The sequence below is a fragment of the Eptesicus fuscus genome, chromosome 3 (assembly GCF_027574615.1).
Source record: "Eptesicus fuscus isolate TK198812 chromosome 3, DD_ASM_mEF_20220401, whole genome shotgun sequence".
NCBI lineage: Eukaryota > Metazoa > Chordata > Mammalia > Chiroptera > Vespertilionidae > Eptesicus > Eptesicus fuscus.
This window is the reverse complement of record NC_072475.1, coordinates 109022941-109095029: the sequence shown is the minus strand read 5'-3', so window position 1 is coordinate 109095029 and position 72089 is coordinate 109022941. Positions and strand designations below refer to the sequence as shown.

Sequence of the window (72089 nt, the reverse complement as noted above, 5' to 3'; positions counted from 1 at the left end):
AAGGAGAAACAAACAATGCCATGCCTATAACAGCAAACAAGCCATTTTAGTAATTGTATCTCCTAGTCTCTTTAAAGGTGTAAATTAGAAATCCACACCTGAATCCATATCATCATATTAACCAATGTTATCCCAATAAATTTAACAAAATAGGAAAAAGTAAAGGTGCAAAAAACATACCCTTTTACTCACAAACCTAGATGGATGGAATGTCATTTTTGTTTTTGTTTTTCCTGTCTCAGGTTTATTTGTACAAATAGCACAGCAGGACACCAGCCCAACGCCAACAACTGCCCAGAGGTCACACCAGTTCTTCTGTCCTCATTTCATCAGACAGAGGCCTCTACTCTGGAGCCTCATTGGGGCCTGGGCACCTTTGGAAGCCTGAGCCAGTAGAATGTTAGCTGTAAAATATTTCTTAGCATTCTATTTCCATCAAAATTGACTTATGAAATTGTAGTAATGCGGGGGATGGCAGGGCACAATAGGAGCCCAGGCATGGACCTGGAGGTGCAGGGAGCTGGTGTGCAAGCTCCGGCCTGCGCCGATTAATCCTCATCAAGATGACAACCTCCCAGAAACACGAGACTTCGTGGCAGAGCCCATGGAGGAAAAGCCATTGGAGAGCCTGGCCGGGATTGGTGAAGTCCTGGGCAAGAAGCTGGAGGAAAGGGGCTTTGACAAGGCTTATGTGGTCCTTGGCCAGTTTCTGGTGCTAAAGAAATATGAAGACCTCTTCCAGGAATGGCTAAAGGACACATGTTGCGCCAATGCCAAGCAGTCCCGGAATTGCTTTGGGTGACTTTGAGAGAGGTGTGACAACTTCTTGTGATGCTCTCTGGGAGCTCCCAATCCCTAACACCAGCCTTGAGTCTTCAGAGTTTGCAACTGAGTGGGGGCTACTCCTTTGTCCTCTACAAAGGAAATGATTGTTGTCTACTCACCACCGATGTCCTCTTGGTCTTTGGGGGAGTTCTTTCCCCTCACCATTTCAACTTTTTTGGAATTCTCACTCTTGCATGCATCTCCCTTCTCTTTCCCCTGCCAGTTTCAGGTCAATAATCAGCTTTTCTGAGTGGATTTCTGGCCCCTACTCTCACCCCTGGTCTGTTTAATGACGTTTGGTTTCTCTTTTGGCGAAACAGTCACTGTCCATATAAAGTTTTTTAAATCAATAAAGTCAGTGGCCTTCCAAAAACAATTGTAGTAATGCTATATGAAATCTTTTAGATTCAAAGATAAAATGTTAAATGGTACCTACCAAGTCCCCGTGTTTCTGGATTAGGGTCACCCTTTACATTAACACAATTTCTCTATACTCACCATCTTCATAGATACCAAGAGTAGAAGTTCTTCACTAAAAAAGTTATTAGCCTTACTTAAAAACATTTGACTTTTAAATTATTAGTCAACAATTTTATATACAAAAACAATTTCTTATATTGAAGTTTTAAACTAGTTACATAGATCAAGCACTTTGCATTATGAAATAAAATACTATACTAAACAAAATCTAGTGTACCTGAAAAGTATTGGTCCTATTCATTAGAATACTTCCTAAGTGACTCCATGCTGAATCCCTGACAAAAGTATTAGTATTTGATCCCATAATTTTTCCATTGACAATCCAACCTGTGTTAATCTGAAACTACATCTGGTATTTGGTTATTTATTTTGAACTGGTGATCTAGAATATTTTTAGTTGTACATTCTTTTCTTTTTAATGTTGTAGTGGATACTCCAAAAATATCTATTTTTAAAATTAAAATACATGTACTTTTATATGTAATAGAACATATACTTCATAAAGCCTAAAAAACTAAATATAATGAAATAGAACTTTTATTTATGTCTATTTTCACTAAAAGAGTTGACTTCCAGAAATGCTGCTACATGTACCCTACTTTAAAAACTGATCTAAATACTATGATATTCATAATAGTAACTATATATAGGAAAAAAGACACAGGTTAGTAACTTGTATGAAGAAAACACCAGATACTTCAATGAGGAATGGTGGCAGTAGTGACTGGAAAAATAAAGACATAACAGTGGTGTAATGATTAACAATACATAAGCCTAAGATGTCCTAGTATCAAGATTTTTTATCCTGCTTTGTCAAAATGACCACATGATTCTGTGGGGTGATGTGTGTGTTTTCATATAATGAATTTTCGAAGATCTCCCAATGTAAAAGTTTAGTTTAAAAAAAAATGACCGATTCTCTTCTAATGACACTGTGAGAAACACACTGAGTTCCAGCTTCATTTGTCTTCTGTGCCCTTTTAGTGCTTCATGTTGTATCATAACAACATAATTTAAGTATAGCCTTGGCTGAGAATTTCCTCATTTATTTCTCAGAACTAATGCTTTAAAAAATGCTTCCATCACATATTTCTATACTGAGATACTTAACTAAATCCAGGGTCATTCTTGCTTTTCAAGGAAATATGAATTTTGTCCGATTTAAACATGTACCCAGAATTAGTACCATAAATTATCTTGCCTTTTGTCACTAATACAGATATAAACACGCACACATTTCAATAGGGATATGATTTTAGAAATTGACTGTAACAATACTTAGGCACTTTAAAATTTTTAAATGAATGAATTATATGGATTTCTTTGAAGCCATTAAGTCCACATTATGAATACAGAGCTAGTAGGGAACAATATTTTGTACATACATTGGAAAGGCAAAATAAATGTGTTTATAAAATAAAATTTAAGACTTTTTGTTTTCTAAGATTAATAACAAGCAAATACCCCATTACTGACAATTAGGTATACAAATTCCCATTTAGAAAAAGAGGCCTGACAGCACATACCAGTATAAGTGACTATTTAGATACCTCACACTTAATTATCTTCAGCGGTAGTATATTACTGCTCCAGAGAAGAGAGTTCTGAAACAGGTCAGTCCCCAGCAGGCACCTGGGCATTATGGGGGTACCAGAGTGTCACTCCATCACTAAAAAATGTTCTAGGAATATTTGAACACCAGGGGAGAGAGTTTTCTTAATGTGACAAAAAATTATTCTTCCTGATCCTCCTATATCATCATCCCAATAACATGACCACTTGCTATTTTACTTTCTATCTATGTAACCTCATGCACAGCTAGGAAATAATGATTTAGGACTTGAAATTCAAAACATAATGGTGTTCCTTTTTCCATTCCTCATTTTACTCAACACCCCTGCAGAGCTGATGCAAGGACTGAATTCCCTTTGAAGTCAGCTTGCATCATCTTTGATGGGTTATAAAGCAATAGGAGATACTGACTGCAGTTTTGAGTATCTTGATTCCCATTTCAGATGATGCCGATACATTTGTCATTAAATGCATACCATGAATAAATCCTTGGAAAAATTGCTAAGCAATTAAAATTGGCAGGTATAGTCTACACATTTCTACTATCAAAGAATAGAAAAGAAAAATATTAACCTGTTTGAAGCATTTTATTTCATATTCTACTTAGGTTATTCTTATTGTGGGTGATTTTATAGAGTATTCTTGTTACTTGGTTTACTTTTCCTAAGACTTATAATTCTTTGTAAAAAGTTATGTTAAACATATATTTAGATGCCAAAAATATTTGAGAACTTGAAGATGATGTTCTTTGTTTAAATAAGAGTAAAATAAATCAATATCTGTGGATGAACACTGGTAATATTGGCTTTGCAATATACTTTGCTCTCAGCAATAATTATTTGTCACAGACAAAAGAGGAGAGTAATTTGGAGATAAAGGAAGAGCAAGGCCTTTGTGAAATTCTGTCTGCACTTGTAGGCATCACTACAGATCAATAAGCTTTGGTTCTCATCTTCTGTGCAGCACATGAAAAAATTGCACTTCTCTGTTCCGTTGATGGTGGTTTTTATCCATGTGACAAGTTCTGGCCAATGAACTATGAACATTGGATTACTTGAACACTCTTCTTGATCCTCTGTAGAGATGACCATGGATGTATGTATGCCACAGAACAAGGTGCACTAACTCCAAATAAACACAGGAACTACAGGTGCTGTGGAAAGTGACCAAGAAGACTGCAGTGGACTTGAATGATCAAAATTTAATTTTTGTTATGTTAAATAATTGAGATTTTTGTGTTACTCATTACAACAGCACATCATAGTCTATCCAGATTGATACACACACACACATATAAGCTTCTATATGTGAACTTTTAAAGATATATATATATATACACACACAAACATTTAAAGAAAAAACTTAGTGATTAAAACAACTCAAAATAAAAGACACCAAAAATGTGTTTGTCAAATACAATTGATCCTTTAACAATGTAGCTGTTAAGGACACCAACACCCTCGTCACCACCCCCACAGTCAAATATCCACATATAACTTTTGACTACCCAGAAATTTAGTTTTTCCTCAGTATTAGTGGGAAATTGGTTCCAGGACCTTATACAGATACCAAAATCCATGAATGCTCAAGTACCCTATATAAAATGGCATAGATCAATGCATATAGTTGGCCCTTCACATCCACAAACTCTAAACCACAGGTCAAAAAGCAAACAGGCATTTATTGAGAACAAACTGTGTATAAGTGAAGCCATGTAGTTTAAACCCATGCTGTTCAAGGGTCAACAGTCCTCCACATTTTTCTAATTCCCATTGAATATCCTATATAATAAAGAGGTAAGCTGAAACCAGTTTGGCTCACTGGATAGAGTGTCGGCCTGCGGACTGAAAGGTACCAGGTTCGATTCTGGTCAAGGGCATGTGCATTGGTTGTGGGCACATCCCCACTGGGGGGTGTGCAGGAGGCAGCTGATCGATGTTTCTCTCTCATAGATGTTTCTAACTCTCTGTCCTTCTCCCTTCCTCTCTGTAAAAAATCATTAAAATATATATTTTTTAAAAAGAGGTAATATGCAAATTGACCATCACTCCAACACACAAGATGGCCACCCCCATTTGGTCAAAGTTGGTCTCCCCAATGTGGACACAAGATGGCCACCACAAGATGGCCAGCAGTGGAGGGCAGTTGTGGGCGATCAGGCCTGCAGGGAGGACAGTTGGGGGGGATCCAGGCCTGCAGGGGAGGGCAGTTAGGGGCAATTGGGCCAGCAGGGGAACAGTTAGGTGTTGATCAGGCTGGCAGGGCAGTGGTTAGGGGGTGATCAGGCTGGCAGGCAGAAGCGGTTAGGGGCAATCAGGCAGGCAGGCAGGTGAGCGGTTGGGAGCCAGTAGTCCTGGATTGTGAGAGGGATGTCCAACTGGGATCAGGCCTAAACGGGCAGTTGGACATCCCTCGAGGGGTCACAGATTAGAGAGGGTGCAGGCTGGCCTGAGGGACACACACCCCCGTGCATGAATATCGTGCACCAGGCCTCTAGTATTATCAATAACTCTGCAGCAAATGTCTCTAAGAGTTCTGTAAACACATTATACTCTTATTAGGATAATAACATTAATTTATGTTGCCCTTCTGAAGTTTGAGGTTTCAAAATCATTATAGTTTTATAATGATTTGGAATAAATTTTTATTGTTGGGAAAAAATTTCAAAGGAGACTAGTAGGTAACAACTTTATAAGAATTTTAAAGAGCATAGTTTATTTTAGAGAATGTCTAGTTGCTCTGGGAGCTGGATCATAGGTTATAAGAAGGCTGGGAGCTCTAACTGGTTTGGCTCAGTGGATAGAGCGCTGGCCTGTGGACTGAGAGGTCCCAGGTTCGATTCTGGTCAAGGGCATGTACCTTGATTGCGGGCACATCCCAAGTAGGGGGTGTGCAGGAGACAGCTGATTGATGTTTCTCTCTCATTGATGTTTCTAACTCTCTATCCCTCTCCTTTCCTCTCTGTAAAAAATCAATAAAATATATATTTTAAAAAAAGAAGGCTGGGAGTAAAGAGGAGGATTGTGGCAGAAAAAATGTATAGATAATTTTTTTCCTGTGTTTTCTTACATCTGTATGTCACAACAAGATATTACATTCCATTAAGTTCTACATCATTTCCATTAAAAACACAATCTAAAGCCTAAGAGGAAAATACTGACTACCAGAAACCTAAGATTCTCAGAGGGATTAGTGAACTGCTGAATTGCAGACAGACATGTTAGTTTCCTTTGAGTCAGTAATTTAAATCTCTCGCCTTATTTTTCCATCTGATTTCCAGTAGGTCACTCTTCAGTCAAATTTAATTTTATGTGGTTGAAGTGGGAGAACCAAAATGAAATTGCATACTATAGTGGGAAAAATTAACCTACTTTTAATAACTCCTTTGAAAGACACTTGGAAGACTTAACTTACTTTTATAGTTGAGTATCTGAAGAATGAATTATTATAGCCTTGTCAAATACTAAATAGCATGCTGTTAAAAATATTAGTCACACGGAGGGCTGTTTGACAGTAATGTCACAGAAAAGCTCTGGTCTATATGATTAGGCAGACTCTGCAACTTAATATCATGGGTCCAAGAATCCGCAGAGGGGTGGGAGTGGAAAGCTGCTTCAGGTTTCCTCAGAACATTGTTAGGACTCTGCCAACTGATGCATTCCACCTGCTGTTCCAACCAGCTGAGGGGCCTGTGTCTGTCTTCCTGCTGTCACCTCCCAGCAGAGCTAGAGGAGAGTCTGAAAAAAATAAAAAGTCATATTTTCAAGTGAGGAAGACTTAAAAAATACATCCAAGAAATGTGAGTTGAGATCTAAACTAGAGGGTAGAAAGAAAATGATCCAAAGAATTTATTTTAAAAGGCAGGGTTGTTTTTCATTTAGTTTTGTTTTGTTGTTGTTGTTTTTAAGCCTAAAAAATAAGATTAGAAACTGGCTTGATTGAGCCCAACTGTGATTTAAAAAAAAATAAATCTTTTATAGTTAAGTCAAGAATTTTTTCCCTTTTTGTTCTTTGACTTTTTCTTGCTGGGAAAGGGGCAGTCTTTACCTAATCAGAGCGAAGCAAGAATCACTGAGCCAGCAGAAGCATCATGCAGGTGAAGGTGGGGCCAACTTTTCCCCAAGTAATGCTGCTTTATCACTCATCCAACAAAGATTGGGGTCTTTCTTTCCTGGATCCTTTTGTGTTTTCCCCTATTACTTGAACAGATCTGAACAAACCAGAGATTCTCCATTCAAAAATTCCATTTAGTTACTTTTATTTCAAATCCTTCAAATTTCATGTCTTGATGTTACAGCAACTTGGGATAATACAAAATCCATGTGTTAGGCAGGAAGGCAAAGTTACCTAAAAACAAAACACAGAACACCATGATTGTGTTCATTGGTCCTTTGCCATTTACCATTGGGCTTCATGTCAGTTGTATTAATACAGCCACCTTTTAGTTTCAAGGTTTCTGTCTTCTTTATGTCTATAAAACATGAATGCTGTTGATGAAACATTGAGTTACAAATGGCATAATGTTACACTTGGCGACTTGGATAAGGGTCAGGTTGATAAGCCAACTACAAAACAAATACCCAAGGAATGCGTGGCGTCCTCAATATATGGATCTTGCAGTTGCCTCTCAGTAACTGCCACAGGCTGTGACTTCTAGGTCACATGCTATGCCCATTTACTCTCCTAAGTAGATCTGTTGTTTCCCCAAGGGAATCAATATGAAGAAATGGGAAAAATATCATTTTGCACAGATGAATTTAAGAATTAGTTCATGAACCCTAGCCGGCTTGGCTCAGTGGATAGAGCATCAGCCTGTGGACTGAAAGGTCTCAGGTTTGATTCTGGTCAAGGGCACATGCCCAGGATGCTGGCTCGATCTCCAGCCAATCAGTGATTATCATCATTGATTTTTTTTCTCTCTCTCCCTCTGCCTTTCTCTCTGAAATCAATAAAATAAAATAAAAATTTAAAAACACGAATTAGTTAATTATTTAAAAAGTTGTCTTATTTTAAATGTACACATTTTGATTTGCAAGCATCACCAAGGCTCTGCTTCTTAGTCCCAACAGCGTGGACTCCCGCTTCCTTTTGCCCAGGAACTGTACATTCATCCTGGCTTGCTCACCCTGACCTCGCCCAGCTGTCTCTTTTTCACTGATCTTTACTTGTCAATTATTTCTCTCTCCTTTTTTTCCTCTCCTCCTTCCCTAGAATTTAGGTGAGGGAAATGCCACTTTCTGATTGTGGGACACCATTCCTCTCTCAAAGTGGCTTAAAGTAGGTTTATTTATTTATTTATTTATTTATTGTCTAAAGTTTCACATATATGTCTCCTTTTTCCCTGATTGACACCCCTCCCCTGCCATTCTCACCCCGGGCAAGCCCCACTACCCCAGTGTCTGTGTCTATTGGTTATGCTAATATGCATGCATGAAAGTCCTTTGGTAGCTCTCTAACCTCCCTGCCCTGCCGTTTGTCTCTGGATCTATTCTTGTTCATCAAATTATGTTGATCATTATATCCCACACTAGAGGCCCGGTGCACGAAATTCGTGCACTGGGGGGAGGAGAGGGTGTGGGGAGGTGTGCCCCTCAGCCCAATCTGCACCCTCTTCAATCTGGGACCCCTCAGGGGATGTCCAACTTCCAGCAGTCGGACATCCCTCTCACAATCCGGAACCACTGGCTCCTAACCACTCACCTGCCTGCCTGCCTGATTGTCCCTAACCCCACTGCCTGCCTGCCTGCTCGCCCCTACCTTGATCTCCTGCCAGCCTGATTGCCCCTACCTTGCCCTCCCCTATCAGCCTGATCACCCCAAACTGCCTGTGCCTTGGCCCCCCGTCTGGCCTCCCTCTGGAGGCACCACCCCCATAACCCCAATGCTGCTGCCACTGCAGCTGGTTATGGCTGCCTGAGCCTTGGCCTTTGTAGCCACTGCGGCTTTGTCTGGAAAGATGTCCGGAAGACAACCACTCTAATTAGCATATTACCCTTTTATTAGTATAGATTTGGGGACCATTACAACCACGCAGAACTTGAAGAAAACACATGGCCCTGGTCAGTTTGGCTTAATGGAGAGAGCATCCGCCTGTGGACTGAAGAGTCCAGGTTTGATTCTGATCAGGGGCACACATGCTTGGGTTTCGGGCTCAATCCCCAGTAGGGGGCCTGTGGGCGAAAGCTGATCAGTGATTCTTTTTTTTTTTTTTAATATATTTTATTGATTTTTCACAGAGAGGAAGGGAGAGGGATAGAGAGCTAGAAACATCGATGAGAGAGAAACATCGACCAGCTGCTTCCTGCACACCCCCCACCGGGGTATGTGCCAGCAACCAATGTACATGCCCTTAACCGGAATCGAACCTGGGACCTTCCAGTCCGCAGACCGACGCTCTATCCACTGAGCCAAACCAGTTTTGGCTGATCAGTGATTCTTATCATTGATGTTTCTATCTCTCTCTCCCTCTCCCTTTCTGAAATTTTAAAAATATATATTTTTTAAAGAAAACACATGATCTTCACTTGGGCTTTGTCATCTTACAATATCCTTTGTGCAGTGTTTTAACGTCCCTCAACTTTCCTTTACCCACCTTTAAAGTGCAATCTATTTTGGGGAAGATGATCAGGAAAGTGATTCCAGTGGGTAGAAGTTTTTTTTGGAGGGGATGGGTCATGAAGATGTTTAAAAATTGAGCATGGTGATGGTTGTACCACTCTGAATTTACTTTAAAAAAACAGTTCATTGTACACTTTAGGTGACATGTACAGTATATGGGTTATATCTCAACAAAGCTGTTCTTTTATTTCTTTTTAAATAAAGACCAGTCTTATAATCAATTGCAGATGTTTTCAGAGGCCCCTCAAGATTTGCTTACCATGTCCCAAATCACGGCTGTGATTCCCAGTTGCCTCCAGTCCTGGTGGATCTGGATGATGTGGTTTGCAAAGGAGAAGGTGGCAAGAGGCTTATGGAATTTCAGCAACCCCATTCCCCCGGTCTCCTCATAGGGCACCAGGGCCATTCCCACTGTGCCAGCTCTGGTCCCTTTAACCTGTTGGGCAAAAGAATCCTGCGTGCTCTGGCCAGAAAGTGCATTCTTTCTTAGGTGGCCCGAATGCTTTTTTTAAGGTCGTTTTATGGATTCAAAAGAATAAACAGAGATGTGGAAAGCTTTTGTCAAAATCCTTTTACATGGTTCTTCCAGTCTCATGGGAAATAAGATGTGGCTCTGAATTCATCCCAAAGTGTGTCTTTGGGCAAAAGCACCCAGAACGGCACAACTCCTGCAGAATGCCCCCCACACTTTGCTGTCAGGACTCAGGGGGGCTTGAGGGTGAGCGAGGCAGCGGTGCCAGCACAGGACCTGGGAGTAGGTAGCGCTTTCTACACTGCCCAGGCCATGTGGACTACAGCAGTACCCGCCCAGGTGGGCAGGGTGTTTCTGCTGTTTTGTTTTGGTCTGGCCTCCACCCCGTCAGCCACGGACCTGTGCCTGCACTGAGACTGAATGCTTTGATGGCCCTACTTTTTGGTGGACAGTGGATGCACTCCCAGAGACTGGCAGTTAGACTCTGGCGGCTTCTGAGTCTCTTGCGGGGAGAGCCCGGCCCTAGGTCAAGAACAGACTCAGGCGTCCTCGGCCAGGAGGCCTCCTTGGGCTAGGGGCCGCCACAGTTTGAAGGCTGGCCATGACCCCAATCCTGGCAGGGGTCTCCTCTGGGGTGCTGGCAGGCCTGGGCTAGGGCTGCGGGTGGTTTGGAGGCCGGTCACGCCCCCGATCCTGGCGGGGGTCTCCTCTGGGATGCTGGCAGGCCTGGGTTAGGGTCACTGGCAGTTTGGAGGCCAGTCACGCCCCCGATCCTGGTGGGGGTCTCCTCTGGGGTGCTGGCAGGCCTGGGCTAATGGCTGCCCTGGTTTAGAGACTGGTCAAGCCCCCGATCCTGGCGGGGATCTCCTCTGGGGCGCTGGCAGGCCTGGGCTCGGGCGCCGCAAAGGGAGAGGTTCCTGAACCTGCTTCCCACACACCTAGGCTAGGATACATCTTGTAGGAGGCGGCTTCAATGCCGGGGGTCGGTGACCAGGTCCTCCGGAGCCTCGCTTTCTGGGCTGCAGTCCCATGTCTCCAAGTGCCCCAGCCTCAGATGCGCCCCCGCAGTTGCCCCCACCACCAGCCACCTCAGCGCAGGCCACAGCAGCTGAAGCTAGCCTCTTGGAAGCCAGGCCACCACACCCACCACCCCTAGTAGCTCTCTGCTGCTCGCTCGCTGTGCCCTGTCCACTGGGGTGGGGGAGTGCTCCCAGCCCAGAGGCCCTCCTTCCCTCCGCAGCCTGGCTTGGGAAGCTGGCCTCGTGCTGGGGCTACGATGCCAGCGTCCCCACTTGGCCACTATGGGTGCGATGCGGACCCCACGGAGGCCAACCTGGAGAACTCGGACCCGAGCTCTGCATCAGGCTGCTGCAGATGCCCTTGGTGGTCAACTACCACCCACTCCTTCCGCCGGCCCCGTTGATCCCTCTCAGCACCAGCCATTTAGGCCAGGGTGGTGATCGCCCAGGGACCCCCGGGGAGTGCCCTGCTCGGCCCGGCCACGCCGCCCCTGGGTGGCGATCGGCCCCGGGGACCCCTGGGGGAGCGCCCGGCTCGGCCCGGCCACGCCCCCCCGGGTGGCGATCGGCCCTGGGGACCCCTGGGGAGCGCCCGGCTGGCCCGGCCATGCCCCCCCGGGTGGCGATCAGCCCCGGGGACCCCCGGAACTAAGAGGATTCTGCGCCGCCATCTTGGTCTTCTCAACTGCCAGATAGGCCACCCAGAGTCCCGCCCCCAGCCTCTCACAGGCCCAATCATGGGCATAGTGGAGGTGCGGTCAATTTGCATGTTTCTCTTTTATAAGGTAGGATATGAGTGAGATCATGTGATATTTATCTTTCTCCAACTGGCTTATTTTGCTTAGCATAATGCTTTCCAGTTCCATCCATGCTGTTGCAAATGGTAAAAGTTCCTTCTTTTTTATAGTGGCATAGTATTCCATTGTGTAGATGTACCACAGCTTTTTAATCCACTCATCTGCTAATGAGCACTTAAGCTGTTTCCAAATCTTAGCTATTGTAAATTGTGCTGCTATAAACATAGGGGTGCATATATCCTTTCTGATTGGTGTTTCTGGTTTCTTGGGGTATAGTCCTAGAAGTGGGATTACTGGGTCAAATGGGAGCTCCATTTTTAACTTTTTGAGGAAACTCCATACTGTCTTCCACAGGGGCTGGACCAGTCTGCATTCCCACCTGAAATGCACGAGGGTTCCTTTTTCTCCACATCCTCGCCAGCACTTGTCATTTGTTGATTTGTTGATTTGTTGATGATAGCCATTCTGACAGGTGTGAGATGGTATCTCATTATTGTTTTGATTTTCATCTCTCAGATGATTAATGACTTTGAGCATGTTTTCATATGTCTCTCGGCCTTCTGTATGTCCTCTTTCGATAAGTGTCTATTTACGTCCTTTGCCCATTTTTTTATTGGATCTTAAAGTAGGTTTTTAAAGCTAAAAATTTCATGACTTTGTGGACATAATGAATATGTTATTTGAGAATACAATAATTAATCTCTAAATTCTAGTGATCCCAGTTCTCCAGAGATGAGTAAACTAGGGATTGTTTTATTCCTGAAAACATTATTTTTTTTTAATCTTTCTCTGTTATTATAGTATGAAATGAAAAGCACTGTATGACCCAATGATTTTTATCTTTGAATTAATGTAAAAATAAGAAAGCCACTCCTTTCTCCATTTTTTTTCATCTCTAGTAATAGATCCATAGTGTTCTAACATACTGATGGAGTGAATTGAAGGGTAGCACATGAGCACAGCTATGGGCAGTAGAAAGACTATACTGCCTCTGCTGAGGAGGTTGATTTAATCTGCCAACTACTTCTGCGAATCCTTCCCACCTGGGACCTCCTAGCACCACCTTCCCCTGTTTGTTGGACCAGCCAGCACTCTCTCAGACTCTGATCACTTAATACTCTGATATTCACTAAAGCCTTCTTACTGGCCTCCCTGCCTCATTCTCTCCCCTTGCCACTTCTTATATCTGAAATAGGAGAAAACCATAACTACCATCCTTAAAGTCAATTTTGTTATCAATTAGCAATAATCACACCTTGGATAAACCTCATTGGCTATGATACAAACCTCTTACATTCAGCTTTGGACACCCTCCAAAATCAGAAAAAATGTAAGTTTACTTATCTAAGAATCAGGAAAGGAACAATTAGGAGATTTAGCTGATGGATTATATAACCCTCCATAACCAGGACAGTATCTTCTTTTTGTTGTCTATAGCTAGTAAAGGGTTTATCCATTACTTATTTTCATTCTCACACTGCATTATTATCCCCCTGAAATAAAACAATGGATTGCAGTGGGAATGGGGAGGGAGGTCAAAGAATACTTCAAGTAAGAATAAAGGAGAAAGTGTGGTTTACCTCACAAGAGAACATACTTTTAAAGCTCTTACTAGGTGTTATAAGCTCTGAGAGGATTAACATTCATATTTAATCATAAGCACTTTGTATTCATTATAAAACATCCAAAAATTTGGTGGTATTTTATTAACAAGTTGGTTCATATTACTGTCTATCTTGAAAGAAAAATAATTTTAAATATCACCAGTATTTCCTTTATGTTGATATATACTGCCCATTTTAAATCAGTGAGCTTTCACAATGCATTTGCTTCCCATTCTCCATAGTTCTATTTATCTTCCAATGGAACAATTTCAAACCACATTTAAAAAATTTTTTAAATTATTATTTAAAAAATGTGGTGATAGCCAGTTCTGTCCCAAATACAGCTAAAATAAAAAGTCTTACTTGGTAGCATTTTATTTGATTCACAAAGCAGTTTTCAGAAGCTGGTAATGTATGATTCCCTGTCTGGCACAATAGGTAACAGAACATTGTTTATCTGCTCTGCTGATGTTTGCATGTTCCATTACATAGCCCTTGTATGCACTGTCTCTTCTAAGGGTTGTAGAAACTTACACATGATGAACGCTCTGATAGTGCTGCTGTGTGGATCCAACGGGTTTCCATGAGTGGAGGATCGGCTCAGGGCAGTCCATAAAAGTCATCTTAGTTGGCCATTAATCAAGCAATCCTATATAATAAAGAGGTAATACACAAATTGACCATGACTCCAACACAAGATGGCCGCCCCCATGTGGACACAAGATGGCCACCACAAGATGGCTGGCAGGGGAAGGCAGTTGGGGGAGTGACTGGGCCAGCAGGGGAGGGCAGTTAGGGGTGACCAGGCTGGCAAGGGAGGGCTGTCAGGGGCAATCAGAACAACAGGGGAGCAGTTAGGTGTCGATTAGGCTGGCAGGAGAGAAGTTAGAGGGTGATCAGGCTGGCAGGCAGAAGCGGTTAGTGGCAATCAGGCAGGCAGGCAGGCGAGTGGTTGGGAACCAGTAGTCCTGGATTGTGAGAGGGATGTCCGACTGCCCATTTAGGCCCGATCCCTCGAGGGGTCCCAGATTGGAGAGGGTGCAGGCTGGGCTGAGGGACACACATATCCCACCCATGCACAAATTTCGTGCACCAGGCCTTTAGTAAAACATAACAGGCAATCTATTTCTGGACCATTTAATATATCTCTTGAGTTTTTTTAAGCAAGAGGCTAAAGGACAAGTGATTTTAACCACTTGAGAAGTTCACTGCCAGAAATTTTCTATTACTACAAAGAAATTTTAATATGAATCATTAAAAACTAAGGCAAATGGGGATATTTTAGTTGTATAGTTGGGAAATAAAGCCAAACAATATTTAAAAAACAAATTTGTGGAGTGCTGTACATTTTGTACTATAATTTATCAAATAGCATATCATTTATTTTTTGCAACAATCTTGTGAAGTGCCTATTATCTCCTTTACACAGTTGAGGTATGTGAGGCTCAGAAAAGTTTTATGGCCAAAATGCTTTGCACTATGATTTGAAATACTCAAATTAAATGTTATAGGATTACAAGCTCTTGATTTAGCTAGACTTAATGTGTTGTTCACCCTGGCCCAAACTCAAATTTCTTTTGATGAAAACAAAGATTACTTTTAAATACATGGCTGTCCTAAGGGCTACTAGAAGACCACTTCTCCAGAAGTGGATCCTTTTAGTGAGTATAAAAAATATTAATAACAGAGTTTATTACGTAAATAATTAATCCCACAAATCAAAGAAATATAATAGTAGACATGCTAGATAAAACATCTGAAAGATACATTGGGCTTCACTGGACAATGTTTAAGATTTGTCTATAAAATGCCCCACCACACTGAGATTCTTTCTTGATGACACTGTCTTATTTATGCACCTCATTCTATGCCCCTTATCTCAGACACTTATTGTCTACATCTGTCTCCTAGATTCCATGCTCAACCTCACTCCTGCTGTATGTATAGACACACTCTATTAATTTCTTAGTGTGAAAAGAAAATGGTTAGCTCTCTTATTGAGCCAATTGGTTAATCTCCTAAGTTATTCCTGACCCCACACATACTAATTGTTATGATTCAGCTTAATCTCTCAATTCTCCCCACCTGTCTTGAGTTTTTCCTACTCTACTTATTCCCACTTTTCCTTGCTTGTTGTTTTCAGTAGAGATACCATGATAAACAGATGCCTAATTTCATATATTAAAATTAATTATCATCATATCAGATATATAGTGTATGCTCAATAATAATTATTTGTTAAATTGATGTACGAATAATTTTATGGATCTCAAATTTCAAAAATTTCAAACTACAACTAAATGTTCATTAATATTGAATTTTATTTTTATCCAGGTTTTTCTGAGCTTCCAAAACTCACTGTCACTTTTAATACACTCAGAATATTGACTAGATTTTATTTCTTTGTCTTCATTGAAACAACTTCTTCTGTCAGTTTCCATGACATACTACCTTGTTTTTATTCTAATTACTTTAATTATTCAACATTTATTGAGAATTGACTATGCTTCTCCTATCTTTTCTTATGTTACAAAGATTATATTTTTTAGCAGGACTCAATAGCTTTATACTTACTTAAAATTGTTCCATATTCTGACCCCATATTATTTCTCAGTCTTAGTTTCCAAAACTACGATTTTGGGGTGTGTGTGTGTGTGTGTGTGTGTGTGTGTGTGTGTGTGTGTATGTGTGTTTGTGTATGTGTTCATATGTGTACCCCTGGATATACTGTTTTCATGTCAGAATTTATTGAATCAATAGCTTTTAGGCAGATGATATTTTAAACCAACAGTTATTCTTTTGTTTTTTTAAACTCATAGGAAACCCACATGTATGGTTTTCTGTTGTATCACCTGGCTAAAATCCAAGGAAATCCCTACTATTTACATATAGATCAATTCAATGAAATAATAATTGAGTTTTCTTGAATTTCTGAGAGAAGATTTCAATTTAAAATATTGTAGGAAATAGCTGTTTCCACAGGATATGTGTTTGTGAAAATGTGTATAATCCTGGAGGTGCCAGCAGCCTTGTTGTGGGTCTGAGAGAGGTGCCTGTCTGAGAGAGGAGCCTAACCTAGAGAGAAGACCTGAGAGGCAGAGAGAATAGACTGACCTCTGATGTCATATTTTGAATTTCTGAATCTAGTTTTGCTTTCAAGCTAGTTATTATTATTAATCATGTTAATTATCTACTTCTTTTTCTTTAAACCAGTTTGAGCTTTTAAATTTCATTTCTTTTGTTTTCACTTGAAGCTAATATAATACAGATAGAATGTTTATTATAAAATTCTAGGTATCATAAGAGTGAACTTTAGGTCTTAAATAAATTATCTTCTCTACCTGAAATATTGACCCAGTACTCAGATTTATTCTGTAAGAAATAAATTTTTCTTCTGAAAGGAATATTGATATTTGGGTCACCCATATTTTGGAATCTTGGCCCATATTTGCAATCATTTAGACTACAGTAGGTCCCAGAGAATTCTATATCATAAAGCTGGTAAAGAAGAGGTATTTTTAAAAGTTAGTGTTCTAGCCTCAATGTTGTTCCCAGGGACATTAATACAAATTATCACAAAAATGTTGAGCCTAGATCAAGGATTGCTCTCTAAATATAAGTTTATGTAGAATTAGACTTCTACCAATTTCCTCAGAGTTCCCCTATAAGGTGGATCAGAGAGAATGTTTGCCACATGTATTTCATGGTTTCACTGCTAAGTATAACTTTCAGCAAATTATGGTGTCATATGAAAATTTACTCAACAATGTCTTTTTGTGGGAATCTCAGGCAAAATATTGTCTTTATGATGAACTGTTTGAGTACTACTTCCTGTTTAAATGAAGTTCCATGGAGACCATGCATTTCGAGGTTCAGCATTGAGGCCAATGTATAGTATTTTGCTCAGTTTTTTCTATGCATCTGAGGTCTGCACAAATATTAAGCTTTTATCTTGGAGAATGCTTTTTCAGATCACTGGCAGGAGGACCAGGTCTGCTGTGTTACTGCAGGTGGCTCTCTCTAATTCACCAATAGTTATTTAAGGCTCAAATCATGGGATCTTCAATCCTTGCCCCATTTTTCCCCTTCTTTATTTTAAAAGGATTTTCTAAGAACTACTGTACATTCACAAAAAGACCCCATTTAGAAAATAATTTGTGAATTCCCATTCTGTACAGTAATGGTCCACATAACTGTATTAAGTCAGTTTCTTTAATAGGGAGAGTGCCTTTTTAGTTTTTGAGAAATCTGCCCCTGCTGAGATTTGAACCATGTACCCTTGGATCTAAAAGCATTTCCTTTACTCTTTAAATAAAGTAAAATCTTCTTAAAGAGGAATGGAGAGATCTCTGACTTTTTTTTTTTTTTTTTTTGGTAATTTTTTTTGTCTCTTCCCTCCATCTTTTGTTTTATCTGTCCTAGAATCCTTTTTTATCTGATCATATTGGCTTTTAAAAATATAAATATGAATCTCTGCATCTATAACTTTAATAATGGCAATGTTGTTTAAGTAAATCATCTGGAAATGTCAGGTCCCAGAATTGAGCTGCAGAATTTTTAATATTCTCCCACTTCTAAGATGCATGTTTCTGTTATTTGTGTTAAGTTAAACATGAAAATATTTTTTCTATGAAAGAAAAATGATAACATAGTAGTCTGAATTTGATATACTCTTTGTATTTCTTGAAGGTGGCCATTTTTCCAACAATGCTTCTAGAATCCTGTTCCTAAAAACATACTGTGATAATGAAATACAAGTTTAATTTTCTAAATCCTCTCAGAGTTTCATTATATATACACTAGCCAAAGTCTAATGTCCTGCAATTTGAGATGTAACATTCCAGAAAAACTAGATTGTGTTCCAAATGTTTTTCTAAACTAAATAGAATGTGAATATCTCTAATAAGTAATACAGGAGGTGTAATAAGCTCTAATATTGCAGTAACTGAAGTGATTTGTCCTCCTCCTTTGTCATAGCAGAATTTCACTCCAGATTACAATACACACAGGAAACCAGGGTGTAGTTCCTTAGTTGCCCTTGTTTCATCATTAAACATATCTTAAATGCTCACAATATATCAGGTTATTTGTAGAACATATAAAAATTAGTTCTTGCATAGAAAAAAAAATGTTTGTTCAAAGATGACATTGAACATGGCAATTATTCCCACTAGAACCATATGTATAATAAAAAGAGTTTGGAGGCAAAAAAGATAATTTAACAATGCATATTTTCTTTTTGTTGCAATGTCAGCCCTAATTTTTTACTCATAACTCTCTGAGGCCAAACTGGTAACAATCTATATCTGGATTTGGCAATTTATTCAAGGTCAGAATATGACAAAATCTTGTTATTTGATAGGATCTATGAAAGCCCAGGAAGCTTGTATGGATTCTTTCAACAGCAATCCAGACCAAAATTCTTGGAGTCACCTTGTATTTGTCTTTGACTGAAGTCATCAGCAACAGCTAGGACCTCAAAGTTCAAAGCTAACTTGAAATCAAGCTGGAAAGTCTTTGTATCAGAAAGTAATACCAGTTCTATATTAGATTGGAAGACAAATATCTAAAAATTAACACTGTTTAATTATCCATAGTTTCTTAGTGTCAGATATGGTTAAATATAACACAGGTATTATTAAATAAACTAGAGGCCCGGTGCATGAAATTTGTGCATGGGGGTGGGGTGTGTTCCTCAGCCCAGCCTGCACCCTCTCCAACCTGGGACCCCTAAAGGGATGTCCGACTGCCCATTTAGGCCTGATCCTGCAGGCTTGATCGCCCAAAACTGCCCTCCTTTGCAGGCCTGGTCCCTCCCAACTGCCCTCCCCTGCTGGCCTGATCACGCACAACTGGCATCCCCTGCTGGCCTGATCCTTCCCAGTAGGATCGGGCCTAAACGGGCAGTCAGACATCCCTCTCACAATCCAGGACTGCTGGCTTCCAACTGCTCACAGGCCTGCCTTCCTGATTGCCCCTAACCACATCTGCCTGCCAGACTGATCACCACCTAACCACTCCCCTTCCAGCCTGATTGATGCCTAACTGCTTCCCTGCAGGCATGGTCACCCCTAACTGGCCTCCCCTGCAGTCCTGGTCCCCCCCAACTGCTCTCCCCTTCAAAAACTAAAGTTGTAGACAATTGCTTTAAACAACCTGAGAACTTCCTTTGAGAATTTTGGTTGTTTTTTATTTAATCTTTAATTCCTTTATTGAATAAGGTATTACATATGTGTCCTCACCACCCCCCCCCATTAACCCCCCAAACACCCCCCCCACTCATTCCCTCACCCCTCTGATGACTGAGTCCATTGGTTAAGCTTATATGCTTGCATATAAGTCCTTTGGTTGATCTCTCCCCCTTACCCCCACTCTCCCCTACCTTCCCTCTGAGGTTTGACAGTCTGATCACTGCTTCTCTGTCTCTGGATCTGTTTTTGTTCATCAGTTTTTATTGTTAATTATATTCCATAAACTAGCGTTCCCGTTGCAGGAAAAATCCTGCAATAGGATTTCCTGCTGCACTCTACCCCGCCTCAGTTCCTCTCTTGAAACCCGCCCCGCCTTCTCCTCCAGCCCGCCTGCGTTTTCCTTCGCCCCCGGCCCCGACTTTGCTCCTCCCTTCTCCTTCCCCCCGCCCCCCTGGCTTGTTTGCTTCTTCGAAGCTTTACTCCCTTTTGCAGCTCTTGGCTTCTTTTGACACTGTCTTGATATGCAAATTAGCCGCCATCTTTGTTGGGGTAATTTGCATACCCGTCCTGATTGGTTGGTGGGCGTGGCTTGGCTGGTGGGCGTGGCTTAGGTGTAGTGAAGGTGCGGTCAATTTGCATATTTGTCTATTATTAGATTAGATGAGTGAGGTCATGTGGTATTTATCTTTCTCTGATTGGCTTATTTCACTTAGCATAATGCTCTCCAGTTCCATCTATGCTGTTGCAAATGGTAAGAATTCCTTCTTTTTTGCCACAGCATAGAATTCCATTGTGTAGATGTACCACGTTTTTTTAATCCACTTACCCTGGGGTCCTCAAACTACGGCCCGCGGGCCACATGCGGCCCACCAAGGACGTTTACCTGGCCCACCAGGTGTTTTTGCCGCCGCTGCCTGTCCTGCTTAGCAGCCGACTCGTCCCGGGCCCGCAGTGCGCATATGTGGAATGTGCACCGCACTCTCCGACTCCCCTCCAACCATCTGAGGGACAGTGAATTGGCCCCTGTTTAAAAAGTTTGAGGACCCCTGGTTTTTATTGATTTCAGAGAGGAAATGGGAGAGAGAGAGAAAGAGAGAGAGAGAGGTATCGCTAGGTTGCCCCTTGCATGTACCTCAACAGGGGACCCAACCCTCACCCCAGGCATGTGCTCTGACTGGGAATTGCACCCGCAATCTTTTGGTGCACTGAATGAGCACACTGGTTGGGGCCTATTTATTCTCTTCAGAACACTTAATCATCTCTGAAATTATTCTCCTTCAGTTTAATTGTTATTGTTGTTTACTGAAAAGTAAAATCTGTAAGGAAAGGGGCTTTTTCATCTTATACAGTGTTATTATAGTCCTAGTTCAGGAGCAATGCTTAGCACATTTTAGTTGCTTAATAAATATTTATTTATTGAATGGGTGCATTGAGTCAATTGTTTAAAAGGTTTTCTTATGTCGAGCCAAATTTGACCTCACAATTTTATTTACTAGTTTCAGTTCAGCTGTTCCTCATAGTAGTGGCAATTGGTTTCCAAATCCAGCAGTTAAATCTACTTCACCAGGTGAAAAATATATACCTGTGCTTTAAAGAAGTTATTGTTAAGTTTTCTCTATCTACTTGGATAGCACTCAGTGGCCTTTCAAAGTTCATATGCCATTAGGAAAGCCTTCCTTACAAACATATAGGAAAGTGGAACAACACAAAATAAAATTAGTACATCCAGAAATGTTATTTTTTGTTGCATTGGTATAATGATTCATTTATTTGCTCTAAATCAGGCGTCCTCAAACTACAGCCCACGGGCCACATGCGGGTGTTTTTGCCGTTTTGTTTTTTTAGTTCAAAATAAGATATGTGCAGTGTGCATAGGAATTTGTTCATAGTTTTTTTTAAACTATAGTCCAGCCCTCCAACGGTCTGAGGACAGTGAACTGGCCCCCTGTTTAAAAAGTTTGAGGACCCCTGCACTTACCTGCTGATGGGCACTTAAGCTGTTTCCAAATCTTAGCTATGGTGAATTGTGCTGCTATGAACATAGGGGGCATATATCCTTTCTGATGGGTGTTTCTAGCTTCTTGGGATATATTCCTACAAGTGGGAACACAGGGAGTTCAAATGAACACTTGAACACTCAAATGGGAGTTCCATTTTTAGTTTTTTGAGGAAACTCCATACTGTTCTCCACAGTGGGGGCACCAGTATGCATTCCCAGCAGCAGTGCACAAGGGTTCCTTTTTCTCCGCATCCTTGCCAACATTTGTCGTTTGATGATTTGTTGATGATAGCCATTCTGACAGGTGTGAGATGATACCGCATTGTCGTTTTGATTTGCATCTCTCAGATGATTAGTGACTTTGAGCATGTTTTCATATGTCCCTTGGCCTTCCTTCTGTCTTCTTTTGAAAAGTATCTGTTTAGGTCCATTGCCCATTTTTTGATTGGATTGATTATCTTCCTTTTGTTAAGTTGTATGAGTTCCCTGTAAATGTTGGAGATTAAACATTTATCCGAGATAACATTGGCAAATATGTTCTCCCATGCAGTGGGCTTTCTTGTTGTTTTGTTAATAGTTTCCTTTGCTGTGCAAAAGCTTTTTATTTTAGTCCCATTTGTTTATTTTCTCTTTAGTTTCCATTGCCCTAGGACATTGGTTGGAAAACTGCGGCTTGCGGGCCACATGCATCTCTTTGGCCCCTTGAGTGTGGCTCTTCCACAAAATACCACGGCCTGGGCAAGTCTATTTTGAAGAAGTTGCATTAGAAGAAGTTTATGTTTAAAAAATTTGGCTCTCAAAAGAAATTTCAATCATTGTACTGTTGATATTTGGCTCTGTTGACTAATGAGTTTGCCAACCACTGTTCTAGGAGCAGTATCAGTGAAGAAATTGCTTCCTCACATGTCTGAGATTTGGCCACCTGTGGATTCCTCTAGTATTTTTATGGTTTCTCATCTTATGTTTAAGTCCTTTATCGATTTTGAGTTTATTTTTGTGTATGGTGTAAGTTGGTGGTCTAGTTTCATCTTTTTGCATGTATCTGTCCAATTTTCCCAAAACCATTTATTGAAAAGGCTGTCTTGACCCCATTGTATGCTCTTGCCTCCTTTGTTGAATATTAATTGGGCATAGTGGTTTGGGTCAATTTCTGGGTTCTCTATTCTATTCCATTGATCTATATGTCTGTTCTTGTGCCAGTAACAGGGTGTTTTAAGAATAGTGGCTTTGTAATACAGCTTGAAATCTGATATTTAGATCCCCACCTACTTTGTTCTTCTTTCTCAGGATTGCTGCAGCTATTCGGGGTCTATTTTCATTCCAGATGAATTTTTGAAACTTTCGTTCTAGGTCTGTGAAATATGCCATTGGTATTTTAATAGGGATTGCATTGAATCTATAGATAGCTTTGGGTAGTATGGACATTTTGATGATGTTGATTCTACCAATTCATGAACATGGTATGTTCTTCCATCTGTTTATGTCTTCCTCTATCACTTTTTTCAGTGTCCTGTAGTTTTCAAATATAGGTCTTTTACCTCCTCAGTTAAGTTTATTCCTAGGTAACTTAATTTTTTTGGTGCGATGGTAAATTAGATTGCTTTTTTAGTCTCTCTTTCTGTAATCTCACTATTGGTGTAAAGAAATGCCGTATATTTCTTGGCATTAATTTGTACCCTGCTACATTGCCAAATTCATTTATTAAGTCTAATAATTTTTTATGGAGTCTTTAAGGTTTTCTATGTACAGTATCATGTCATCTGCAAATAAGGACAGTTTTACTTCTTCTTTTCCAATTTGGATGCCTTTTATTTCTTCTTCTTGACTAATTGCAATGGCTAATACTTCCAGTACTATGTTGAACAGGAGTGGTGAGAGTGGGCATCACTGTCTTGTTTCTGTTCTTAGGGGAAATGGTTTTAGTTTTTGTCCATTGAGTATGATGTTGGCTGTGCGTATTTCATATATGGCTTTTATTATGTTGAGGTATGATCCTTCTATTCCCACCTTGCTGAGAGTTTTTATCAAGAAAAGGTGTTGGATTTTGTCAAATGCTTTTTCTGCATCAATTGATATGACTATGTGATTTTTATCTCTCAATTTTTTTATGTGATGTATCACATTTATTGATTTGCAGATATTGTACCATCCTTGCATCCCAGGGATAAATCCTACTTGGTCATGGTATATGATCTTTCTGATGTATTGCTGGATCCGATTAGCTAGAATTTTGTTGAGGATTTTGGCATCTATGTTCATGAGGGATATTGACCTATAATTCTCTTTCATTGTGTTGTCTTTATCTGGTTTTGGTATTAGGGTAATGCTGGCTTCATAGAAGGAGCTTGGAAGTATTCCTTCCTCTTGAATTTTTTGGAATAGTCTGAGGAGGATAGGTTTTATTTCTTCCTTGAATGTTTGGTATAACTTCCCTGTGAAGCCACCTGGCCCTGGGCTTTTGTTAGCTGGGATCTTTTGGATGACTGCTTCAATTTCTTCTATAGTTATCGGCCTATTGAGATTTTTAGAATCTTCCTGATTGAGTTTTGGAAGGTTGTATTTTTCTAGGAATATGTCCATTTTTTCCAGGTTGTCTAGTTTGTTGGAATAGAGTTGTTCATAGTATTTTTTAACAATGCTTTGTATTTCTGTGGGGTCTGTTGTTATTTTTCCTCTTTCATTTCTGATTATTTTTATTTGGATCCTTTTTCTTTGCTTCTTGGTGAGCCTTGCCAGAGGTTCATCAATCTTGTTTATCCTTTCAAAGAACCAGCTCTTGGTTTCATTGATTAGATATAGATATAGATATAGATGTAGATGTAGATATAGATATAGATATAGATATAGATATAGATATAGATATAGATATATATTGGTCTCTATGTCATTTATTTCTGCTCTGATGTTTATTATCTCCTTCCTTCTGCTCACTCTGGGCTTTTCTTGTTGCTCTCTTTCTAATTCTTTGAGTTGTGGAGTTAGATGATTTACTACCATTTTTTCTTGTTTTTTGAGGTAGGTCTGTAGAGCTATAAACTTCCCTTTCAGGACTGCCTTCATTGTGTCCCATAGATTTTGTATTGTTGTGTTTTTATTGTCATTACTTTCCAGGATGTTTTTAATTTCTTCTTTGATCTCATTGGTAACCAAATCATTATTTAATAGCATGCTATTCAGCTTCCAAGTGTTTGAGTTTTTTGGATTGTTTTTATTGTAGTTTATTTCTAATATTATTCCATTGTGATCTGAGAAGATGCTTGGTATGATTTCAATCTTCTTGAATTTGGGGAGGCTTTGCTTGTGACTCAAAATGTGGTCTACTTTTGAAAATGTGCACTTGAGAAGAACGTACATTCCATGGCTTTGGGGTGAAATGTTCTGAAGATGTCAATTAAGTCCATCAGCTCTAGTGAGTCATTTAAGATTGCTTTTTCTTTGCTAATTTTTTGTCTAGAGGATTTATCCAGTGATGTTATTGGTGTATTAAAGTCCCCTACTATGATTGTATTGTTGTCCATTTCTCCCTTGATATCTTCCTGAAGTTTTTTTTTTTTTTTATGTATTAGGGTGCTCCTACATTGGGTGCATATATCTTTATCAGGGTTATATCCTCTTGTTTTATCAATCACTTTAGAATTATGAAGTGGCCTTCCTTATCTCTTGTTATTGCCTTCACTTTGAGGTCTATTTTGTCAGATATAAGTATTGCTACCCCAGCTTTTTTTTTTCTTTTTTTTTTTCATTTCATTTGCCTTGATGGTATTTTTTCATCCCTTCACTTTCAGTCAGTGTGAGTCCCTTGTTCTGAGGCGGGTCTCTTTAGACAGTATGTATATGGGTCATGTTTTTATATCCATTCAGCCACTCGATGTTTTTTTATTGGAAACTTTAGTCCGTTTACATTTTAAGTTATTCTTCAAAGGTACTTTTTTTGTAGTCATTTCTACTTTTGTGCCTGTGTTCTTTATTACCTTTTTATTTCTTCTTTTTACAGCATTCCCTTTAGCATTTCTTGCATTGCTGGCTTGGTAGTGATAAACTTCCTTAGCGTTCTTTTTTGTCTGCAAAGCTCCTAATTTCCCCTTCAATTTTGATTGATAGTCTTGCTGGATAGAGTATTCTTGGATTCAGTCCTTTGCTTTGTCTTGCTGGATAGAGTATTCTTGGATTCAGTCCTTTGCTTTGCAACACTTTGTATACCTCATTCCATTCCCTTCTAGCTTGATGTGTTTCTGTTGAGAAATCATTTGATAATATGATGGGGGATCCTTTGTAGGTAACTCTCTGTCCTCTCTTGCAGCCTTTAAGATTCTCTCTTTGTCGTGAACATTTGCCATTTTAATTATGAAGTGTCTTGGTGTGCGTCTTTTGGGATTCATCTTGCTTGGGACTCTCTTACTTGTGTAACTTTTTTCTTCCCCATATCTGGGAAGTTTTCTGTCATTATTTCTTCAAATAGATTTTCTAATCCTTGCTGCTATTCTTGTCCTTCTGGCAGCCCTATTATATGTATGTTACTTCGTTTTGTGTTGTCCCAAAGCTCCCTTTGGCTCTCCTCCTGCTTTTTAATGTTTTTCTCCTGTTGCTGTTCAGATTGAGCTTGTTTCTCCACCTTATCTTCTAACTCACTAATTCGGTCCTCTGCTTCTTCTAGTCTACTGTTGAAATCTTCCATGGTGTTTTTGATTGTAGCTATATCACTTTTCATTTCTTCCTGATTCTTGCATAGGTTGTTGATTTTCTCATCCATCTGGTGAATGAATTGTACAACCATTACTCTGAATTCTTTTTCTGTCATGTTGCATGCTTCAATTTCACTAATTTCCTTCCTTGGTGACTCCTCATTTTCTTTCCTCTAGGGATTGTGTCATCTCCCCATTCTGACTATCACCAGAAGGTTCAAACATCGAGTTGCGTGGGCCTGGGCCATGTGCAGTGGGAGCATCGCACCACCCAAGTGTCACTGAAGAGCTCCAACACTCAGATGTGTGGCTGCATGGGTTGGTGGGAATCAGTATTGCCAGAGTCAGCATTACCAGTGCTCAGTGTGGCCTCGTGTGCGCACCTAGAATCAGGGATCCCACCTGCACCGTGCTGAAACAGAGACTCCACTGGTGTGTGCTGACAATTAGAGCCCACTAGAGCGTGCCAGGAGTCAGAGTTCCCCTGTGCCTGCACCAAGAATCGATTATCAGAGTCTCTGTTGCTTCGTGCAGTCTCGCGCTAAGAATCAGGGTCCCTGTGTGTGCATGCACCAAGAATTTTAGTCATTGGCTCTTAGTGTGAATGCACCGGGAGTCAGCGATCCCAGGTGCACGCAATAAGAAACAGAGTCAAGTCACTGGTGCTTAGTGCTGCCTCCTGCCCAGAGAATCGGGGTCCTGGTCAGCTTGGGGGACTGGGTTGCACAATAGCACTGTGTTGGCAGGAGGTCCACTCCTGCGCTGCAGAAAACAGACTTCCGTGTGTGCTAGCCCAGAATTGAAGTCAGGTGGCACTGTCGCCCTGTGTGGGCTTCGGGTTTGGTTGCTCAATTGCATTGCAGGGAACAGATTCCCAGTGTCAGCACGCTCCGAGGTTCAAATTCCTGTAGTGGTGCTGCAGGGAACAGATTCCCAGTGTCCCCACACTCCCAGGCTCAAATTCCTGTAGTGGCACTGCGGGGAACAGAATCCCAGTGTCTGCACGCTCCCAGGCTCCAATTCCTGTAGCAACGCTGCAGGAAACAGATTCCCAGTGTCCAAGCGCTCCCAGGCTCAAATTCCTGTAATGGAGCTGCGGGGAACAGATTCCCAGTGTCCATATGCTCCCAGGCTCAAATTTCTGTAATGGTGCTGCTGCCCGTGCAAGGGGCGGGTCTATCAGTTACTATGGCACTGCCCATGAGCCTTCAGGGAGGAGGATAGGTGCTGTGACTCACAGAATTCTGCCACCAGGATGTCTGGATTCTTGGTGTCTGTAGGTCTGCAGCTGTGGTCTCAGGTCTCTTCTTCCAGTGGCTGCAGGGTCCTAGTTTGCATCTGAGACCAGACTGGGTGATGCTGAGGCCAGGGTCCTAGTCTCAAGCAGCTCTGTTTCTCAAGATGGCATGGTCTCTGTACCGATGCTGGCTGTCCCACAGTGTCCGCGTTGAGAGCGGGGCTCTGCCGTCTAAGGCTGCCCGGTTTGGCAGCCCCTTGGAAGACCTGCAGAATCTAACTGTCCCTAGCTCATACACACACACACCACACGTCCACACACTCCTCTATCACTCCCTCACTCTCTCACACTCTCTTCCTCCCTACCTTCCTGCCGATTGCCATCTTCCTCCCCACCATATTTGTTAGGTTGTTTTTTATATGATTTTGTTTTCATGTAGGTAGCATAGACATCAGGATTACAATTCTCTCCAGGTTGACTTCTCAAATATGATTTACTGTAGGCAGTATCTTTGTGGTAGGCAGTTAGACAGACAGGAAGAGAACAAGGACCATGGGCCAGGGACAGAAGGTCACCAGGGAAGAAAGAACAGAATGTCATCAGGGCAGAAAGCCCCGGATGTCTAGCAAAGGATAATTGTAGGGTGGGACTTCATCCCCAGGGTGACATTTCCTCCCTTAGCATTTCACTGGTCATGCAGTTTGGACCCCTGATCTTTTCTCCCTAGAGATTACATTTAGGACACAGTTTTATTTCAGCTCCAGGTCCAGAAAAGCAGCAAAACCAGAACAGCCACCCCATGGTTGCCCTCAGGACCACCTGCATTGAATAATGAAGCTCTGCCCTGGTGTGGAACAATCAATCAGTGGATACCTAGATGCTGAAAGGACACACCTAGAAAGCTGCTGAATATTCTATTAAGTTCTTCCCCTGGGACCTCTCCTAAAATCTCCAGCCTAGAACCCTTAAGACAAGGACCCAGAGTGCTCTCCCTCCTGCACCTTTCCCTTTCCTTGACCCTCCTCCCTCCCACTAGGGCTTTACCATTAGCTTCTTTTCTCCCATGCTCCAAGGGCCCTTCCTTTACCTCTATAACTTGTTTCTTAAGCCCATTTCTTCTAGGAATTACTTCTACCTCTGTGATTTTCCAAGTAATTTTTCTCTTATAGATGAGTCTTGACTCTGAATTATTTCCTACCCAGAACTCAAGTACCAAGTTTACAGAACCTAGGTCCCATCTGACCCCACTGGTCTAACACTTGGTGCCTTTCCCACTGCCTACAACACCTTTTCTCTCCACCTTAAATTCTTTATTAAAGAAGCATAATTATCAGCAAACATGTTCTACAGAAAGTAGAGGAAAGATAAAATTTAAATTTAAATTCTATAAATGATTGCCTTCCATTTGTTAATGTAAAAACATTCAAACCTGTAAAGAATTTTTGTGAGTTTATTTGAGCCAAACTTTCAAAAACTGCAGGGAAGCAGAATCTCAACGGATTGGTCTAATGCTCCAGAGAATGGCAGTTTTTCATCTATTTTTATACATTGCAATCAAAGGAGAGGACATAGGTGGGTTGCATGAAATCCATTGGTGGTAGATTAGAGAAGTGGGATAAAGCAAAGTGGAGAAACCTCTGGAATTGGATAAAGAGTAAAATGATAGACACATACTTATTTTACTTAGGTGAATACAGGATATTTAAGAGTCAACAATTAACATGATAACATTAACAATGAAGAAATTTGTAGTTTCTATGGGAAAAAAAAGGAAGTTACAAGTTACTCTGACATTTCAATGATATGTTATTGCAGATGCAAAAAGACAATAAGCTCTGTTAAGGTGAAGATTGACCTTGCCAGAGAAGATACTGGCCTAAGATGCCCACCATAACTGCTTTTAGTTAAAGTTCAATTTCAGACCATCCTTTGTGGTTACTTTAGGTCTTTGAGTTTATAAGACTGCCATGCAGTCCTTCCCTGAGCTTGCAGGTTAGCATGTGGCTCCTTTCATCCACACACTGTATCTTCCATTAGTTCATTGCACTGGCATCTCCTGGAGTATACCCAGCACACTAAAGGAGGGAGAACCTATGGATGCCACCAGAAAATAACTCTCCATCCCCTCTTTCTGCTGCCTCCCCTCTCCACTATCCTCACCTTAATCATTCAAACTTCTCCAGACTCTTCTCTACTTCATAGATAATATCTCAAGTAAATATTATAACTTTTTCTGGCATTCTTGGAATAAGTCCTATAAACAATTTTGGTAAAACAATTTCTCATAGGTATTAAGAAAATGTCCACAGTAGGGGAATATTAAAAAATAACCTGAATTTAACATGCAATCAAAGCTTCTCCCCATTTAAATGTTGGTACTGCTTTAGACATAAGGCAAAAAAGAGGAAGGGCATGATTAGCTTTATCTTTATTCCTTATCTTTAACCTTTCCATCCTGTATCTACTTCCTTTGCTAGTTGAGGTCTCTAATTTTTACACAGATGAAGTGAGAAAAAGGAAAAGAAATTAGAATCAGTAAAGATTTTATTTGATGATATTAATTTAATCCAATGACGCTGTTCTTAGAAAGGACATCCCAGATTTCTAATTCTGATAATCCCAGAGGATGATTATATGAATTAGTTGGAGAATACCCTGCTGAGATCTTCCAATTGCAATTACCTAACGTGATGAGGTTTCTATTTGGTAACTGCTTACAAGCTCAATTTTCAGGATGTGGAAGGTCCACTTCACAAAGATGCTCACTGAAGAGGCTCCACTATCACTCTAGGAATCTCTCTTTCTCTCTTAGAAAAGTCCTTTTCAGACCTGGCCTGTGTTGCTCAGTGGTTAAGAGCATCAGGCAATGCACCAAAAGGTCCAGGGTTCAATTCCCAGTCAAGGATAGGTCCCTGGATTGCAGGTTTGATCCCTGGCCCCTGGTTAGGGCACATGGGGGAGGCAACCAATTGATGTGTCTCTCACATCAATTTCTCTTTCTCTCTTTCTCTTTCTCTTTTTCTTTCCCCCCCCCCCCCATTCCACTCTATATAAATAAATGGAAAAATATTCTCAGGTAATGATTAATAACAACAAAGTCCTTTCCAAGCTGGCTTCCTCTCACATGTTCTACATTTGGCCTATGAGAAATTCATGTCTTTGCTTCTGCATATGAAGCTTTCTCACAGCCCTCTTGTCCCTGCTTTCCTGCTACACAGAGCCTTCTAGCCATAGCCATTAGCCTTTTAATTTTTCATGTGCAGGTCAAAAGCCACCTGATTCTAGAAGACACATGTTAAGTTCCCTGCGAGTGGTCCCTTCACATTTTTGCTATCCCCACCCATTCCTCATGGTAAGGGAAAATTCAACATTCTTCTCTAAAGAAATTCTTTCTTCAGAAACAGTTGTTTTTCTTGGTTCTTGCAACCTTTAAATATTCTCAAAAATTTTTAAGGTAAGAATTATAAAACTGTTTTTTAACTACCTTCTTTTACAAGTCTTGCATAAGTGACCTAGCCCCACATTTTAGGGTACTTCAGCACTTATAACATTTGTTCCCTAAGTTTGGGGTCTTGGTTAAAACTAAGAAAGACTTTATTTTAACATCCTGTTATGATGGTTGGTATTAATGTACCCTTATTTTTTCTTTCTCTTTTTTAAAATTTATTTTTATTGTTGAAAGTATTACAGATGTCCCTTCTTTTCCCATTTATGCCCACCTCACCTCCCAATCCCTTCCCCCCTCCTCCAGGCCTTCACTGCACTATTGCCTGTGTCCATGGGTCATGCATATAAGCATACAAGTTCTTTTTAAAAAAATAAATCTTTATTGTTCATATTATTACAGTTGTTCCTCTTTTTTCCCCCCATAGCTCCCCTCCACCCGGTTCCCACCCCACCCTCTGCCCTTACCCCTCCCCCCACTGTCCTCATCCATAGGTGTACGATTTTTGTCCAGTCTCTACCCGCACCCCCACACCCCTTTCCCCCCGAGAATTGTCAGTCCACTCCCTATGTCCCTAATTCTATTATATTCACCAGTGTATTCTGTCCATCACATTTTTTATTCACTTGATTTTTAGATTCACTTGTTGATAGATATGTATTTGTTGTTCATAGTTTTTATCTTTACCTTTTTCTTCTTCTTCCTCTTCTTAAAGAATACCCTACAGCATTTCATATAATACTGGTTTGGTGGTGATAAACTCCTTTAGCTTTTTCTTATCTGTGAAGCTCTTTATCTGACCTTCAATTCGGAATGATAGCTTTGCTGGGTACAGTAATCTTGGTTGTAGGTTCTTGTTATTCATCACTTTGAATATTTCTTGCCACCTACTTCTGGCCTGCATAGTTTCTGTTGAGAAATCAGCTGACAATCATATGGGTGCTCCCTTGTAGGTAATTACCTGTTTTTCTCTTGCTGCTTTTAATATTCTCTCTTTGCCTTTTGCTCTTGGCATTTTAATTATGATGTGTCTTGGTGTGGTCCTCTTTGGATTCCTTTTGTTCGGGGTTCTCTGTGCTTCCTGGACTTGTAAGTATATTTCTTTCACCAGGTGGGGGAAGTTTTCTGTCATTATTTCTTCAAATAGGTTTTCAGTATCTTGCTCTCTCTCTTCTTCTGGCACCCCCATAATTCAGATGTTGGTACGCTTGAAGTTGTCCCAAAGTCTCCTTACACTATCTTCATAGTTTTGGATTCTTTTTGCTTTTCAGGTTGGGTGTTTTTTGCTTCTTCGTATTTCAAATCTTTGACTTGATTCTTAGGATCCTCTAGTCTGCTGTTGGATCTCTGTATATTATTCTTTATTTCAGTCAGTGTATGCTTGATTTCTATTTGGTCCTTTTTAATATCTTTGAGGGTCTCACTAAATTTATCGGTGGTTTCTAGAAGATTCTTGAAAAACCTTATAACCATGGTTTTAAACTCTATATCCAGTAGTTTGCTTTCCTCTATTTCTTTCATTTGTGACCTGTTTCTTTGTCTCTGCATTTTGGCTGGTTCCCTGTGTTGATAGAGTGGCTTTGTGTGCGAGGTGTCCTATAGGGCCCAGTGGCTCAGCCTCCCTAATTAACTGAGGTGGACACTCTTGTTGCACCACTTTGTGGGCTGTGTGCACAGCCTTGTTGTAGTTAAGCCTTGATTGTTGTTGGTATTACTGTGAGGAATTGACCTCCAGGCCAATTGGCTATGAGAATCAGCTGTGTCTACGATGGGAGAACTGTGCTGGAGACACCCCTATGTGAGGCTTGCTTCAGTGGGGCTTTGGTGCTCACTGCATCTGCCCCTTGAGTGTGTCCCTATGGATCTGAGGAGTTGTAATCTGGATGGTCCTTCTCTGACCACTGGGTACACTGGTTCTTGGATCTCCAAGGAGGTGCAAATTTAGCCTCTGCCTGAGGCCACCTAGCAGGAGCTACAAAGAGATCTTCAGATTCCTCTTTTTTGTTTGGGGTTGGAGGTGCCTAGATGAGGCCCAGCTGTGAAGCAATACAAGCTGCTATGGGGCCTTGGGCCTTCTTTTGGAAGTTCTTGCGCTCTCTGACCCAGCTGCAGTTAGTTAGGTAATTTTAGATTGCAGAGGGCCAAGCCATTCATATGCAAAAGCCTCTGTGCACAGCTTGGGTAGGGCGGGGTCTCAGGGAATCAACAGGGTGGAGCAAACAGCTATGGCTGATCCTCAGTCCTTCCCTAAGAGCCCCCTGGGTCTTAGGGTTCCTTGGTAATCGTTGCAAGTACCTCTGAGAGAAAGCCGCCCTTGAGTTCCGCCTGAAGCCAGACAGTCCAGTTTCTCCCAGTATGAGTCTGGGTCCCCAGAGTGTCACCTGGAACTGGAGTTCAGGGCAGTAAGGAGCTTGTGTCTCCCTCCAGATTGAAAAAGACAACCATGTCCTCAGTTGCCAGCCCTTTCATGCACGCACCTCCGTACCTCTGCACTTTACTTCCACACCTCCTCTGAGTATCAGTGTGCTTTTCTCTTTCCTTCTAGTTGTAGAATTTCCACTCAGTCAGCCTTCCTGTAGTTCTGGATGATGTCCGTTTTGTCTTTTAGTTGTAGTTTTGAAGTGGTTGTGCAAGGCAGCAATTTCAGGTGTTTACCTATGCCGCCATCTTGGTTTCTCTCACAAGTTCTTAAGTTAATCTCTTCCTAAGACCCCTCTCCCCCTCCCCCTCCCCCCCCCCCCCACTGCTTCCCTCTGAGATTCGTCTGTTCCATGCTCCTACCCTGTTTTTCTTTTTGGAGAAATCTATCATAAAAGTGAGGCTTTTGCCTCTTCAAAGTTGATATTTTAGGGAAAAGAATGAGGCCTATTAGGTAAGGATATATTACCAAATGTACTGCATCTCAATTTATTACTGCATCTCTATTTATTCATATTTCAGGTGAATACTCAACTCAATTAAGACAATTTTAAACCCCATTATTAGTTCTCTAGCTAATTTCACATAAGTGTATAGACAAAGACCATGCTATTCTCCAGACCTGGGTTTTTGCATCTGTTCTCCGCCAAGAACAGGACTTGCCTAGATATAGGTTTGCAATATTCAATGACATCTGTGATATATATGCTTTTGTTTTAAATAAAATTTTCTTTTTAAAATCTTTATTGTTGAAAATATTACATGTCTCCTTCTTTTCCCTATTGACTTCCTCCAGCCCCTCTTAACCCCCCGCCCCAGGCCCTCATCAGCCCACTGCCTGTGTTCGTGGTGCTCTCCAAGTCCCTCTATGTGGATATACTGTATATTCTTAATCTCTGATGAAGCCATTCACTGTGAAACAGAGAGATATCTCTCCTTTCCTTTCAGTCAGGCCTTAAAAATTTAGTCCACTTTGGAAGTTATCCTTTCTGCTTATACCAGGGAATAGTAGTTGTAAAATAAGTCATTACCTATAAGTTAATACTTTAATCCATTCAATAATTCTTCATATTTTTCAATTTAAATGTAGCAGTGTGTTTAATTCAAGTCCAACCTATGAGGTCAGTATTGAGTTAATTTTACAATTCATCTTTTAAAATCTTGAAATCAGTAAATCCACTAAATAATTCTTAAGGTACCTGTCCAACCATAATTTTGGCTCTTATTGATAGAAAACATAATTTAAGATGGAAAATAATTATTATGAAGCATAGAGAGCTTTCAACCATTTCTTTAGAACCACATATTAATAACAGTAACAGTTCATTATATTACAAAACAGAAAGGGTTACTTTATTTTGGCATAAGCAGTCCTGCAAGTTCCTAAATGCCCTAAATAGTTTCTCTGAGAGTTTCCTACATTATTAAGGCCTCAGAGGAGAATACAGTCCCACATCCAGATTTAGTAGCAAACAAACTGTTTCTCAGACCCTAGGCTTCGCTCCTCTGGTAATGAGCTTCATGCCCATTTGCTAAAAAACTGGGCAGCTTGAGGATGCTGATTCCCAGACACCTGTAGACCTCCTCAGGGCTATCAGGTTCAGGGTGAAGAGCATCATCTGTGATCAACAGCATTTCTTCCAGACTGAACCCTAGGTTGGCCTGTACCTCCTCTAGCTGCCATACTTTATCCCACTGCAAACTTTTGTACTTAGCCAGAAGCTTTGAGGCCAGCAGACACCCTCTCTGATGTTAAAATGGGAAGTTGCTGCCTTATTCATTTCCACACAACTGATAGCAATCACAAACACTGCTCCACTTGGAAGTTTCATATTAGTTTCCCTCCAAGGACTAAACTCTATCAATTTGGCAGTTCCTTCTTCTGCAAAAAATTATACAGACTGGTCCATCCCTCCTCCTTCAGTGCCAGTATAACACTCACTCTTGGTGCAGGTTTCTGCAAGTTCCACCTTGGATAGGTTCATTCCCAAACTGTGAGTGTCCCTAAGTCAGCACAACAGACCAAAGCACTGCAGCAGGAGAGACTAGGACTGGGTGGGTAGGTTCTGTCCGCCAAGCAATTCATTCCAGTTTTGGTTAAGACCAAAGTGTTGCTGAATTCCTTTAAATTCACACAGGAAATAGTTGTGCCACAGATGCCTGGTTTTGTCAATCTGAATGTTATTAGCATGAGTTCTGAAGTCCAGGTGCAAGGATTTGGTATGACCAGTTGGACAGAGTATTTTCACAGATATTAACAATCTTGTTTTATAGCCAGAGGAAGCACAGAATATCCACCGTAATTCATATGTTCTTCAAACCTGCCTTTGCAAAAATTAAACAGAACACCAATATCTCTTCTATAATCCTCACCTAGGACACCAGCGCCTGCATTTTGGAGGTGTTTGGCAGCCAAGTGGGACCGTGGGGCTACTCTTCCACGGCACCAGAAGGAAGAGCTGTCTGAATGGTGGCTTCTCCAGGGTTTTCTCCACAGGTGGTGCTGTGTAATCATAGGTAGCATCCAGTTCACAGCCCGGCAGACCTCATGGTCAGGACGCTGGCTTCCGAGCCAGGCCAACTGAGCAGCAGGCTCCCTTCTTCTGCAGGCAGGGACCACTTGCTGGGGAGAGGGTGGTTGTCTCTGGGGTGGCACTGACCCCCGCCATGACCCCCCAAGATTCTATCTCAGGGACACCAAAAGCAAAGGAACCACATAGCAATGCTGTGACAGTCAACTGCGCTCAGTGTCGGGCCTTAGGCTGTGGGTAAGGCAGCAGGTTCAATTTCCTTACCTACCGTAATTTTATTTCCAAAGAATGTTGGGAACTTCAAGATGAATAAGGAGAAATAAGACAAGCACAAAATTTTAATGTAATATATAATCTCATTATGTATCATATTAAAATTGGAATGTGGAGTGTGATTAAGATACTAAAGAAAAAATTATGTGAGGCTCTCCCTATGGAGCAGCCCGTGCCCCTTCTTAAGGGTCCTTCTTTTTCCTCTGTAACTGATTCCCTGAGCTCATTTCTTCTAAGGCTCACTTCTCTCTCTCTCTCTCTCTCTCTCTCTCATCTATCTCTTATCTATCTATATATCTAGCTAACTAGCTATCATCTACCTACCTACCTACCTACAATACATAGTCTGTGAATATTGAGAGAAAAAGAGATTCACTTTTGGTTGAGAAAGCTGAGGCACTAAGGACTTAGAAGGAATTATTTTTCATCTCAACCTTGAAAATATGGTAGGAGATTACAATAAGAGACATGTTATGCCAGATTGAGGAATCAGCATGGATATAGTGAAAATATTGGAGGCATGGTTTTAGTAAAATCTTTTGTATAATATATGCAAAAAAACCAAAAAAACTAAAAAGGAAGGCTTCAGCCAGACTTGGGAGAGTCATAAATGTCAGAATTAGAAAACTTAAACTTTATTCAATTGGGAAAGTGTGTGAGGGATGGTATTGGAATTTCTGAGGAAGAAAATTAAATAATTGGATTTTTAGAATGCTTAAATAAGTAACAGAAAAAATAAAATGCTTGAAAATGGAAAATATAAAGTAAAAAGGGATTTTTAAAGTGTTATTTAATCAAGAAGCAATGAATTCCTGAATGAATGAGTATGGTGGGAAGAGCTGAGAGTGCAATGAACATGGAAGGCATTTCTGTGTGAGAGTGGATAAGACCTGAACAGTGATTTGACATGGAGATTAGAAAGGGAGAATAGTTAGTATGACTTCAGGTTTTATACTCTGAAGGTGTAATTATCCAAAATAGGGAAGATGATGAAGTTCCAATACAAGAAATAACAGATGACATAAAATCAAGTGTTGTTTTTGATGTTCACAGGAGAAATCAGGAATTGGAGTAGAGGGAAAGGCTTATTTGAAAGCTTTGAAAGTTGAATAAGAATTTCTAGTAAAAATGTGAGCTAGAATGGAAATGTATTATTGAAGGACTCTGCTATTTGCATGTAGCTTTTCTAATGAAAATATATTGTTACAAATTAGTTTGTCCTTTAGACTGTACCAAGATGATCAAGAATAGAAAGAACTAAGGTTCAAATTCACTTAGAATGATAATTAAGGTGGCTCAGTCTTAGAAGGAAGAGATGTGTTAACATTTGGTCTATGTTTTTCTTTTTCAACTTATTTTAATGAAGGAACAGTAGAATTCACTATTGTTGGTATACAATTGTAAGAGTATTGAGAACTTCAGAAAGTCATATGGCTACCACAAAAGCCAACATATGGAACATTTCCTTCCATCCTCCCAAATTTTCTCTCACTGTCCCCTTTGTCCCTTATTAGTCAGCCCTGCCCCTGCATCTAACCATTGGCAACCATACATCTGCTTTATTTCCCTATAGTTTTGCCTTTTTTCAGAAAGTTGTGTGAGGCACAATTTTAAGATGGCATCTCCACTGGTCATAAAACTCCTTATTATGCTACATTATATGGGTGGACCTAATCATATAAGCCCTTTGAAAGCAGAGAATTTCTGCCAGCTGATAACAGAAAAGGAAATCAGAGATATGAAGCAGGAAGGAAGTTGATTCAAGTACCTCTGCTGCTTGCTGTTGAAGGAGGGTCACCGGAAAGAAGCCTCTAGGAGCAGAGGGCAATCCCTCACTGACAGGCAGCAGGGAGCCGAAGACCTGAACACAATCACAAGGAACTAAAATCTGCCAACAACCTGAATAATTTTGGAAGTTGATCTCCTCCAGAACGTCCATTAGAGCCCAGTCCAGATGTCGTCTTGTTTTATCCTGTGAGATCCTAACTAGAGCTCAACTGAACCTGCCCTGGACTTCTGACATATAGATAAGTATAAGTTGCTGATTTTGTGGTAATGTTAGGTAACAATAGAAAACTAATAGTCATACATATGAAATCATAGAGTATGTGGCTTTAGTGGCAGGCTTTTTTGTTCAATATAATGCACTGAGACTCATTCATACTGTTATGTGGATCACTGAGCAGCATTCCATTTAAAGAATGGGCCATGGTTTGCTTATGTATTTACCATTTGAAGGTCATTTGGGTTGTTCTAGTTCTTGGAGATAGAAGAGGCTGCTCTAATCATTAGTATACAATATTTGTGTGAAAATAAATTTTCATTTGTTTTGTGTAGCTATGAGTGGAATTTATGTGTCACATGATAAATATATGTTAAAATATGTAAGAAACTGACATACCGTTTTCTAAAGTGGCTGCACAATTTTGAATTCACATCAGTGATATTTGGGAGTCCCAGTAGGTATTGTCAGAGTTATTTATTACTGCTAAAGTGTGCATAGCAGTATATCATTATTGAATTTCATCCTAAATGTATTTATTACAAACTTTAGAGGTTCTGCACAAATTATAATTTTCAAAAATTGTGATATAAACATAAGCATTTTTTAGTTTCTTCATTTGGAAAGCACATTTTGAAAATATGCAATTGTTCAAGACCATACATTTTTAGACAATGATAGTTTTTCACTGAGATACTAAGAGAGCAGATTTGGGCTGAGATGCATTTGTTTAATGAATGTTTACTGATATCACCTACGGGCTATGTACCAGGCACCATGCTAGGTGTTTGGAATAAAAGATGAGAAATATGGCCCCACTCTCAAAAACCCCATGCTCTTGGAGGAAACGTACACAGAAAATGTAATCCTAATATATAAAAACCCTGGGTCTGTCACATCCACAACGAACAGAGGCTCGACCAACCAGAAGTCAACCCTACAGTCAGCACTGGGTTGCCGTGGCAACACAGAAATGACTGCTAAGGCTGCAGGTGCGGTGACCCAGCACTGATTGCTGAGGGGGCTGTGAATCAGGCCCAGAGAGAGGCCTAAAGAGAGAAGGAGGGTCTGATCCGTATCCTCTGTGGCCGCTGATGATCAGCACTTGCCTCTCTCTTTGTCTCTGGGACTGGCCAGCAGCCATACCTCCATTTCTTTCCAGGCCTCCACTGGGGCTGCTGATTAGCCTCACCTTTCTGATCAGGTCCTGTTGATAGGCCCACAGACATTGACTAGCCGAGAAAACGACCAAGCAGAACCAAATCTGGGTGAAGTGTGAGGAGCCAATGGTTGCCTAGGAGGCGGAGTTTTTGATGCTGCCTGGCGTAGAAATTGACCAATCAGAACCAAATCTGGGTGAACTGTGAGGAGCCAATGGCTACCTAGGAGGTGGAGCTTTTGACGATGATTGGCATAGAAACTGAACAATCAGAACCAATTTGGCTGGCAGAGGAGGGCAGTTGGGGCGACCAGGCCCGCAGGGGAGGGCAGTTAGGGGTGAGATCAGGCCAGCCAGGGAGGGCAATTGGGCCAGCAGGGGAACAGTTAGGTGTTAATCAGGCCGGCAGAGGAGTGGTTAGGGGGTGATCAGGCTGGCAGGCAGAAGTGGTTAGGGGCAATCAGGCAGGCAGGCAGGCAGGCGAGCGGATAGGAGCCAGCAGTCCCGGATTGTGAGAGGGATGTCCCAGATTGGAGAGGTTGCAGGCCAGGCTGAGGGACACCCCTCCCCCCAGTGCACGAATTTTGTGCCCTGGGCCTCTAGTCTGGTAGGTGTTGTGATGGGGTATGTGAGGTGTTATCAGGTAACAGGTGGGGGAGCAATGGATTCAGCTATAGGGAACAGGCTAGTGAGGTAATAAAATATCACTGTAGGCATGCACTGCCTGGACCTGAAGACTTCCTGGCTATGAACATGAGAAGTGGATAGTGATAAAAATAGACTGCCTGGATCCAGTTGGAGTCACTTTAAACAATCAAAGTTTGAGAATGGAGAGGTGTTTTCTCTTGGATTCTTTCAGATTTTTGGAAACCTTTCCAAATAACTGTACTGGATATATAAACTTAATGATAACATGGGACATGACTTTGTAAATTTCAATAGGAGTGATTCTCAATCTTACAGATGTGTTTTCATGATGGAAACACAAAATTGGGCAGAACAAAACTGCTTTGGAATTATTTTTTGAGGGGCACAAGTAAACATAGAAAACAGAATTTATTTATTTTTTTAATTTCTTCATTGATTAAGGTATTACATATCTGACCTTATCCCCCCATTGCCCCTCACCCTCCCATACCTTCCCTCTGAGGTTTGATGGTCTGACCGATGCTCCTCTGTCTCTGGATCTGTTTTTGTTCATCAGTTTATGTTGTTAATTATATTCCATAAATGAATGAGGTCATGTGATATTTATCTTTCTCTGACTGGATTATTTCACTTAGCATAATGCTCTCTGGTTCCATCCATTCTGTTACAAATGGGAAGAATTCCTTCTTCTTTACCACAGCATAGTATTCCATTGTGTAGATGTACCACAGTTTTTTTAATCCACTTATCTGCTAATGGGCAATTTAAGCCATTTCCAGATCTTAGCTATTGTAAATTGTGCTGCTAGGAACATAGGGGTGCATAAATCCTTTCTCATTGGTGTTTCTAGTTTCTTGGGATATATTCCTAGAAGTGGGATCACTGGGTCAAATGGCAGTTCCATTTTTAGTTTTTTTAGGAAACTCCATACTGTTCTCCACAGTGGCTGTACCAGTATGCATCCCCACCAGCAATGCACAAGGGTTCCTTTTTCTCCGCATCCTCACCAACATTTGTCGTTTGTTGATTTGTTGATGATAGCCATTCTGACAGGTGTGAGATGGTATACCACATTGTCATTTTGATTTGCATCTCTCAGATAATTAGTGACTTTGAGCAGGTTTCCATTTGTCTCTTGGCCTTCCTTCTGTCTTCTTTAGAAAAGTATCTATTTAGGTCCTTTGCCCATTTTTTGATTGGGTTGTTTATCTTCCTTTTGTTAAGTTGTATGAGTTCCCTGTAAATGTTGGAGATTAAACACTTGTTGGTGATAACACTGGAAAATATGTTCTCCCATGCAGTGGGCTTTCTTGTTCTTTTGTTGATGGTTTCTTTTGCTGTGCAAAAGCTTTTTATTTTAATGTAGTCCCATTTGTTTATTTTTCTCTTTAGTTGCCATTGTCCTAGGAGTGGTATTGGTGAAGAAATTGCTTTGGCATATGTCTGAGAATTTGCTGCCTGTGGATTCTTCTAATATCTTTATGATTTCCCGTCTTATGTTTAAGTACTTTATCCATTTTAAGGTTATTTCTGTGCATGGTGTAAGTTGGTGGTCTAGTTTCATTTTTATAAATGTATCTGTCCAATTTTCCCAACACTACTTATTGAAGAAACTGTCTTGACTCCACAGTATGTTCATGCCTCTTTTGTCAAATATTAATTGAGCATAGTGATTTGGGTCTATATCTGGGTTCTCTATTCTATTCCATTGGTTTATATGTCTGTTCTTCTGCCAGTACCAGGCTGTTTTAAGAACAGTGGCTTTGTAATACAGCTTGATATCTGGTATTGAGAACCCACATACTTTGTTATTCTTTCTCAGATTGCTGTAGCTATTTGGAATCTTTTTTTATTCCAGATGAATTTTTGGAAAGTTCGTTGTAGGTCTATGAAATATGCCATTGGTATTTTAATGGGGAGTGCAAAGAATCTATAGATTGCTTTGGGTAGGTTGATTTTACCAATCCATGAACACGGTATGTTCTTCCATCTCTTTATGACTTCCTCTATCTCTTTTTTCATTGTCCTGTAGTTTTTCACATATAGGTTTTTTACCTCATTAGTGAAGTTTAATCCTAGGTCTCTTAATTTTTTTGGTGTGATGGTAAATGGGATTGCTTTTTTAGTCTCTCTTTCTATTAGTTCACTATTGGTGTATAGAAATTCCATAGATTTCTTGGCATTAATTTGTATCCTGCTACATTGCCAAATTCATTCATTAAGTCTAATAATTTTTGATGGAGTATTTATTTATTTATTATTTTTTATTATATATATATATATTTTAAATTTCTTTATTGATTAAGGTGTCACATATTTGTCCTCATCCCCCCATTCCCATCCCACACCCCTCCCACGGATGCCCCCACCCCCCTGTTGTCCTTAACCCTTGGTTAGGCTCGTATGCATGCACACAAGTCCTTTGGTTGATCTCTCCCCTCTACCCCCACCCTCCCTTACCTTCCCTCTGAGGCCCGACAGTCCGATCGATGCCTCCTTGTTTCTGGGTCTGTTCTTGTTCATCAGTCTATGTTGTTCATCATTTCCCCTAGATGAGTGAGATCATGTGTTACTAGAAATATAATTATAAGAACCGAATGTGAGACGAGCAATAATAGTTATGCTGACAGGCAAATGAATCAGTCTGTAGTGAGTTTCTTTCTGGACCAACAGTTCTTTTGAGACCCAATTTCAATGTCCACCAGTTCCTTATGTGTACCTGTCGGCACTGACTTTTCAGCTCTGGATGGTGAACAAATGGTGGTAATGCAGGTCTGACTCCCTCTGGTTTGGTCTCACCCAGTCCCAGGGGAATGGTTTCACCTGGACCCAGGGGCGCGTGGCCTCACCCGGACCCGGGACCCAGCCTCACCCGGTTCCAGGGGCGCACGGCCTCACCCGGACCTGGGATACAGCTACACCCGGACCCAGGGGCGCGTGGCCTCACCCGGACCCAGGGGCGCATGGCCTCTCCCAGACCCAGGGGCGTGGCCTCACCCGGACCCGGGACCCAGCCTCACCCGGACCCAGGGGCGTGGCCTTACCCAGACCCGGGACCCAGCCTTACCCAGACCCAAGGGCGTGAGGTCTCACCCAGACCCAGGGACATGTGGCCTCACTCGGACCCAGGGGCGTGCGTCCTCACCCAGATCCAGGGGCATGTGGCCTTGCCCGGACCCAGGGATGCGCAGCTTCACCCAGACCCAGGGCTCAGCCTCACCCTGACCTGGGTCCCAGCCTCGCCCGGACCCAGGGGCACACGGCCTTACCCGGACCCGGGACCCAGCGGGGCTTCGTCTTCCCGATCCCAACTCTCATCGGTCAATTCCTTCTCAGCAATTCCTCCGGCCATTTTCTCAAAGCTCCAGGGCAGCTGCCGCGGAACTCGCTGGGTGGCGGGCTTGGCGAAGCTCTGGTGCGCCCGATGCGCGGTGGCGGGCTGGTCCAGGGTCGCTGCGTCGGCGCTCGGGTCTGCAGCGGTGGCTGGTCGCCGGGCATGTGCACCTGGCCGCTTCCGGGGCGCTGAGATTCTCGAAGGACTCGGCGGTCAGCAAGCATGGGGTCTCCCACCCCATGTCTCCCAGGGACTCGTCTGTTCGTGCTCGGCAGCGAGTGGAGCCGTCCCCTCAGCCGGAGACCGCTGGGGGAACTGCGCCTAGCACATTCCAGGCTGCCATTGTGTAGCAAGAGTCGTAGTTCTTAAAGTGTGATCTTTGGCATCAGCATCATCCCGCGTACCCCTCTCTTTTATTCTAGTTGTAGAGCATCTGCTCAGCCAGCCCTCTGGTGGTTCTGGGTGGTGTCTGCTCTGTTTTCCCGTTGTAGTTTCAAAATTGTTGTGGTAGGCAACAATCAGGCGTCTGCCCTATGCCTCCATCTTGGTCCTCCTTTGTGTAGTTAAGTCTTTTTTTATATATATATATTTTTTTTATTGATTTTTTACAGAGAGGAAGGGAGAGGGATAGAGAGTTAGAAACATCGATGAGAGAGAAACATCGATCAGCTGCCTCCTGCACACCCCCTACTGGGGATGTGCCCGCAACCAAGGTACATGCCCTTGACCGGAATCGAACCTGGGACCTTTCAGTCCACAGGCCGACGCTTTATCCACTGAGCCAAACCGGTTTTGGCTGTGTAGTTAAGTCTTGATTGTTGTTGGTGTCACTGGGAGGAATTTTCCTCCAGGCCAATTGGCTGTGAGGACCCTCTGTATCTATAAAGGAAGAGTTGCTGTGCAGGAGACACATTTATGGGCCGGGACTTGTTCCAGTAGGGCTTTGGCACTCACTGAGTCTGCCTCTTGAATGTGTCCCTTATGCTAGTGGTTGAAATCTGGTGTCATCTCACACCGAACACTAGATGCCCTCGTTTCTGAGTCTCCAATGGGGTGCAGGTCAGCTACTGTCTGAGGCAACTCAGCAGGAGTTACAGCAAAAACTGCAGTTTTCTCCTCCTGCTTGAGTGGTTTTGGAGCAGTCTGACTGGAACTGCAGTTTATTTGGTTAAGCTGCCACAGGGCAGGCCATTTATATGCAAAAGCTGCTGTTTGGAGCCTGGGCGGGTTTGTAGAATGTGCAGGGCGAGTCTCAGGGCGGGGCGGGTCTCTGTGCAGGGCGGGGTCTCAGGGCGTCACTAGGCTAGGGCGTGGCAAACAGCAATGGCTGCAAGTCTGCCTTTTCTGCCTTTCCGCGTTTCCAAGTCCTCACGTCCCTTGCTCCAGCGCAGTGACACTGATTGCTGGGCGCACCTCTGCAAGAAAGTCACTCTCACTTTCCGACACAATGGCCGAGAGTCCAGCTTCTCCCCATAGGTGTCTGGGTCTCCCGCACGTCCCCAGAAACTGGATTTCAGAGTGATGGGGAGCTTATCTCCCTTAGGGTTGGAAAAAAAGCCGCGCGTCCCTTCCCCCGCCACCAGCCCGACCCACGCGCCTCCGCACCTCAGCCCCTCCACGTTTGCTCTTTCCTCTTCCCTCTTAGTTGTAAATCCACCATTCAGCCAGCTCTCCTGTGGTTCTGGGTGGCAGACACTCTGTCCTCTAGTTGTATTTTTGAAATTCCTGTGAGTGGCGCAGTTCATTTGTTTAACTTTGCCGCCATCTTGGTTCTCTCTTGATGGAGTCTTTAAGGTTTTCTATGTACAGTATCATGTCATCTGCAGATAAGAACAGTTTTACTTCTTTTCCAATTTGGATGCCTTTTATTTCTTCTTCTTGTCTAATCGCAATGGCTAGTACTTCCAGTACTATGTTGAACAGGAGTGGTGAGAGTGGGCATCCCTGTCTTGTTCCTGTTCTTAGGGGAAATGGTTTTAGTTTTTGTCCATTGAGTATGATGTTGGCTGTGCGTATTTCATATATGGCTTTTATTATGTTGAGGTATGATCCTTCTATTCCCACCTTGCTGAGAGTTTTTATCAAGAAAGGGTGTTGGATTTTGTCAAATGCTTTTTCTGCATCAATTGATGTGACTATGTGATTTTTATCTCTCAATTTTTTTTATGTGATGTATCACATTTATTGATTTGCAGATATTGTACCATCCTTGCATCCCAGGGATAAATCCTACTTGGTCGTGGTGTATGGTCTTTCTGATGTATTGCTGGATCCAATTTGCTAGAATTTTGTTGAGGATTTTGACATCTATGTTCATGAGGGATATTGACCTATAATTCTCTTTCATTGTGTTGTCTTTATCTGGTTTTGGTATAAGGGTGATGCTGGCTTCATAGAAGGAGCTTGGAAGTGTTCCTTCCTCTTGAATTTTTTTGGAATAGTCTGAGGAGGATAGGTTTTTGTTCTTCCTTGAATGTTTTGTAAAACTCCCCTGTGAAGTTATCTGGCCCTGGGCTTTTGTTTGCTGGGATCTTTTTGATGATTGCTTCAATTTCGTACGTAATTATTGGTCTTTTGAGATATTTAGATTCTTCCTGATTGAGTTTTGGAAGGTTGTATTTTTCTAGGAATATGTCCATTTTCTCTAGGTTGTCTAGTTTGTTAGAATAGAGTTGTTCATTGTATTTTTTAACAATCCTTTTTATTTATGTGGGTCTGTTGTTATTTTGCCTCTTTCATTTCTGATTTTGTGTATTGGATCCTCTCTCTTCACTTCTTCATGAGCCTTGCTAGAGGTTCATCATTCTTGTTTATCCTTTCAAAGAACCCTCTCTTGATATTATTGATCTTTTATATTGTTGTTTTGGTCTCTATGTCATTTATTTCTGCTCTGATCTTTATTATCGCCTTCCTTCTGCTCACTCTGGGCTTTTCTTGCTCTCTTTCTATTAAGTTGTAGAGTTAGATGATTTACTACCATGTTTTATTGTTTTTTTAGGTAGGTCTGTAGAGCTATAATATAAACTTCTCTCTCAGGACTGCTTTCATTGTGTCCCATAGGTTTTGTATTGTTGTGTTTTTATTGTCATTAGTTTCCAGGATTTGTTTAATTTCTTCTTTGATCTTCTTTGGTAACCCAAACATTGTTTAATAGCATGCTATTCAGCTTCCAAGTGTTTGAATTTTTTGGATTGTTTTTATTTAATTTATTTCTAATATTATGCCATTGTTGTCTGAAAAGATGCTTCATATGATTTCAGTCTTCTTGAATTTGGGAGACTTTGCCTGTGACCCAATATGTGGTCTATTTTTGAAAATGTTCCATGTGCACTTGAGAAGAACGTATATTCGGTGGCTTTGGGGTGAAATGTTCTGAAGATGTCAATTAAGTCCATCAGCTCTAGTGAGTCATTTAGGATTGCTGTTTCTTTGCTGATTTTTTGTCTAGAGGATTTATCCAGTGATGTTAGTGGTGTATTAAAGTCCCCTACTATGATTGTATTGTCAATCTCTCCCTTGATTTCTTCCAGGAGTTTTTTTATGTATTAGGATGCTCTTGCATTGGGTGCATATATGTTTATCAGGGTTATATCATCTTGTTCTATTGATCCCTTTAGTATTATGAAGTGGCCTTCCTTATCTCTTGTTATGACCTTCACTTTGAGGTCTGTTTTGTCAGATATAAGTATTGCTACCCCAGCTTTTTTTTTTTTTTTTTTCAATTTGCCTTGAAGATATTTTTCCATCCCTTCACTTTCAGTCAGTGAGTCCCTTGTTCTGAGGTAGACTCTTGTAGACAGCATATATATGGGTCATGTTTTTTTAATCCATTCAGCAACTTGATGTCTTTTGATTGAAGCATTTAGTCCATTTAAGTTTAAAGTTATTATTGATAGGTACTTGTTCGTAGCCATTTTTATTTTTTGTTCCTATGTTCCTTCTTACCTTTTTATTTCTTCTTTTTACAGCATTCTTTTTAGCATTTCTTGCATTGCTGGCTTGGTAGTGATAAACTCCCTTAGACTTTATTTGTCTGTGAAGCTCCTTACTTCCCCTTCAATTTTGAATGATAGCCTTGCTGGATAGATTATTCTTGGATTCAGTCCCTTGCTTTGCATCCCTTTGTAAACTTCCTTCTAATTTTTTATGACCTGATGTGTTTCTGTTGAGAAATTATTTGATAATCTAATGGGGGATCCCTTTTATATAACTTTCTGTCTCTATCTTGCAGCCTTTAAGATTCTCTCTTTGTCTTGAACATTTGCCATCTTAATTTTGAAGTTTCTCGGTGTGGGTCTTTTCGGGTTCATCTTGTTTGAGATGCTCTGTGCTTGTGTGACTTTTCTTCCCCACATCAGGGAAGTTTTCTGACATTATTTCTTCAAATAGTTTTCCTAACCCTTGCTCCTCATCCTGTCATTCTGAACCCCTATTATTCATATGTTGCTTTGTTTCATGTTGTCTCATTGCTCCCTTAGGCTGTCCTCCTGTCTTTTTTTTTTTTTCCTCCAATTGCAGTTCAGTTTGTGTGCGTTTTGCTTCCCTGTCTTCTAATTTACTAATTTGGTCCTCCGCTTCTCCTAGTCTACTGTTGCAACTTTTCAGGATGATTTTTATTGCAGCTATATCACTCTTCATTTCTTCTTGATTCTTACATAAGTTGTTGATTTTTTTATCCATTCAATTTATGAATTGTATGACCCTTATTCTGAATTCTTTTTCTGACACCTCTGTTTCACTTAACTGCTTTTCTGATGGTTCCTTCTTTCTTTTCCTTTGGGGGTTTCTTTGTCTACCTATTTTTATCTCACAGACGGATCTAGATGTCGAGTCATGCAGGAGCTGCTCCTCAGTTGGCAGTGGCTCCTCTCGTGGCTGCTGTTCACAGCAATGGTGGATCCTCTGGCTGGTAGGTAGAGGCTGCTCGCACAGCTGCTGCTCCTTGGAAAAGGGTGGGCTGATCACGAGGCTGCTGCTCCTAGGATGGGGGCGGGCTGTGCATGGCTGCTGCTCCTTGGGGCTGGCTGCACGTGGCTGCTGCTCCTCAGAAAGGGCAAGCTGCTCGTGAGGCTGCTGCTCCTTTGACAGGGGCAGGTTGCTCACAGGGCTGCCACTCCTCACATGGGGGCAGGCTGCTTGCACAGCTGCTGCTCCTCATATGGAGTCTGGATGCTCACATGGCTGCTGCTCCTCAGACAGGGGATGGGCTGCTTGTGGCTGTTGCTCCTCAGACGGGAGTGAGCTGCACATACGGCTACTGCTCCTTGGACTGTGGCGGTCCACTCACCCAGCTGCTGCTCATCGGACAGGTGTGGGCTGCATGTGGCTGCTGATCCTCAGACCATTGCGGGCTGCACAGGGCTGACGTTCCTCAGACGTGGGCGGTCTGCTCCTGTGGTGGCTGCTCCTCGGACAGGAATGGGCTGCTCACACAGCTGCTGCTCCACAGATGGGGGCAGGCTGCTCATGTGGCTGCTGCTCCTCAGCTGGGGACAGGGTGTAGGCTGAGCACAGCAGCTGTTCCTCGGATGGAAGCGGACTGCACGGGGCTGCCACTCCTCAGTCGTGGGCGGGCTGCTTGTGTGGCTGCTGTTCCCCAGATGGGGGAACGGGCCACTCACACAGCTGCTGCTCCTTGGACAGGGGTAGGCCACATGAGACTACTGCTCTTTGGCCTGGGGTGGGCTGCTTGCAGGGCTGCTGCTCCTTGGACAGGATCGGGTTGCTCACGTGCCTTTTGCTCGTGTGGTCTCAGTGCCCTGGAATAAAGCATTGGGCCGGTCAGAGGGGAGCATGCTTTGTAACTCACAGGAGCCTGCGCCTAGGGTGGCTGGAGACTCGCTGACCATGGGACCACAGCCGAGGTAGCAGGTCCCTGCCAGGGATGACTGTAGAGTCCCAGGTGTTATCTGAGGGCACCCTGGGTGGAGGTGAGGCTGGGCTCCCAGTTACAGCAGTTCTTCCTTTCAAAAAGGCAAGGCCTCTGAGGAAGAGCTACCCTCCCAGTAATGTTTGCAATGGTAGCAGAGGCTGCCTAGTTAGGCGAGCCCAGTTAGCCAAAAACAGGATTTCTTGACAGAATCTTCCTCACTTTGATGTTGCCTTTGTTTTGAAGTTAATCATTCATTTATTTGGTACATGTATGCGTGTGTATATATTTGTGTGTGTGTATGTCAATAAAGCAGAGTTAGTTTGGAATGATTAGAAATAAGACTTCATGAGGGCCAACTAGCATGCTTATAAGTGGCCAGTGCTATGATATTTGAATCTCATATTGCAGAACAAATTCTAAATTCTGACATGAATAGTACTGTATATGCTGAAGATAAAAGGAAACATACAATGTTTCCATATCCAGGGCCAGAACATATGTGGCAGGATTGTGGGAGTGAAGAACAACTGTGAGCAAAATTGTGCCAAACAATTTAGGGATTGCACATAATTGGATAAATAGAGGATTAATCACCCAATCACTCTAAAATCATTGTGAAAAGCATTCTCACACACAATGCCTGAATTCTAAAGGAAATATTTGGACATTTTGAGTTTGATTTTAAATTTTCAGAGTTTTCACTGAGGTAACATTTGCTTTTGAGGTGTGTAATCTGGGCTCGGCAAGTTGTAATTCAATGGCCTTTGATGTTCACTGCTTGTGTATGAATGGTGCTGAAGATTGCAGTCCAATCTCTTCCACGGCAATGTGGTGGCAAACGCATGACATCTTTCTCTGTTCTAGTCATCAAAGTGCCCTTACTGCCAGAATGTAACCAAAGATGTTAGAAATGTAAACAAGATTGTCTCTGTGCACCAGAGAATGTGATTGGTATACCAGTATCAAAAGCCAGTGCATTTTGGGTGATGGCAAAGTGTGCTACAATATGTCCAATACCCTAAAGCTGCCTAAAGCAGAAATAAGCACTGAATCTAGAGAATATGACTGATTTGTGCACAGCAACATATTTTCAAAATATTAGGTGCATTTTCTTTTGTTTAGTTTGGGCTTTTTGCAACCTATTAGCTTGACCTAAGTTTTGTAATAACTACTGAGATACCATATTACAATTTTTGAGAGCTCTGCTTTTGATGGCTTGCAATAAACCATGCAGGATATTCCCACTGGTGGAAAAAGAAGCTGTAAACTGTCACATATATTGTCATTTACATGATTTGGAGCTTGGGGATCTTTTGTTTAGATTTTTAACTTCAGATGATCACAGATTTTTCGGTTTTGAAAACAAGTTGAATGTAAACCAACTCAAAGAGGCACAGAAAGGCAATTTTAACAAACTAATTAATTGATATTAAAAATTCACATGCTCTGAATTTTTTTTTTGACCATGGTTCAAGAACACACATTTTATTTTCAGAATCAATCAAAAACAGTTTTATTGATAAACAGAGTAGAACTCAACTGTCTGTCTCTAAAGTTCACATCCAGCCAGTTAGCACTGTGAAAATATATTAACACTCATCCAAAAGAGGTAATTAGAAAGTGTCAAATAAAAACACTAATAAAAAATTAGTTTATAAAAACCCAAACAAACAAATCTGTTCTAAGGAAAAGAAAATGATTTTCATTTTGATAAAACTATTAATTTCAAATTTTAAATGATAGAATTAACATTTCTGTTATGTTCAAATCATACAGAATAGTGGCAGATCTCAAATTTAAAAAAATTATTTATTGAATTTTAATTAATTATTAATTAATTAATTTACTTTTGTTAATCCTCATCCAGGGATAATTTTTCCATTGACTTTTTAGAGAGAGAGGAAGGGAGTGGAGAGAGAGAGAAAGATCGATGTGAGAGAGACAGATCAATTGGTTGTCTCCCACATGTGCCCCAATGGGGGTCAGGGATCAAATCTGCAACCCAGGTACATGCCCTTGACCAGGAATCAAATCTGATACCCTTTGGTGCCTGGGCTGACACTCTAACCACTGATCCATAACAGCCAGTGCTATTTATTATTTATTTATTTATTATTTATTTAATTATTTATTTATTAGAGGCCCAATGCACGAAATCTGTGCAAGAGTAGGTCTTCCTTCCCCCGGCTGCTGGCACCAGCTTCCCTCTGGCACCCGGGACCTGAGCTTGCTTCCTTCCAGCCACCCGCCAGCACCTAGGACCCGGGCTTCCCTCCGGCCCTGGCTTCATCCAGAATGACATCTGGAAGGGCATCCAGTCTAATTAGCATATTACCCTTTGATTATTATAGACTTCTAGAGAGAACGAGGAAGAGGGGCCAGAGAGAGAAACATCAATTTGTTGTTCCACTTATTTATACATTCATTTGTGGACTCTTGTATGTGCCCCAACCTGGGATCAAACCCACAACCTTGGCACATCAGGATGACACTAACCAACTGAGCCACCTGGCCAGGGCCCTCAAGCTTTTGTAAATTTTGTTTTTCCCTCTAAATAAAGATATTCTTCTTGAATTTTCTACAAATGCTGACATATAGAATTAGTTTCAAAGGGAAATATATGTTTTAAGAACAAATAAACCAGATTAATACTCTATTTGGTCATTCTGTAAAAGTAAATATAATTGTCTATAAATAAATAGTCTATTACTTTTATTAACAAAAGTAGAAACATCCCAGCTACCTGTGAGACTCACTTTCTCATTTTATCCAGGTTTTGACTCAAATGTCACCTTCTCATTGAGGACTTCCTTGCTCATCCCAAGATTGTGGCACAAATGCACAGATTGTATCTTCCTCGCCTGATTTGATTTTTTTTTAACACTTACCACTAATAGACTGTATATTTTACTTTCTAATCTTATTTATTGTCAGTCTCTCCCACTAGAATATAAACTTCATTTGACAATGAATTTTCTTGTTTTATTTCTTTGCTAGAGGCCCTGTGCATGAATTCGTGTACCAGTGGGGTCCCTCAGCCTGTCCTGCGGGATCAGGCTGAAACTGGCTCTCTGAAATCCCCCAAGGGGTCCCAGATTGTGAGAGGGCATAGGCCAGGCCAAAGGACCCCACTGGTGCATGATCAGGGCCGGGGAAGGACACGGGAGATTGGCCAGCCAGGAAGGGACCACGGGAGGGCTCCAGGGCATATCCAGCTGTCTTGCTCAGTCCCAATCAGCCAGACCCCAGCAGCAAGCTAACCTACCAGTTGGAGCATCTGCCCCCTGGTGGTCAGTGCACGTCATAGTGAGCAATTGAGCAGCCTTAGCATATCATTAACATATTACGCTTTGATTGGTTGAACGGACGACCAGACGACCAGACACTTAGCATATTAGGCTTTTACTATATAGGATTCCTAGGCTCTGGGACAGTGCCTAACACAGAAAGCAATGCTCTAGGGCAGTCACTGTTTTGAGATCTGGGATCCAGGAATAAGCAAGACTTGATCCTCATGACTTGATCCTCTAATGAGAAAAATAGAAGATAAGCAAGTAAACAGGTAAATAAGATGGCAAGATTAGGGATAAATGTTATGAAGAATGACATAATACTGAAATATGATAGAGAGTGACCAGTGGTAATGGGTTGTGGAAGCTTATACTTGAGTGGTCTGGAAGGTCATACCTAAGAAGTGACATTTGAGCTGAAGCCTGGAAGACAAATAGCAATGCAAAGAGAATTGTGTCAAAATCTAAGTGGTATATAACATATGAGAGAACAGAATTTCATATTCAGTAATTTTCATTATTATTCAGCAAGGATTTATTTCTCAAATATGGCTAGTTGGTGTACTGGTTTTTAAATAACTTACTATAAAGATACTGTATATCTGGGGCATGATGTTCACTATGAAGCAACAAATAATGTAAAATGGAATTTCAATAAGAAGAAGCAAACAATGAAAGTGGGCTGTAAAGCTTGGTGTACCCAGCTGCTCTCTCACACAATCCACTCTCCTTTCCTGCCTGTGCTATTCAAGTTGAAACCATTCTCCCTATTTCCACTCTTTGACCCTTACATTATATTCTCCATACAACACATGTTCAAACATTTCAGTAACTTCCTTTTGAACTTAGAATAAAATTCAGACTTCTTACCATGACCTACAGGTCCTGCATAACTTACTCTGCCTACCTATCTTTTCCAAGAAGTCTGCTGTCTCACCAAGCCTCAGCTATGTCTTCCTTATGTTCCTAATTTTCTAGAAACTATGGGGAATTAATAGGCTTTAGGAACCTAGCTCTTTGTATGCCCTCTGCCTTAAGTATTTTTCACTCATCTCCTCATAGTTTTCTCCTCATTATTCAAGACCTGCCTTAAATATCAAGTCCACATGGGAGAACTCCCTGACCATCTTATCTAAATACCACCCTTATTTTCTATAACATTACCCAATTGCATTTTCTTCCTAGTTTTTTGTTATGTGAAAATACTTCCTATATTACTTTACCAGTTAATTGTCTCCTTCTACCAGGATGTCAGCTCTGGTTCCTCACAATGTCTCCAGAAACTAAAAACCATTTTTCTAGGCACTCCTGAAATGTAATAGGTGGACAGTAAGTTTAATTGAATGAATAAAAATAGAAAGCCATTAAAATATTTTAACCTATTTATATGAAATTGAAAAAGCAGCTGTCAGAGTAGCCTGGCAAGGAGATTACGTGTATCAAAACTGAAAGTAAAAAGGAATTGAAAGCTGCAAGATATTTCATGAAAGAAATCAATAGGATCCTATCACTGACAAGACCTGGAGAGCTGCAATGAAATCAAAGGAGAGTACATCAAAGGAGAGTACATCTGTAATCATCAGTGAATAAGTCAAAAGTAATTTTGAGAAATATTCCAATGGCTAGATGAAATAGTTAATATAGGATATTAAGAATTAGCAAAGGTTACTCTATGATTGGGGATCATTCTGTGCACAAATTTGTTTTCCTGTTGTTATCCTGGCATATTCTTGCAATATTATTGTTGCTTTTATTATTGTGCATTTATTTGCAACTTAGGGTCCATAAAGAAGCATGAGCAGCTCCCCTGGAGTAAATTAGGCACTTTGAGGAAGTTGTATCTTATCTTTGGGGCCATCAGGGTCCTATGGAGTAAACTGCTACTCTCCCACCCCCTACCCCATTTCCACATGATAAAATAGCCTTAAAGAAAAATCTTAATGACTCTTTCAACTGTGTTTCTCTTTCCTACCTCCTTCTATCAAAATACATTAAAGCCATCACATTTCCCTACATCTGGTTTATCCTGAGCAATTTATCTAGAGAATTGACTTAATCAGTATGTCTCACAACCACTTTTTACTCTTCAAAACCATTAAAAATTCCAAAGAATTTTTGTTTATATGGGCTTTATCTATTAATATTCACTACATTAGAAATGGAACCTATATGCTTGCAAGAGAATGAAAAATTAAATAATGTTGTTATTAAACAATATTGCTTTGAAAATAGTTTTGACCTCACAGACTCATTAAGAGTGGCAAGCTCCCCAGATCACATAATAATAACTAGCATTTATGTAGATATAGTCAAACTGCCTTTGCTTCTATGAGGAAAAAGAGAAGTATGTCAGAATTCCCATATACCGTACTTTCCGGCGTATAAGACGACTGGGCGTATAAGATTTTCCTGGGTCGCCGAAACCAGTTTGGCTCAATGGATAGAGCATCGGTCTGCAGACTGAAAGGTCCCAGGTTCGATTCCGGTCAAGGGCATGTACATTGGCTGCGGGCACATCCCTGGTAGGGGGTGTGCAGGAGGCAGCTGGTCGATGATTCTCTCTCATCGATGTTTCTAGCTCTCTATCCCTCTCCCTTCCTCTCTTTAAAAAATCAATAAAATATATTTTAAAAAAAGATTTTCCTTGGTTAAAAAGTCGTTTTATATGCCGGAAAAAACGGTATATTGGACTATATTGATGGGATTAGATATAATGGATTAGATATATTGGACTACTGTATTTTCTGGCATATAAAACGACTTTTTAACCCAGGAAAATGTTATACGCCCAGTCGTCTTATACGCCGGAAAATATGGTACTTTATAGAATAGCTATAAGGATTGGATATAGTAATAAAAGTAAAAGTTTTTGCACAAGTATAAATTCTTATACATATGTAAGAACAAATTTTAAAGTTATTAATAACTCAGTAAAAACAAGTTTTGAAGATCTGACAGTTTTTTCATTGGCTTTTGAAGTATTCTTCCTTCTGTCTTTGTGAACTATGAATGATAAATTTTTAAAATTAACATCTAGGGTCATTTTGATTAGCTCAAAGCAGAAAATAGTTTAGCATACTTACCAGTAAAATCTCATTTTTTTTCATAGTGCTTTAGTTTACACTTTATTCTCAGTCTCAAGTTATAAATCATGGAATATAAAAAATGCCAGCTTATGACTTCTTCATAAAGTACAAGATGGCATCATTAGTGCCAAATGCAAAATCGAGAATGCGATCAATTTAATTGCAAATTCTTTAAAGAAAGTTTGAGGGCAAGAGGGACTAATATTCCTATGAATTACAATAGCTAAAACTTGCTTGGTGTTTTTAATTTACAATGCTCTCATTTTTTTAAAATTTCTTTATTGATTAAGGTATTACATATGTGTCCTTACCCCCCATTACCCTCCTAGCCCCCCCACTCATGCCCTCACCCCCCTGTTGTCTGTGTCCATTGGTTAGGCTTATATGCATGCATACAAGTACTTTGGTTGATCTATCCCCCTTACCCCCACCCTCCCCTACCTTCCCTCTGAGGTTTGACGGTCTGATCGATGTTTCTCTGTCTCTGGATCTGCTTTTGTTCATCAGTTTATGTTGTTCATTATATTCCATAAATGAGACCATGTGATATCTATCTTTCTCTGACTGGCTTATTTCACTTAGCACAATGCTCTCCAGTTCCATCCATGCTGTTGCAAATGGTAAGAATTCCTTCTTTTTTAGCACAGCATAGTATTCCATTGTGTAGATGTACCACAGTTTTTTAATCTACTCATCTCCATACTCATGGTATTCTGTGAGGTTACAAGTTATTTTCCATATCTCTGTTTTGTAGAAGGGGAAAAAAAGGGTTTAGGAAGTATTACTTTTCCATGGCTGCTATACAAATTACCACAGATATAGTGACTTAAGACAACACAAATTTATAGCACAATTTACAGTTCTTTAATTCAGAAATACAAAATGGTTGTCATTGGACTAAAGTCAAGGTATCTGCAGGTCAGCATTCTTCCCTGGAGATGATAGGGAAGAATCTATTTTCCTGTCTTTCCCAGGGTCTAGAGACTGCCCACATTCTTTATCTCATACCTTTTCCTCCATCTTCAATACCAGTAACACTGAGCTGAGTCCTTCTCAGGCTGCCATCTCTCTGCTTCTGTCTTCTCATTCCCTTTTTACTTTTAAAAGACCCTTTGCACCCACCAGGATAATCCAAGATAATCTTCCTATTTTAATGTCATCTGATTAGCAAATAATTCCATTTGCAAACTTAATTTTCCTTTGCCATGTATCATAATATATTTATAAATTTTAAGGATTAGAACATAGATATCTTTGTGGAGAGGGAAATTATTCTGTCCACCATAGGAAAGATAAGCCATTTGCCAAGTGCATCAAACTAAAAAAGGTGAGGTTTAGACTCAAATCTGGCCCTCTGACTCTCTTGTTCTTCCAAGGTGGGCTGTCCTTCTCTTGTCAGTCTTAACAAAGAATGAGGGCCAGCTAAACACTGCTGGAAGAAGGTTGGAGGTAGAGATGATTGGGCTGTGAAATCAGCACCACTCGTAAGGGATTGGGGCCTTTATGGAGAGATTGCAGGCTAGAGATAGTTGTTTGCTGAAACAAATAAAAAAATTGGATCTTTCCTCTTTTTCTCTCTGTGTCTACATTTTATCTTTATCAATATCTACTCTTTATCTTCTCTTTGTTTACTTAAATGATCATTATATGGAAATGACATATAACTTAAATGTTAGGATACACTTTTATTTTAAAATACATTGTTATAAAACCTGTTGTTTGTTTATATTTCCTTACTTTTTAATTAAAAAACAAATCTAAAATAAATTGTTTTCAAATTCTGTAACCCAATGTCTGTGTTAGACTAATAAACTTCTGTTTGTGGTATATGAAAGGATTTTTATTTCTGCAAATTGGTGATTTTTGATAGAAAAAAAACACAAGTATTCACTTATCTTCTTTATTTTACACAAATATGATATCTTGGGAAAAGAATACATTCATCTAAATCTGTGGTTGGCAAACTCATTAATCAACAGAGCCAAATATCAATAGTACAACCATTGAAATTTCTTTTGAGAGCCTAATTTTTTAAACTTAAACTTCTAACGCCACTTCTTCAAAATAGACTCGCCCAGGCCATGGTATTTTGTGGAAGAGCCACACTCAAGGGGCCAAAGAGCCGCATGTGGCTTGAGAGCTGCAGTTTGCCGACCACGGATCTAAATGAGTTGGCATGAATCTACTCAGCCAATTAAATATATTGCTGGATATATTCTGGGAAACAGGAAACATGTTTTGATAAGGGTGAAAAGAGAGAAGAGAGAGGGCCATGACAATAGTGGGTGAGGATCCTGGGAGGCAAGTATTTTTATTGGTGGGTAATTTGAGAAAGATACTTAATCACTCTGTGCAATGGTTTCCTCATTTATAAAATGGTATTATGATAGCATCCTATTTTAAGTGTTGTGAAAATTAAATGAGTTAATTTATGTAAAATACTTAGAACACTGCTTCGAGTTTTATATATAATGAGTTGAATTATTTTAATGTGCAGCTGCTATAATTATTATTATTTATATTAGATGGTAACCTGGGAGAATAAAAGGATGAAAAAAAAGGGTTTTAAGAAAAAACACTGTGCCTAATTCATAATTTTTTCTATAGTTTAGACTGTTTAGACATTTAGACTGGAGATGTCTGCATCTCTTATTAACAGGAGAGAAATGTTTTCTGCTTTTCTTTTTGGTAAAAGAATATGCCTATAAATATACATATCTCTATCTTAAAGTAATAAAAAGCTCCTACTTGAACCTGAGACCTCTCTCTAACATTTGATCCCAAAGGGCTCCAACCAGAGGGCGACTCTTACTGCTTTTGTGTCCTCACCACCTCCTCTCTTCGCAATCTTCTACAATTTAGCTTTAAGGAATATCAGTCCTCTATCACCATTAAATCCCCATTAAATCCTTCTCAAAGAAATATAGGCAAAATAGAGGTAAACTATGGAATCCACTAAGACTTAGGTTAAAATCTTTCCAAGTTATTTAATCCAGCTAAGTTTCAATTCACTTTTATCTTTAAAATGGGAATAATCAAGGATGATGATCACTCAACATAGTACCTGTTGCAAAATTTTTATTTTTATTTATGTGTATTTTGAAATAAGTAAATAGCAAAAAGTATGAAAAATATTATTGTTATTTTGTGTACCAAACTTTAAAAAATGGTCAAGGATTGTGTAATTTTAAAGGAGCAGGTAGAGCCTTGGCAGATGGATCAGTTGGTTGGAGTGTCATGCCATACATCAAAAGGTTGTGGGTTTGATTCCTGGTCAGAGCACATTCCTACATTGTGAGTTTCATCCCCAGTTGAGGCACATAGAGGAGGCAACCAATTGTTTCTCTCTCACATTGATGTTTCTTTCTGTCTCTCCCTATTCCTCTCTCTCTAAAAGCAATAAAAACATATTCTCAGGTGAGAATTAAAGAAAAAAAAGGCCTAAAAATAAAATAAAATAATAAAGGGGCAGGTGGAGAGTTAACTAGACATTGTGTTTGGGTATTGTCACTTGGCAACATCACTTTCTGACAAATATATACAAAATATCTATCATTATTGGTCTTACTTTACATGTATCAGAAATTTTCTGAATAGCTTTGGTAACAATTGTCTTATTAGTATTACATTTTATTTTTTATTCCTATAACAATAGTACTTGAGTCCTTCTTAAGTTGTGGTTTCAACACTGTTGCTAAAAATTTGAAAAAGTTTGGAAATATGTTTAGATGTGATAAAAATACTTTGAAGAGGAACTAGAACCCACACAATACCTGGTGTTACACTTAGGAGGAAACACTCAGTAATTTTAGAGAAGGTGTTACAAAACTAAGGCTCTTTTGATTCAGACTTTATATAACTGAGAAAAGATAATTTTTAAAAATAAAAGGAAAAAAAGAATGTGTGACATGACATGACAAAATAAAAAATAATAATAATAAAAAATTAAAAAAAAAAACAAGGTCAATTGCCCCTAAGCCACATTTTCTGGAGATTTATGCACATCAAAAACACAGCCTTTACATTTATTTATATGAGTAAATTCACATTAAATCATACGCCTTAAATTATGTGAGGCCTTCGGGAAGATACCCTTTCATAATATTAGACCACTCTGCATCTTTAAGTTCAAGTCCCTTTTTAGTTACTGTGTGTTGGTGGTGTATTTAACAATTTGTTTAAATAAATACTCCTTGTAAATGGTGCATTTATAAACTAATTTTTAAGATACCTCTGATACATCCTTCTAAATGAACAAAGAAATGTATCCCGTAGTGAATAAGCACATATTTTCCTTCAGCTCTATTCTCCTTGTCAAGCTGCAGGAAATTCTTCACCTGTTGTTTTCGTGTCTGACCCATGTTAGAGATACTGGATTGGCAGAGTCCAAAAGTTGTCTGATACTCTTCAGGTATACATATGTGAGAAGCTCAGCTGTGACACTTCTGAGGCCAGAGATACTTCTCCTTTTCTAATAGAACAGGCTGGGAATTCTTTGTACCCTCATCAATCAATTTTCTATGCCTTTGACCTCTGGGTACTTCCACCAGAGGTAGCAAACTCTGCATAGTGCTTCCTGGAGACTCATGGGCATTGGAAAATGTATCCATGAAACTACTCTCCTTTTGATAGCTTTTTGTGGTCTTCAGCATTATGCAGGTAGTCTGGGATGTCCTCTGTTCATGGTCCCCAAAGTTAGCAGGGGTAAAAGCTCTTGGGGGAGCTGAACAGAAACCCACCTGAGGTCCCAGAGCCTATCAGAGTCTGTGCACAGCTAATTTATTCTTTCAGTATATTTATTGATGAAGTCATTGTTCTGCCTAAAATATTTTTTGTCAATACATTTGAAGTGAAACAACAACAGCAAACAAAATAAAAACAAACTAGACAAACAAATAGTTCAGCCCACAATTTGCTCTCACTTTAAAAATAAGCTACTACAGTTTTTGAAAAATTGGAAACAATAAATATTCCAAATGCTATAACATAATATGTGAGAAAGGTTTTCTCAAATTGCTCAGTACATATATTAAGCAATTATTTCCTATTCTCAATGCTGTTTAAATAAGTACTGCTTGGGGAACTTATATGACTAAGAGCTTTGTTGTCTAAGCTGCTTATTTTTATGAAGGCCATCTCTTTCTCAAGGCTTACTTCAAATATATACCTTCTCCCCTATTTTCCAGCCCCTGATACCAGGATTGTGAACCATATCTATACTAATAAAAGGGTAATATGCTAATTAGATCGGGTTGACCAGACATCTTCCAGATGTCTGACTTCCTTCTAGACAAAGCCACGGTGGTGGGGGTCGAGGCAGAGGCAGTTAGGGGCAATCAGGCCAGCAGGGGAGCAAGCAGTTAAGGGCAAGGTCAGGCTGGTATGGGGGAGCAAGCAGTTAGGGGCAAGATCAGGCTGGTGCAGGGGAGCAAGAAGTTAGGGGGCGATCAGACTGGCAGGGAAGGGCAGCTGCGGGTGATCAGGCAGGCAGGCAGGCAGAGGTGGTTAGGGGTGATCAGGCAGGCAAGGGAGTAGTTAGGAACCAGCAGGCCTGGATTGTGAGAGGGATGTCTGACTGCCAGTTTAGCGGTATAGGGCTGACTGAAAGGGTTGTTCGTGGACAGATTCTGAGTGGGAGGCCAATTGTCTGGGCCCCCCAGGGGCCATGGACTTGGGTCCGGATTTTCTCTCACTCCAGGTGGAAGCGCCTGCGGGAGTGCAGGGTAGAGGGGTGTCACCAGGGTCGGGTTCCAAGGGACTCCTCCTGCCTGGCCCATTGATAATGTTGATGCCGAAAGTGACAGGACAACAGAACTAAGAGGCATTTGTGAGGGTATTGGGGCCTCCTGTGAGGCAGAGGAGCCCACCTCCGGTTGGGGCTCTGGAGGGGGAACTTAAGGGGGAGGCCGGCGGTTGGGGTCATTTGGTAAGACCTTAGGGTCCAACTTCTTGTCTCCTTTTGGGGGATGAGCCAATAAAATGGTCTGTCTCTGTCCCAATTTCCTTTCTTGGCCCTGGCAATTTTCAACCACCGGGGTTTTTCAGTGAGAATGTCAATCCAAATTTGAATATAAGGGATTTGGTCAGGGTGACCTGGATGGCCATAAACAATATGATGAACCTTATAAGCTGTTCCTAAGTCATAGGTCCCGGTGGACAGCCACTCAACCCCAAATGTGGGCCATTCTAATTCACACAATCTCTGCAAATCAAGACTATTAACTGATGTCCCATAGTCTCCTTCACGTCGTTTGACGTCCTGAAAATTCTTAAGAAAACATTGTAAGGGGGTAGACGTAGTCGTAGACGATTGGCCCTGACCCATTTTAACAAAGACAAGGACAACAAAGACAAGACAACAAACCAGACACGTGCACCCGAAGGTCACACGTAACAGGGACCCCGGACGCCGTCGCGCCCAGGTGTCCAGACTCAGAGGCTCCGCTGCATCCAGCCCTCCTGTAGTCCACAAGGAGAACGTTCCACAAACAGAAACCAGGTGCTTACCTCCCCACTGGAGGTCCAGGTGGCTCTTACTTCCAGATCGCAAATTTTGGAGGAGACACTCCGCCTCCCTGGAACCTGGGACGGAGACTGGAGTGTCCTCACCTGGGGCGTCCACCGTCAATGTGGCCAGAGTGTTTCTCACTGGGGCCTCCAAATGTTATGGTGCGACCCTCAAGAGACGACCACCAGAGATAGAGATAAAAATTTATGAGCCTTAAAGAGGGGATAGTAGAAGAATATCATGTAAGGAAAAATATCCTGTAAATAAATTATATCTAGAAAATTTTTACTTTAGAAAATTAACTTTCATTTGTAATGCTAACAGCAAGACACCCAGGTAAAACATACATGGTGTCAAAACAAGACAAAGGAAAATCGTTTGGGCAAAAAATGAAAAAAGATCACAAGTCAAATTTATAGAAAAGATTCCTTTATTAACTTTTGGTTGAGAATATGTTTGTATATTTTCAGAAAACAATTCCGAGACCATGTGGATTCCGGCAACAGAGAGGAATTGACAGGAGTCCTCCAGCCATGAAGACAGAAGAGAAACAGTCCAGATATGGAAGATGCTGACGATGCCTTGCCATACTAGCAGTCAGCAGATGTGCATCACTGCAGATTGCCCAGGACCAAACCAGAGAGGGTCGGCCCTGAATTACCACCATGTGTCCACCATCCACAACTGAAAAATCAATGCTGTTATGTACACATAAGAAACTGTTTGACATAGAAATTGGGACTCAAAAGAACTGTTGGCCCAGAAAGAAACTCACTATAGACTGATTCATTTGCCTCTCAGCATAACCATTATTGCTTGTCTCATTTTCAGTTACTATAAGTGTATTCCTAGTATCACATGAGCTCACTCATCTAGGGGAAATAATGAACAACATAGACTGAAGAACAAGAACAGCATCGATCAGACTGTCAGACCTCAGAGGGAAGGTAGGGGAAGGTGGGGATAAGGGAGATAGATCAACCAAAGGATTTGTGTGCTTGCATATGAGCCTAACCATTGATCACGGACAACAGGGGTGTGGGGGCATGCGTGTGGAGGGGTTTGGGATGAGAATGGAGTGGGGGGTTGAGGACAAATATGTGATACTTAATCAATAAAGTAAAAAAAAAAAAACACACACACACACAAAATTTATGAGCCTTTATTAAGCTGGCTAGCAACTACAGTTGCAGCACTTCACCGAGGTAAAGGCCAAACTGCAGTGCAGACCACAGGTGTTACAGCAAATTTATACTCAGAATCCACAAGAGGGAGTTAGAACAGTTACAATGACAACCAAAAGGTTCCAAAACTTATTTCAGCCATTTCCAAGAAACTCAGGGCACAGGTGCAACGCCTGGGCATGCTTGGCTGTCTGCCACCTCTCCTCCCACGGCTAAGGGAAGAAGAGCTAGCTGTGCTATCTAATAGAAATCTCCTCAAGTCTTTGCAGGCACTCCAGAGCAGTACAGCGGCTGCAAGGCGGATCGTCAGGGCAGCACACCAGGAAGCCCACCCACCGGACCTGGACAGCCCACCTGTGTGTGCTCCTGGCAACCTAGTCTGGGTGAAGAGGCACGACCCAGGTACTCTTGAGCCACGGTGGGAAGAGCCATTCCAGGTCATCCTGAGCACCCCAACTGCCGTTAAGGTTGGGGGAAAGAAGCGTTGGATCCCTCGGACTCAGGTCAAGAAAGCTGACGAGACTGCTGAAAGATGGACAGCAAGGCGCACGGAGAACCCCCTCAAGGTCAGACTAATGCGGGACCCCACATAAGTGCCCTTCTTTTATGCTTCCTTACCTGTGCAGAGAATACCAAGCAATTGGAAACCCCCACCAAGCTCCGGTTTATATGTGGGAAGTTACCCGCACCCTAGATGGAAAAACCATCGGTAGGGTGACCACCTCTGGAGCCCCCACAATTGGGGCTGACCTATGTAAGATATTTGGAGAAGGATGGAATCGCCCTCCTACAGTAAGGGGTACAGGGTTATCTAGAGGAAATACCGGGTATGTTGCTGCAAAAACCTTTGGGTGCGGGACGCTAGACCTTGAGAGAGGACTTGGAAGGACCCAACATTATATATGTCCTCGAGAAGGACCCCCGTGTGGAAGTGAAGAGGACTGTTTTTGTGCCTCGTGGGGATGTGAGACATTAGCCCTGTGGAAGACAGTTGACCCGACACTCCGGCTCACCCGGGTAGTAAGGCCAGGGGTCCCCACTGCTAATTGCACGATTGGGGACTGTAACCCGATTATTATCCAACCCTTAAACTGGAGGGCAGACTATTGGGAGGGAGGTAAGACCCTGGGTATCCGGCTATGTCTCCAGCCAGGACCCTGGAGCACTTTTTTCCATCCAGAGACGGACCCTACCCCGGCCCGAAACCCTGTGGGTCCCTTACGTCCCATTCTCCAACCCGAACCTCCGAGGCCCCCTAAGGTGACACAGGCCCCCATGGTGACAAGATACTCTGGATGGAACAACACGGAGACGCCAAAACCAGCTCCAGGACCAACCGAGGCACCAGGAGAACTTAGGCTCCTACCAGAGACGTCCCATCGGGGCCTGCTGGGGACACTGGAGGCCATGTTCCGCTTCCTTAATAAGACCTCCCCCAACATAACCAAAGACTGTTGGCTGTGCCTAAATCCCGAACCCCCATATTATGTGGTATCGGGACAAATATTTCCTTTGGGCAGAATGTGTCTGAGATCCGTAATTATTCTGTCCAAAGCCTGCCGGAGGGCCTCTGTGTATGGGGACATCAATCCTGCCTTACTCTGGAGGACCTACAGGGGGCTGGAACATGCATAGCCCCAGTGAACTACCCCTTGGGGTCCTCCCCATACTCGTCCTCATGCACTCAGGTAACAGAACTGCCTCAAGAGTTTGATGAGTCCCTAAATAGGTATTTTGTAGCACCAGAGGGAACTTGGTGGGCGTGCAGCAATGGGATAGTACTTTGTGCCTTCCCCGCTTCTTTGCTTTCACCAACAGATCCTGGTATATGTATCCTTACTCATATCCTACCGCAAGTAACTATTACTCTGGGGAAGGAGGTAGGGAACACTTAAGATTAGAACCTAGAAGGTATAAGAGTAAGGTGACCAGATTTTAATATTGGTATAGTGGGACACCATTGACGCGGGGGGGGGGGGGAGCGGGGAGGGTTCTTTTTTTTTAAAATATATTTTATTGATTTTTTTACAGAGAGGAAGAGAAAGGGATAGAGAGTTAGAAACATCGATGAGAGAGAAACATCGATCAGCTGCCTCTTGCACACCCCCTACTGGGGATGTGCCTGCAACCAAGGTACATGCCCTTGACCGGAATCGAACCTGGGACCCTTGAGTCCGTAGGCCAATGCTCTATCCACTGAGCCAAACCGGTTTTGGCCCCGGGGGGGGGGGGGGGGGGGGCGGTTCTTAATTAAAAATTTGGTCTATATTGTAATTGCTTTTGGTTTTTTTAATAAAAGGAAATTCACTTCTTAGATCATCGTCAAATTTGCATCCTCTTTTCTTACTCATTATGTTAAAAATCTAAAAAAAATAATTTAAAATTATATTATAAATTATTATATACATATTGCTTAAAAACATAGTAAGTAGGTACATAATTACATGAACATATTTTATTGTTAGTTTATAAATTAAATTAATTTGATTGTTATAAATTAACTATATTTTAAAAATTATTTTAATCCTATATTTCTTTCTAAATAATAACAATACTAACTTGTATTATTTTTCCTCTGAATTTGCAGTAACGTAAGTCGTAAGTGTCACTTTCAAGGCTGGTGCTAGACTTTTTGCCGCCACTATAAAATATAAATAATACAAGTACTGTCTGCTAAATTCAAGAAAATTTATGTATTTATGAAATAAATAAATAAATTACTTACCTAAATTATCTGAATAGCTGATTTGTAATGACATCACTTGTTTAACTAGCTTACTAGCACGCAGTACGATGTGTATCATCTGAGAGACAGTTACAAAATGTTTTCGTTGTTGCCAATTCCAAAAAATGCCATTCTTTATTAAGTCCAAACAATGATGGTCGAATTCTAACAACTGATCAACAATGCGAACTTTGATAAGCAGTTCTTGATAATCAGTTCTCAACAATTATTTGTTATTATTAAAGTTTAACATTATAAAATTAACAAAAATAATATAAAACTCATATCCTGGCTAAATAGCCACATGGCCGCCGAAAACCGTATATTCCCTTCCCGTTCTCCCACCGTTCCCTAGCTTGTCGTGCATTCTTTTAAAAAATTGGGACTTTTTTAAAACGCCGCGGGACGCGGGACAAATTGTTAAAAATCGGGACTGTCCCGCCAAAAACGGGACGTCTGGTCACCTTATAATAAGAGGGCACCTGTCCTGGTCCCCCTCCTAGTGGGACTAGGCCTGGCCGGATCTACTTCTGTTGGAACTGCCGCTCTAATAACAGGACATCAGAACTACAAAGAACTAGGACAACAGGTTGATCAGGACCTTAGCACCCTTGAAAAATCGGTAGCACAGCTAGAAGACTCCTTAAGCTCCCTAGCCCAGATAGTCCTGCAGAACCGGAGGGGATTAGATTTATTGTTCCTAAAAGAAGGAGGCTTGTGCTTGGCACTAGGAGAGGCCTGTTGTTTTTACACAAACCACTCCAGCGTCATTAGGGAGAGTCAAAGTCAGCTTAGGAAATGCTTCTTAGATCGGGAAGAAAGGAGAAGGGCCAAAGGAAATTGGTATGAAAACCTGTTCACTTGGTCACCATGGCTAAGTACCCTCTTGTCAGCCATAGCCGGACCTCTGGTCCTCCTGCTCCTCATTTTACTGTTGGCCCATGCTTTGCCAAATGCTTACTAAACTTCATCCAAAGTAGAATACAGGCTGTAAAGCTCATGGTCCTCCACACCCATTACCAGCGAATCCCCGGGGAAGGAGGGGAGGAGTCTGAATCAACGATTTGATTCACCGTAAAGACCAGTAGGGAATGTTCTGGGCTGCAAACATTGCACAGCTCCTCCGTTGCCTGGAGGCAGGATGCCTTGGGACAGAGGGAGGTGGAGCAGGTCACTGAACAATGGGATGGTTGGAGTTTAGAGGGAGTTAGAGGTTCAAGCTCCGGCGAAGCATGCTCAGGCATTGCACCTGTGCCCTGAGTTTCTTGGAAACAGCTGAAATAACTTTTGGAACCTTTGGGTTGTCATTGTAACTGTCCTAACTCCCTCTTGTGGATTCTGAGTATAAATTTGCTGTAACACCTGTGGTCTGCACTGCAGTTTGGCCTTTACCGCAGTGAAGTGCTGCAACTGTAGTCGCTGGCCAGCTTAATAAAGGCTCATAAATTTTGATCTCTGTCTCTGCTGGTCATCTCTTGTGGGTCGCCCCATAACATTTAGGCCTGATCCCGGGATCGGGTCAAAACTGGCAGTTGGACATCCCCCAAGGGGTCCCAGATTGGAGATGGTGCAGGCTGGGCTAAGGGACATCCCCCCACCCCCACCATGCATGAATTTCATGCATGGGGCCTATAGTGTATAGACATAAAAATGTAACACAGATTTTTTTATGTTTATTTCTACCTTTCAGTTTATCAGATCTATTTGAATCTACAGTCTTTAATTAAAATGATAGAAAAGTAAAAAGTATATCTCTATACAATTTATATGTTCATTCTTTGAATTATGTGTTTTCCTTGTAACAAACAAGAAGGCATTTATTTCCGAACAATGCACAGCATAGTTTTTTAAAGTGAGTTGGAAAAAATAACTTACAAATTTTTTACTATAAAACTTCTAAATATGGGTAAATGCTGTTCTTGCCTCCTCCCACAACCACATGAAAATTATAATTAAATTATAGAATAGCCACCCCTGAGAAATGTAGATGATAAAAAGGGGTTCTATGGAAAGTAACCTTACAGGGTGATCTGATCATAAATTCCTAACTGAGAAGGTCATGGTTGGTAGTCATGCCCCAATCCCATAAATTCTCTAGTGAAAGGTCTTAAACCAGCCCTGTCCATTGTTCTTGTGCTTCGGTTAACACACCTTTGAAATACCAGAAGTAATATATCTCAAAGAGGTATTAACCCTTGAAATAGCACATAATCTTGCTGATTGTCCTATAATCTAATCCCCGCCTTGCTTTCTACCAATCTTCCTTTCATCTCTTTATAATGCATAAAAGTGTTAGGTCGCCAAAGGAGAAACGCACAAGGACAGAATGGTGAGAGATTATGAATTTATTCAATCATCTACACACCAGGTGGCAGAGCCTGAATGGCTCCAGCACCCCAGTGAGAGGAGTCAGGGATTTTTAAAGGACTTTTGGCAGGTTTTTTCTGGGTGGAGAATTCTCTGTGCAGGTCCGGATTCTGGGAAGTCCGGAGGTGAGAGATAATGGTCTTAGCAAGTGGAATGTGGTCTAAACAAGTGGAATGTCCATTGTGAAGTGGCCTAAAGGTCAGTTCCCAGAGGAGTGGGTATCGATTCAATTATTTGATTAGACATAACATTCCAGCCTTTTTGTTTTATGGAATAGGGACAAGGGTCATATCTTCTGTAATTGCTTCCTGCTGAGGTGGGATGTTGAGATCACAGGGGAATGGACTTTGATAGTAGTCAGCTGGGTGAGGGGTCGCAGCAGCATGATTTCCCCAAGAGACTGGTTGGTGAAGACTTGAAAATGGTCCTATTGAGTGACTTGGGAGGTAAAAGTTGATCCTAAGGCTGTGACAGCATCACTTGTCTGGTTTTGCTGCTTTTCTGGGCCTGGAGCTGAAATAAAACTGAGGCCTAGATGTTATCTTTAGGGAGGAAAAGATCAGGGGTCTGAGTTGCCTGACTAGTGATATGAAAGAGGAGGATAGGTTACCCTGGGGGTAAGGTTCTTGTTTTCCTAGTTTTGCCCCTTACTGGACATCCACAGCTTTCTTGTAGGTCCTGAGACAGGGTTTCAAAGTAGTATAGCAGTGGTTAAGGTCCCTATGGCAGTTCCAACCCCTGCTGTGATGCCCAGGGCTATTAAGAGCGAGATTATCTGGACTCCATTTATGATGGGTTATGAGGACAGGTAAAAACTGATCATTGGGGGTTACATTTACATTGGATGAGAGTTAAATGAGAGTACATGTTCCTGTCCAGTTGGTGGGAAGACAGATGTATGTGTTCTTCCCACAAAGGAAGAAGAATCCCTGATCATGAGATAAGCTGAAAGGTATAGAGAGAAGAGATGTACTAAAGGGTATGAGGTTCCCTTTCCCAGTTCCACACTCCAAGCTGAGAGGGTAGTTGCCATGGCACTACCAAGAATGGGTGACAGATGAGTGGTTGAGATTTTATTGCAGTGAAAGTGGGTGGAATGCTAGAATGGGCTGTTATCTAAAGGAAAAGAGAAAGGGGAGGAAAGGAGCAGTTGAAGCCTGGGGCCTGGATGGTTGGATAAGAAGTAAAACAGACTGGATATAGGAAATAACCATTGACTTCTGGGGAGACCTGGTAGTCAACCCATTGAGACCAATGGCTGTTTGGTAGTTCTAGGTTAACTGTGATGTTGCAAGCTGATGATGGAAGATGGCCTTTTGTTATATTGCCCTGTGACTTTGTAAAGCATAAAGGGGCTTGGACGATTAGTGGGGTGTATAGAGTGATAGGACCTGTGACTGGGAGGGAGGAAGGAGTTACCTTAGTAAGAAATAGAATATAAGAACAGAAAAGAAGAGAGGCTTGATTTGCCTGGGCTGTGGGATAATTACCTAGAAGGTTGTCTGCATTTTTGAAAAATATAGTTCCCTTTTCCTCTTTATAAGCTAGAGTGATTTTTACCTGATTCCATCTCTTGATTGGTATAGGGATGGTGGTATACGCTGAAGAGGAGAAAGAAAAGGCAGAGCCAGCAATTCCTGGCTAAGGAAGGAATGGGTAAGGTTAAGTGTTCATTTGAGATGAGTGGAGGTGAGAAAGTTTCTTATGGGTGTAGGAGAGGTGGGCTGGAATAGGATGAGGAGAGCTAATTCACACTTCCAGGGTCAGGATTGTCCCAAGGGAGGAAAGGGTATGTTTCTAGAAAGAAGGAAATCTTGTCCCATGGGTAATTGAAGTCCCTTTGTAGAAGGAAGTCTCATGGAAAGGTGAGAATCCTGATGCAAAGGGAGAGGGGACAGTAGCTAGGACCAGGAGGATTTGTATTGGGAGAGGAGGTGGGCTTTCAGGGAAGTCAGGGTTATTAGGGTACATAGGGAGTACCTTTAGGGGTGCTCACTCATTCATCCTCTTCTTCTGGGATGCAAGCAAGGCAGATTCTGGTTGGTCTCATCAGGTGGCTGTAATACTTAGGGGACTCCAACTAATGTGGAGGTGTTCTAGGGATGGGTTTTAATAAGGAAAGGTGGAACCATAGAATATGTCCTGATAGTTTAGCTGTAATTGGGGCAGTTAAGAGTACCTGATAAGGGACTTGCATTCAGGGATGTAAATTATTGATGAATTTCCTTTAGGAGGAATAGGGGGGATGTCCCCTGTAAAAGTTGAGTGAAGACCTGGATCAGCATGTTCTTCAGTAATTGTATGATGAGATTTAAAATGGGGACATAGTCTCTGAGAGGGGTCTCTGTGGAAGGGAAGTTTCCTAATAAGAATAATAAGAAGGGTCTTTCATACATGAGTTCAAAGGGACTAAGAAAAGAGGGTGCATGGGGGAATTGCCCTGATGTGCATAAAGGTTAGAGGTAGGAGAATAGTTTAAGGTTCTTTAGTTTCAAGAGTTAATTTAGTTAGATGAAACTTAGTTAAGAATTTGCCTTTTCTATTTTGTCTGAAGATTGGGGCTAGTAGGGGGATGTAAGTTCCACTGGATGTTCAGAGTGGAGGAGACCTGTTGAGTTATTTGAGATATGAAAGCAGGTCCATTATCTGATTGTAATGAGGTGGGTCAGACATGGGGGGAATGGCTTCTACCTACCCTAAGACAGTATCTATGAGGGTTAAAATATATTTGGTTATTTTAATAGGGGGCATGTGATGAAGTCAATCTGCCATTCTTGTCCAGGGATTTGGCCCCTTGACTGATGAGCAGGGAAAGAAGGAGGTCTAACCTGTCCTTGAGGAGATACTGAGTAACAAGTAGAACAGGTTTTGGTGATATCTTGCAGTAGGGAGGCTAGGCTAGGACATGTGATGAGGGGTTTTAGGAGTTGTAAAAGCAGTCTTATCCTATATGTAGGGAATTGTAAATAGCCTGTAAGATATTGGGGGCCTGTCCCTGGGGAAGGATGTATTTTCCCTAAAATTTTAACCATGGATCTTCCTGAGTGACCCCAAGAGTTAATAGCCACTGAAGTTCCTCTGAAGTGTATTAGGGAGTTATATGAGGTATAGCTAAGAGTTGGGAAGATGGAGGCTTCTTCTGAGGTGCTGCCTTGGCCTCCTGGTCTGCTTTGTTATTTCCCTGTATTATGGGATCATTCTTGACTCAGTGTTCTTTGCAGTGTATGACTTTTAAGAAGGCTATAAAAGGGGAGAAAGGTTCCTAAATACCTGTTAAGGCTTTCAATAATAGTATCAAGGACTGTGAATGAGTGGTGGAAATAAATAAATTCTAGGCTCAGATATAAGGACTTAAGCAACAGGAGAGAGCCTGGGTGGGGCTGCTTTAGCTTTCTAGGAGAGAGGGGTCCCTTCAGATGTCAGGGCTGATCAGGTCCTGACTCACTGAACAACACAAACCTTCTACCCATTCACAAATAAACAGCTTTAGCCAAAAAATAAATAACCAGCATTTACATTTATTACCACACTTTAAACACACTCTTACTTTCAAGAAAATATACATTCAACAAAGTGCAGGAGACCTTCTGAAATAAAAACTAAGAACAGGTGAATTAAAACTTGTCTAGCAATCAATGTTTTGGTATTTTATGTTATTTAAAAAAATATTTACATGTTAATCACTTAACCCAGCAATGCTCCAAAGCCTTTAAGTTAATAAAGACTTTGGAAAATTATGTATAGCTATACG

General features: G+C 41.3%; 1 protein-coding gene and 1 pseudogene across 1 annotated transcript; one reads left to right on the top strand and one right to left on the bottom strand.

The window, feature by feature from the left end:
• The first annotated feature begins 604 nt into the window (after positions 1-604).
• Positions 605-802, top strand: LOC129148078 (barrier-to-autointegration factor-like). The gene has a single exon (XM_054712487.1). It carries the CDS (start codon positions 605-607, stop codon positions 800-802), a length of 198 nt encoding a protein of 65 aa, XP_054568462.1.
• Positions 803-34850: 34048 nt separating this feature from the next.
• LOC103303296 (N-acetylgalactosamine kinase-like) lies at positions 34851-38250 on the bottom strand (annotated as a pseudogene).
• Positions 38251-72089: the final 33839 nt, after the last annotated feature.

Excerpts from the sequence above, each read along its gene's own strand:
- LOC129148078 (XM_054712487.1), top strand. The coding sequence starts at position 605 with ATGGAGGAAAAGCCATTGGAGAGCCTGGCCGGGATTGGTGAAGTCCTG.